The sequence below is a fragment of the Lolium rigidum genome, chromosome 7 (assembly GCF_022539505.1).
Source record: "Lolium rigidum isolate FL_2022 chromosome 7, APGP_CSIRO_Lrig_0.1, whole genome shotgun sequence".
In the NCBI taxonomy this organism is placed as follows: Eukaryota; Viridiplantae; Streptophyta; class Magnoliopsida; order Poales; family Poaceae; genus Lolium; species Lolium rigidum.
In genome coordinates this window covers 106,134,882-106,206,970 of record NC_061514.1, presented here as the reverse complement: position 1 = coordinate 106,206,970, position 72,089 = coordinate 106,134,882, and the positions used below count along the sequence as shown (strand labels likewise).

The window sequence follows — 72,089 nt, the reverse complement described above, 5'->3', positions numbered from 1 at the left end:
AGCGATGAACTTGCCTTTCTTGACTGCAAGATTATGCAGGCAAAAGCTTCGATACGTGAGAACTCCAAATTCTGAAATACCAACATTGTCCGGTAAGGACAATGCTTAAAGAACTCGCAAAGATGCTATAATGCATAGTATGAGATGCAATCGTCCCGAGCGTAACCTAACCTCGATGATTTAGGATGTATGAGTTGTAAAGATTTCTTTAGGGTTGGTTGCACTTTTAGAATGGTTCTCAAACAAGGTTCTTATTAGGTTTGGTTATATTAGCATCATAACCAAGTGATATAAGACATCATAACAATCATACACATAAAGAATAGTAGTGGAATAATATGTGAAGAACTGTTGTCAATTTTAAGTTCTACATGACATGGTTGATGATTACTTAGATTATACTTCAAAAGAATAACTTTTGAAGAACATGTTGATTAAGAAATAATTAGTATTTAAAATAAGAACTATGGCTTCTATGGTTTGATTGACATTTGTACTTCAAAAGAATAACTTTTGAAGAACAGGTTAAATAAGGATATGAACTACTATACATAGGAGCTATGTAACTCTAGGGTTTACTATTGGGTTCATTTAATTTCACTAATAGGAACTAGTTGGTTCTTAACTTGGAATGGGTTTCTATATAGCAAGTATTGGTAGGTTTATTGCTATGGTTTCTTCTAAGCATCATATCAAAGGATGATGGTCAAGATGGTTCTATAAATTAGCTATTAAGGTTTACTATGGTTTCACAACTGCTTCATTAAGTAATCACTAATGGTTTCTAAACTAAATGGTTTATCATTTCTTTAATAGGGTTTAGTTGGATAGGAGCATTTAATGTGAATTACTACACAAGGTTGATACTAGGGTTCATCATTATAGTTCTACTAGGTTTTGATGGTTGAGATTGATCCTAATGGTATGGTATATAGGAGTGGTGATCAATGGTACTAATCCAATTAGCAAGTTAGGGTTTATACCTAGGTGATACTAGTTATTCATATAGGTTTTAATTAAGAATAGGAACATGAAATGGTAATCTCATGTAACTTGGTTTATGCTAGTGGATCATAAGCATGCATTCATTTGTTTCTTACTAGGGTTCTATAGGTATAGATGAAGCTTATATGATTACATGAGCTAAACCCCTAGGGTTTTAGGATTGCAACTATTTAGGATGAACGCATAAAATAATGGAATCCAGTTTCTAACTTAGAATAAAACTAAGGTTTTTAAATTATGATCCAATTCTTAAAGTAATACTTGGTACTAGAACTAATGTGATTAAGTACTTGAAATAGAGTTATTAATAATTTTAACATGCTATTAATTGTTAGAGGGTTTAAGAATTAAAATAATTACTAATTAGGGTTTAATTAGAAATCAGGGTTTCCTAGTTATTGTTAGGTTTTAAAATATTTAACTTGTTAACTTAATAATGTTTAAGTAAATAGTTGTTGAGCTACAAAAATGATTTTGGTTTTTACTATTTTCTTGAGTTATTACTATTTAAAGAAAATAAAAATAGTAATTTGCAAATTAGGGTTTATGAATTACCACTAATTATTAAATTAATGAAAATATGGTAAATAAAATTAATCTTAACATTTTACTTAGTTACTGAATAGTTAAAATTTAAGTTTGGAACTTAATTATTTATTGAATTCAATTTGCATTTTAAATAAATGAAAAGGCATAATTAAAGAAGTTAAAAATAAATGAATTTTTATTTTGACACACATTTTTGTTTTATATTTTATTTGAATAGAGTTTATTTTTGTGAGCAATTTGATATATTATTTATATTTTTCTGAGTTGAAATGAATTTTATATGATTATACAAAGTTTCAGTGATTTCCTGGAATTTATAAATAAATGAAAACACTAAACGTACCGGCCAGGATCTAACCCTAGTGACCGACAGGTGGGTCCATTGACCAGGTCAAATGCCACGAGGGCGAAGACCAGTCAACTACACCCTGAGGCCCCACCTGCCACGTCAGCCTCGCCGGAGACACGCCGGTGAACGACGGCGACAATGTTCTGGCCATCCCGCGGATGCGCGGATGCAACCACTCGAACGCCCTCAACCTGTCGTACACGATGGTGGTGTCCCCGCCACGAAAAGGTCACCGGAGCTAGCTCCGATGAGTGTCTCCGTGGCGGCGCACTCCGGCCAAGATGCAAGAACTCGTTACAGACGGAGTTAAGATGCGATTGTAGTCTCAGAAGAAGCGCAAGCTCACCCTGAGTATCTCCAGATAGTCGCCGGTGATGATTGAGGGCTCAGGTGAGCTCAACTTCGCCATTCCCGGCGATGACCGGAGAAAGGGAACGACGAAATTGGCTTGGCTGGAGGCACCTAAGCTCGATTCCTTCTGCAGAGATGATCAGCACGCTCTTGCGCACCTCCCAAGCCACACCACGCTCTCCGGGGAGCTCTCAATCGACGGCGCCATGGAGGTCACCGGCGATGGCTCTCAGATGATTGGGGATTTTCAGGAAGCGAGAATGAAATTGAAAGGGCCTCGGAAGATTAGGGTTCTTCGGCGGTCCTCCACGTGCTTTTATAGGCTCGGAGATGGTCGGCAATGGCGACACGACGACGATGGCCGGCGCAGATGGAATTTTGGTTATCAGCATGATTCGAGCGCGAATCTTAGCGCAAGTGGATAGGACGGACGCGAGAGAGGTTCGGCGAAGCTCTGGGTGTGCCTGCAGCGTCCGGGGCATGCTTATCACCGACGAGGTCGTGGCCTACTGGCGCAGGCTCGCTGTCGACGCCGGGGAAGAGAACGAAGACGATGGCCTCCTTTTTATTTCTGAAACGATATGGACCGTTTCCTTGGTGGGCTGGGCCGAGTCTTGGGCTGCGTTGGTTGGCTTCGGCTGCTGCGGTGCTGGGCTGCGACGGCCTGCTATGGTCTGGCAAGGTAAGTTTCCCTCTCTTTTTCCTTTTTAAATTTTCTGTTTTTATATTCTGGTTTGTATTCAAATTTAATTTCTAGTTTGTTTTGCAGGATCTAAAATATTTAAGTATCAAGATAATTTGATAATCATGCTTACTGCCATGTTTTATTATTTAAACAAATAGTTTGGTTAGGATTCAATTGAGATCTTGTGGGACTTGAATTAAATAGAAATGGTTTAGGTATTTATCTCAACTCTTTAAATTTGGAAATCAAACCTATTTTGAATGATCTAAAATTGATAACCAGTGCTTGGTAACATGTCATTAAGTTTTGTTATTACTTAACAACATTTATTGTTCTCATGTATTTTATATTATAGTTAGAGTTTAAATTAAATGGTGTTGAGAATGGAATGATTCATGATTTTATGTGAAGAATTGTTTTCAAAGGTTCAAGAAAATGGTTGGATTTACTCTATGTTAAATAATCTTGCTTAGCAACTCTTGCTTGAATTATTTAAAATGAATCCTAAACTCATCATGATTAATTCACTTGCTAAGGTGATGGTCCAAACTATAATATATTAATCCTATTTGGTTAACTCAATAAGTTACTTAATATGCAAAAAAATAGAATTGGATATTGGTTTCACTCTTCTTACTTAAATAGCATTTAATATTAGGTATAACTAGTTTGGTTTATACTTGTGATCTATGATACACAAGTTAGGAAACAATATTTTATGTGAATTGCATCCTAAGTGAAAAGGTTTAAGGTTTTGCATAAGCTTCACTAATTGAAGTATAAAATAGGCATGAGGCATGGCATGGTTCTATTTATGATCCAAAGTGATCCTTGGATTGGAATTCAGATGTGGTCTAGGGTTTTAGTGGTGATCACCCATGTGATACACAACTAAGATTAGTATATGAGCATAAGCTTTGGTTATGTTTCACTAATAGAACATGACTCTCACCTCCAAGATTAAAGGTTGGTTTGAACAAGTAGGATTTAATACTACTCTAATATTCTCTAGGATGGACATGGATATATATAGTTAGCATCTATAATCTCTCTCACTTCTCAATGTCTTTTAATAACCTAAGGTCCTACTCAGGAGATGATGATATGATCCTCTAAATATATGGTTTGCCTAGGATTCTACCTTGGTATCTTATGTAGCTTGTTCTTCTGGAATTCTGATAAACCTGCATCTTGTGGTATGCCTCCACCTCCTAGCTTCTTCATCTTGATCCTAGCTAATGTATGGAGTGGCTCTATGTGTTTGTTTCCTTGTATCATGCTACAAGGTGATCAAATGGATGAAGGGTGTGGCTCCTTTTATAGGCTTGGGCAAGCTCTAGTGTCATGACACATAGGTGGGTGACTCTTGTTTTGGTTTGATGAGTAAGGTGCTTGGTTGTCATGCCCTCATCCATAGCAATCCTTTGAGCATGAGGTGGCAAGTCTTGGGATGCAAGTCATGTAGATATTTTCATCCTATGTGGCATGATCATTATCCTCTCATATGATTTATCTTTGGATAGCCAAGTGGCATTTGTTACTAAATATCTTGTGGATGGTTTTATTATGGTGGATGAGTCACTATATCATATTTGATTTGATTTACATTATAATATTGGTCAAAAGGTCAAGGTTGAAGGTTATTCCTCAATTTTGAATAGTTGGTGTTTGATTGCACCAAGGCATGATCATATGAGTTTCAAAATACTCATGAGTAGTTTTATTCAAATAGTTTGAACTATAATTTTTAATGTAAATGGATTCAGTTTTATGATATTCCACATATTTAATAAGCTATGATTTAAATAAGAATGTGTGGCCTTTATGCACTTTAGACCCTGTGATTTACCTTATTTATTAATAAGTTTAGAATTGAATTATATTACCTACAAAAGTAGTTGAAGGTACACCATGAGAATCATGGTAGAAACATTTATTTAGTAAAATACATGGAAAAGATAAGTAAAGAATAGTTTCTTAATTATTCATGTTCTTTGATTTAGGGTTGAATAATTATTCATGTGTTGTTGTAAGGAATGTCATGTTGAGATCGTTTATAGGATCTTTTAGTTGACCCTTACTTAAGGTGTTGTTTGTTGTGAAACTAATTACATTTGATCTAGCCCATAGATCAAATCATCTCTACCCAAAACAAGGTTTTAGCAAAGATCACAGTGAAGTTTATAGCGCTTGACTTGATGATCTACTTCAATTCCAGCAAGTCAAGTGAAACTTCAATTACTGTGGTAAGTTCTATTTGAAAGCGCGAAAATTCCCCGGATTTTCTATGCATGAATGCAATGCACACTTTGGTGTTCTCTCATTTTATAGCCTCTAAACCTGGGATATTACACTGGGCCTCCCCCAGGCCTGCCCTTCTAGCTCCGTGATTCTTCTGGAAAAATAAGCCCTTTGACATAAATTCCGAGGATTTTCCTGAAAGTTGAATTTCTGCACAAAAACGAGACACCAGAGCAATTCTCGCTGAAAACAGCGTTAGTCCGGTGCTAGTTGTATCCAAAATACACAAATTAGAGGCAAAACAATAGCAAAAGTGTTCGGGAAAGTAGATACGTTTTGGACGTATCAACTCCCCCAAGCTTAGCTTATTGCTTGTCCTCAAGCAATTCGGTTAACAACTGAGTGCGATAAAAGAACTTTCACGAACACATTTGTTCATATGATGTAAATATTCTCATGATATGGCAAGTGCTTAAGCAATTCATAATAAGATACATGCAAATAAAGTCATCTAATAGCTATATCAATCATGAAAGAGATACCAACAAACTAATAACAAGCATCATGAAACACTTCCATAAGCAGGATTGCAATGTTCATAGAAAGATATGATAAAGTGGAATCTCGCTTGCATGTATTTGTACAGCAAAACATAAATGCCCAGGCACCTCTGAAGTTCATAGGAAGACTAGAAGTAAAAATTGTCAAAGATAAAAGCATCAAAGTTATACCACAGCTGATCATATTTTGGGACAAGCATATTATACTAAGAATGACAGTTATGCTCTCAAGAAGGTGCTCAAAGAAAGGATGGTGACTCAACATAAAAGTAAAAGATTGACCCTTCGTAGAGGGAAGCAGTGATTAACATGTGCTAGAGCTTTTCATTTTTCCAAAGGCAGAAGTAAAATTATTTTGAGAGGTGTTTGTTGTTGTCAACGAATGATAGTGGGTACTCTAACCACCTCGCCAACCAGACTCTCAAGAGCGGCTCCCATGAAGGACGTTATCTCTACCAGCAAGGTAGATCATCCCTCTTCTCTTTTGTTTACACATGCATTTTAGTTTCATTATGGATGACACTCCCCCAACCTTTGCTTACACAAGCCATGGCTAACCGAATCCTCGGGTTCCTTCCAACATTCACATACCATGGGGGAGTATCTATTTGCGGGTTAAGTTGCTTATCGATGAATCAGAGCAAAACACGTGAAGAGAATTATTAATGAAGGTTAATTAATTGGGGTTGGGAACCCCGTTGCCAGCTCTTTTTGCAAAATTATTGGATAAGCGGATGTGCCACTAGTCCATTGGTGAAAGTCTGTCATAAGTAAATGACAAGGTTGAAAGATAATACACCACATACTTCCTCATGAGCTATAAAACATTAACACAAATTGAGAAGTAGTTTGAAGGTTTAAAGGTAGCACATGAGAATTTACTTGGAATGGTTTGAAATGCCATGCATAGGTATTTATGGTGGACACTTTGGAATAACTTGGTTTTCGGGTTTTTGGAAGCACGAGCAGCGTTCCCGCTCAGTACAAGTGAAGGCTAGCAATAGACTGGGAAGCGACAATCAAGAGAGCAATAACCGTCATAATCATGCTTGCGACAAAATAAAATTAACGGAGGCATAAAAGTGATACAAGAACTTGATGCGCGTAGATGTACACGTCCGTTGGGAACCCCAAGAGGAAGGTGTGATGCGCACAGCAGCAAGTTTTCCCTCAGAAAGAAACCAAGGTTATCGAACCAGTAGGAGCCAAGAAGCACGTGAAGGTTGTTGGTGGAGGAATGTAGTGCGGCGCAACACCGGTGAAACCAGCGCCAACGTGGAACCTGCACAACACAATCAAAGTACTTTGGCCCAACGTAACGAGTGAGGTTGTCAATCTCACCGGCTTGCTGAAAACAAAGGATTAAGCGTATCGAGTGGAAGATGGTGTTTGTTTGCAAAGAACGAGTAAAAGCGATGAGAATGTATTCAGATGTAAAAGAATGGACCGGGGTCCACGATTCACTAGAGGTGTCTCTCCAATAAGATAACTAGCATGCTTGGGTGAACAAATTACGGGCGAGCAATTGACAAATAAAGATTCAATACATATCAACGATGATTACTATGTGATTTAATCGGGGAATTACGACAAAGTACATAGACCGCTATCCGAGCATGCATCTATGCCTAAATAATCCACCTTCAGAGTTATCATCCGAACCCCTTCCAGGTATTAAGTTGCGAACAACGAGATAATTGCATTAAGTATGGTGCGTAATGTAATCAACACAAATATCCTTAGACAAAGCATCAATGTTTTATCCCTAGTAGCAACAGCACATCCACAACCTTAGAACTTTACGTCACTTGTCCCAGATTTAATGGAGGCATGAACCCACTATCGAGCATAATTACTCCCTCTTGGAGTTACAAGTATCAACTTGGCCGAGCCTCTACTAGCAACGGAGAGCATGCAAGAACATAAACAACACATATATGATAGATTGATAATCAACTTAACATAATATTCTCTATTCATCGGATCTCGCCAAACACAACATGTAGCATTACAAATAGATGATCTTGATCATGTTAGGCAGCTCACAAGATCTAATACAATGAAAGCACAAGCGGAGAAGACAACCATCTAGCTACTTGCTATGGACCCATAGTCCAAGGATGAACTACTCACGCATCAATCCGGAGGCGGGCATGATGATGTAGAGCCCCTCCGGTGATGATTCCCCTCTCCGGCAGGGTGCCGGAGGTGATCTCCTGAATCCCCCGAGATGGGATTGGCGGCGGCGGCCTCTCAGTAATGTTTTCCGTATCGTGGCTCTCGGTACAGGGGGTTTCGCGATGGAGGCTTTAAGTAGGCGGAAGGGTAGGTCAAAGGGCGTCACGGGAGACCGACACCACAGGGCCGCGCGGCCAGGGCCTGGGCCGCGCCGCCCTGGTGTCTGGCCACCTCGTGGCCCCACTTCGTCTCCTCTTCGGACTTCTGGAAGCTTCGTGCAAAAATAGGCCCCCGGGCGTTGATTTCGATCCAATTCAGAGAATATTTCCTTACTAGGATTTACGAAACCAAAAACAGCGAAAAACAGCAAACTGGCACTTCGGCATCTTGTTAATAGGTTAGTGCTGGAAAATGTATAATAATGATGTAAAGTATGTGTAAAACACTCAAGTATTGTAATAAAAGTAGCATGGAACATAAGAAATTATAGATACGTTTGAGACGTATCAAGCATCCCCAAGATTAGTTCCTACTCGTCCTCGAGTAGGTAAACGATAACACAAATAATTTCTGAAGTGACATGCTACCAACATAATCTTGATCAACATTATTGTAAAGCATATGAGATGAATGGAGTCATCTGAACAAAAGATTGCTAACAAAGATAATGACTAAGCAAATGAATCATATAGCAAAACTTTTCATGAATAATACTTCAAGACAAGTATCAATAAGACTTGCATAAGAGCTAACTCATAAGCAATAAATTCATAGTAGAATGCATTGAAGCAACACAAAGGATGATTAAGTTTCAGTGAATGCTTTCAACTTGTAACATGTATATCTCATGGATATTTGTCAACATAGAGTAATATAACAGGTGCAATAAGTAAACATGTAAGAATTAATGCACGCAGTTAACACAAGTGTTTGCTTCTAAGATAGAAGGGAATGGGTAAACTGACTCAACAATAAAGTAAAAGATTGGCCCTTCGCAGAGGGAAGCATTGATTACTATTTTTGTGCTAGAGCTTTTGTTTTGAAAACATAGAAACAATTTTGTCAACGGTAGTAATAATTCATATGTGCTATGCATAATACTTCCTACAAGTTGCATGTCTCATGCATAGAGTACCAATAGTGCTCGCACCTTGTCCTACTATCTCGGAAACACGGATTCTCATCGCATAACATATGCTTCAACCAAGTGTCACAAAGGGTACCTCTATGCCGCACTGTACAAGTGTCTAAGGAGAAAGCACGCATTGGATTTCTCGCTTTTGATTATTCTCAACTTAGACATCCATACCGGGACAACAAAGACAACAGATAATGGACTCCTCTTTTTCATGCTTAAGCATTCAACAATAGTTAATATTCTCATAAGAGATTGAGGTTGTATGTCCAAACAGAAACTTCCACCATGATACCTGGCTTTAGTTAGCGGCCCAATGTTCTTCTCTAACATATGCATACTCAAACCATTTGATCGTGAAGTCTACTACTTCAGACAAGACGAACATGCATAGCATCTCACATGATATCCAACAAAGGTAAAGTTGATGGCGTCCCCGGAAAACATGGTTACCGCTCAACAAGCAACTTATAAGAATTAAGACACATAACTACATATTCATCACCACAATAGTTTTTAAGCTATTTGTCCCATGAGCTATATATTGTGAAGGTAGAGGAATGAAATTTAAAGGTAGCACTCAAGTAATTTACTTTGGAATGGCAAGAAATACCACATAATAGGTACTCCCTCCGTTCTTTTTTAATTGACTCGAATTTAGTATAAAATTGTACTAAATCCAAGTCAATTAAAAGAGAACGGAGGGAGTAGATATGGTGGACACAAATGGCATGAAGTTTGGCTCAAGGTGTTTGGATGCACGAGAAGCATTTCCTCTCAGTACAAGGTTTGGGCTAGCAAGGTTGTTTGAAGCAAACACAAGTATGAACAGGTAGAGCAAAACTCACACAAGAACATATTGCAAGCATTATAAGGCTCTACACCTGTCTTCCTTGTTGTTCAAACACTTTACCCGAAAATATCTAGACTTAGAGAGAACAATCATGCAAACCAAATTAAACAAGCTCTACGGTAGTTCTTCATTAATAGATTAAACTACATGATGCAAGAGCTTAAACATGATCTATGAGAGCTCAAACAATTGCCAAATTGCCAAACCATATGCAACACTTTCCAATTCCAACCAAATAGCAATTTAACGAAGCAATAAGCTTTCGCCATGAACATTAAAGCACAATTAAGAACACAAGTGTTCCATATGAAAAAGCGGAGCGTAATATCTCCAATATAAGAATGGAGAGATCCAACTTTATTCAAAACAAAACAAAAATAAAATCAAACCGACGCTCCAAGTAAAGAACATAAGAATGTGACGAAATAAAAATATAGTTTCACTAGAAGTGACCTGATAATGTTGTCGATGAAGAAGGGGATGCCTTGGGCATCCCCAAGCTTAGATGCTTGAGTCTTCTTAAAATATGCAGGGATGAACCACCGGGGCATCCCCAAGCTTAGACCTTTCACTCTTCTTGATCATAGTATATCCTCTTCTCTTGATCCTTGAAAACTTCCTTCACACAAACTTCAAGCAAACTCATTAGAGGGTTAGTGCATAACCACAAATTCACATATTCAGAGGTGACACAATCATTCTTAAGACTTCTGGACATTGCACAAATCTTCTGAAAGTTAATGGAACAAAGAAACTCATTCAACATAGCAAAAGCGGCAATGCGAAATAAAAGACAGAATCTGTCAAAAACAGAACAGTCCGTAAAGATGCATCTGGACTGGGCACTTAACTTCCTCAAATGGAAAAACTCAAAACTAATGAAAGTTGCGTACATATCTGAGGATCACGCTCGTAAATTTGCAGATTTTTTCGAATTTTGTACAGAGACTTATGCCAGAATTCGTGACAGACAGCAATGCTGTTTCTGCGTCAGCGATCCCAAATATATCATCAACTTTAGCATAGAAACTTTACTTGGCACAAAAACATGATAAGGAGAGGTTGCTACAGTAGTAAACAACTTCCAAGACTCAACAAAACAGTAAATAAAATAAACATGGGTTATCTCCCAAGAAGTGCTTTTCTTTAACGCCTTTCAGCTAGGCGCAGAAAGTGCAAATCAAGTAACATCAAGAGAAGAAGCATCAACATCATAGCTTGTTCTAATAATAGAATCAAAAGACAACTTCATTCTCGTTCTAGGGAAGTGTTCCATACCTTTCTTGAGAGGAAATTGATATTTAATATTACCTTCCTTCATATCAATAACAGCACCAACGGTTCGAAGAAAAGGTCTTCCCAACACAATAGGACAAGATGCATTGCATTCGATATCCAAGACAACAAAATCAACGGGGACAAGGTTATTGTTAATCGTAATGCGCACATTATCAATCCTCCCCAAAGATTTCTTTTTAACATTATCGGCAAGATTAACATCCAAATAACAATTCTTCAATGGTGGCAAGTCAAGCATATCATAAATCTTTTTATGCATAACAGAAATACTTACACCAAGATCACATAAAGCATTACACTCAAAGTCATTGAATTTCATTTTAATGACAGGCTCCCAACCATCTTCTAACTTCCTAGGAATAGAAGCTTCAAGTTTTAATTTCTCTTCCCTAGCTTTAATGAGAGCATTTGTAATATGTTTTGTAAAGGCTAAATTTATAGCACTAGCATTGGGACTTCTAGCAAGTTTTTGTAAGAATTTATAACTTCAGTAATATGACAATCATCTAAACCATTATGTTATACAGCAATGGAATCATTGTCACCAATATTTTGAAAAATTTCAGCAGTTTTATCACAAACAGCAGTTTCAGCAGTTTCAGGCAATTTTGTGCGCTTTGCACTAGGAGTAGAAACATTGCCAACACCAATTATTTTACCATTAATGGTAGGAGGTGCAGCAACATGTGAAGAATCAACATTACTAGTGGTGGTAATAGTCCATACTTTAGCTACATTATTTTCTTTAGCAAGTTTTTCTTTTTCTTCTCTATCCCACCTAGCATGCAATTCAGCCAACAATCTAATATTATCATTAATTCGAACTTGGATGGCATTTGTTTTAGCAAACCTAGCATCTTCAACTTTCTCAGGCATAACTTTCAATTTTAAAAGATCAACATCAAGAGCAAGACTATCAACCTTAGAAGCAAGAATATCAATTTTACCAAGCTTTTCTTCAACAGTTTTATTGAAAACAGTTTGTGTACTAATAAATTCTTTAAGCATCACTTCAAGACCAGAGGGTACACTCCTATTATTATTGTAAGAATTACCATAAGAATTACCATAACCATTACCATTATTAGAAGGGTATGGCCTAAAGTTGTTGTTACCATAATTATTCCTATAAGCATTGTTGTTGAAATTATTGTTCTTAATGAAATTCACATCAACATTTTCTTCTTGAGCAACCAATGAAGCTAAAGGAACATTATTAGGATCAATATGAGATCTACCATTTGCAAGCATAGACATAATAGCATCAATCTTATCACCCAAAGAAGAGGTTTCTTCAACAGAATTTACCTTCTTACCTTGAGGAGTTCTTTCGATGTGCCATTCAGAGTAATTGATCATCATATCATCAAGTAATTTAGTCGCGGCGCCCAAGGTGATGGACATAAAAGTACCTCCAGCAGCTGAATCCAATAGGTTCCTTGAGGAAAAATTCAATCCCTGCATAAAAGGTTTGGATGATCATCCAAGTAGTCAGTCCATGGGTTGGGCAATTCTTTACCAAAGATTTCATTCTCTCCCATGCTTGAGCAACATGTTCATTATCAAATTGTTTAAAATTCATTATGCTACTTCTCAAAGATATAATCTTAGCAGGAGGATAATATTTACTAATAAAAGCATCTTTACATTTAGTCCATGAATCAATACTATTTTTAGGCAAAGATAGCAACCAATCTTTAGCTCTTCCTCTTAGTGAGAAAGGAAACAATTTCAGTTTTATAATATCACCATGTATATCCTTATACTTTTGCATTTCACAAAGTTCAACAAAATTATTAAGATGGGCAGCAGACATCATCGGTACTAACACCTGAAAATTGCTCTCTCATAACAAGATTAAGTAAAGCAGGTTTAATTTCATAGAATTCTGCTGTAGTAGCAGGTGGAGCAATAGGAGTACATATAAAATCATTATTATTTGTGCTAGTGAAGTCACACAACTTAGTATTTTCAGGGGTACCCATTATAACAGTAATAAAGTAAACTAGGCAAATAAAGTAAAGACAAGTAACTATTTTTTTGTGTTTTTGATATAGAGAACAAGACAGTAAATAAAGTAAAACTAGCAACTAATTTTTTTGTGTTTTGTTTAAGTGCAGCAAACAAAGTAGTAAATAAAATAAAGCAAGACAAAAACAAAGTAAAGAGATTGGAAGTGGAGACTCCCCTTGCGGCGTGTCTTGATCTCCCAGCAACGGCGCCGTAAAAATAGCTTGATGCGCGTAGATGTACACGTCCGTTGGGAACCCCAAGAGGAAGGTGTGATGCGCACGGCAGCAAGTTTTCCCTCGAGAAAGAAACCAAGGTTATCGAACCAGTAGGAGCCAAGAAGCACGTGAAGGTTGTTGGTGGAGGAATGTAGTGCGGCGCAACACCAGTGAAACCAGCGCCAACGTGGAACCTGCACAACACAATCAAAGTACTTTGCCCCAACGTAATAGTGAGGTTGTCAATCTCACCGGCTTGCTGAAAACAAAGGATTAAGCGTATCGAGTGGAAGATGGTGTTTGTTTGCAAAGAACAGTAAAAGCAAGTAGAATGTATTCAGATGTAAAAGAATGGACCGGGGTCCACAGTTCACTAGAGGTGTCTCTCCAATAAGATAACTAGCATGCTGGGTGAACAAATTACAGGCGAGCAATTGACAAATAAAGATTCAATACATATCAACGATGATTACTATGTGATTTAATCAGGGCATTACGACAAAGTACATAGACCGCTATCCAACATGCATCTATGCCTAAATAATCCACCTTCAGGTTATCATCCGAACCCCTTCCAGTATTAAGTTGCGAACAACAGATAATTGCATTAAGTATGGTGCGTAATGTAATCAACACAAATATCCTTAGACAAAGCATCAATGTTTTATCCCTAGTAGAAACAACACATCCACAACCTTAGAACTTTCTGTCACTGTCCCAGATTTAATGGAGGCATGAACCCACTATCGAGCATAATTACTCCCTCTTGGAGTTACAAGTATCAACTTGGCCAGAGCCTCTACTAGCAACGGAGAGCATGCAAGAACATAAACAACACATATATGATAGATTGATAATCAACTTAACATAATATTCTCTATTCATCGGATCTCGCCAAACACAACATGTAGCATTACAAATAGATGATCTTGATCATGTTAGGCAGCTCACAAGATCTAATACAATGAAAGCACAAGCGGAGAAGACAACCATCTAGCTACTGCTATGGACCCATAGTCCAAGGATGAACTACTCACGCATCAATCCGGAGGCGGGCATGATGATGTAGAGCCCCTCCGGTGATGATTCCCCTCTCCGGCAGGGTGCCGGAGGCGATCTCCTGAATCCCCCGAGATGGGATTGGCGGCGGCGGCCTCTCAGTAATGTTTTCCGTATCGTGGCTCTCGGTATAGGGGGTTTCGCGACGGAGGCTTTAAGTAGGCGGAAGGGTAGGTCAAAGGGCGTCACGGGGGGGGCGACACCACAGGGCCACGCGGCCAGGGCCTGGGCCGCGCCGCCCTGGTGTCTGGCCACCTCGTGGCCCCACTTCGTCTCCTCTTCGGACTTCTGGAAGCTTCGTGCAAAAATAGGCCCCTGGGCGTTGATTTCGTCCAATTCCGAGAATATTTCCTTACTAGGATTTCTGAAACCAAAAACAGCAGAAAAACAGCAACTGGCACTTCGACATCTTGTTAATAGGTTAGTGCTGGAAAATGTATAATAATGCTGTAAAGTATGTGTAAAACACTCAAGTATTGTAATAAAAGTAGCATGGAACATAAGAAATTATAGATACGTTTGAGACGTATCAGAACTCTGAAGCAAAGTAAATCATCGAGGCTTAATTGACTTTTGTTTAGTCATATGCATGCGTGAGCATGTGCCAAGTCGATTCAAGTGAATTATTCAGAGGAGGATACCACAATGTCATACCTATCTATGAATAAAACAATGCAAGCAAATATTCATTACATGCTACTCATTATTAATAAATTGGAACTAATCATGAGAGATCATAAACTACTAGACTTTCATAAAATGACATATAACTCACATGAACCAACTAAGCATACTCACATGGATGATTATATGTACAAAAATGAAAACAAATAGAGTTCATACCAGCCTCTCACTACAGTCAAGTTGCTGTAGATCGTCATTATTGCCTTTCACTTGTGCAGCTTGAATAATAATATGGAATGAAACCAAGCTCCAACCACCAGAGACCTCTGAACTCCCTAATGAACTTTACAAAACCAAATAAGAACAAAAAATATTTTTGGTGTTTTCGGGTTAGAAACAAGAACAAAAGGAAACAAGCAAACAAAGAAAAATCTTTTTGGATTTTCTCATAGCAAACTAACGATAGCAAATAAGGAAAAATATGAACAAAGAACCAAATAAACAAATGGTGAAGAGAAACAACAGAAATATTTTTGGTATTTTTGTGTTTTAGGAAAGAAACAAAGCAAAAACAAGAGAATGCAAACTAACAGAAACACAGAAAAGCAGGATGGCAGAAATCTGACAAAACCTGACAGCAGTACAGAAATTGATTTTTACAAAAATCTTCCGTTGCTCAGTTCGAAAAGTGTTCAACTAATGAAAGTTAGATAACAACCTGGGGAACATGCACAAAAATTTTCAACTCAAAATAACGCTCTGGATGTGCGCACGAATTTTTTTCGTAACAGCCCAGAATCTGTTTTTAGACAGCACTTCCCCAAATATCATCTCCCTCTCATTAGAAATCACTTTAAGAAGCTAAACAAGTATATACAAGTATCCAGCAACTGTAATATGCAAAGAATGAGTGATGCCGGTATACCTCCCCCCAAGCTTAGGCTTTTGTCCTAAGTGGAGATCATTCTCACGGTCCCCATGAAGTGGTGTCTCCGTAGTATGACGAAGAAGGATCCTGTTCTGGGTATGAGCTGGAAGAAGCACCAGGATACGTGACGGTGTAGTCGTAGGAGGGCTCGGCGTCCTCGGAGTCATGCTGCTGGTGGAAGCCTTGTATCTTCAGTTGCTCATCCACCTCCTCCTTAGAGCGCGACCATGGTTTCCTGTCAACACTGAACAAATCTGGCTGCGGCAAAGGGATTTCCCTCTCATCCCCGTCAGCAAATAACATTCTATAGACAATATTATCTATACTAGAGTCAGTTGTAACAAATTGGTGACTCTTCATAGCAGCAATATCTAACCTAGCAGGGGTTAGTTTCACATCAGTAGGGTCAAGAGGAAGATCTAGATGTGCCAAAATACGCGATGCAATAATTCCTCCAAAAATAGGCCCCTTGTTAGACAAACGGCGAGCAACAAGAGCACCAAGATGATAAGGTGTCTCTCTAGTGAGTGCAGCAATTAAGAAAGCAAGATGATAACTAGAAATATTACTAGTGTTCTCCCTACCAAGAATGCTAGTAGCAAGGTAATAAGCAAAATACTTAATGGCAGGGAGTTGGATGTTTCTTATCTTGCCACGCTGAATGGTGCGGCAATCATCATTGGTGATTTCTAGATAGAGCTCCAGCAAAGCCCTGGGGTTGTCCTCGATCTTCTTTGTTGTACCTACAGGGGCAATATCCAATGCAGTACAAAAATCCTTCAACTTCATAGTAATAGGATTATCATAGATCCTGAATGCAACTGTCGGGTGATAGTGCTTGTTGTTGAACTTAAAGCTCTCCACAAAGATTTTAGTGAGCATGTGGTATTGCTCCCTCTCATCTCCCATATAGGTGGTTAAGCCCGCCTTACCGACGAGGGTCAAGAAATCATCCAGCAACCCTGCATTACTCAAAAAGTTATAACATGGGAAACATGAAGCGTTAGGGACTCCATTGTCCTCTTCGAGTTCGAAGCTCGGTGCGATGACGTCTTCATTATAGGATCGCCTGAATCGGGTGGCGGTCCTAGAAGGCCTCCCCGTGCTCGTCGTTTCTCTTTCGAACACCTCTCCAAAGTTGTGGTTGTCCATTTTCCTTTTCTGAAATTTTTCAACAATCATTATAAAATTTGATTTCAAGGTATATAATTGAGGGAAACTACTATAGGAACTTGCTAGAGTACTAAACATGCATCAAAACTAATATTTACAACTTAGAACAAGCATGCAAGCTCACTAAACATGTTACCTACAGCAGCAAAATATTCAATATATACTCAACCAAACAAAATTCTAATTGGATAATCAAAGGAGTCACATACCGGAGAGCAAATGTGCCAAATTTCAGACAGAAATCTGGGCTGAGCAAAGAGATCGAGAAATCTTGAACTCTTGAGCAGAAACGCGAGTGAGAGAAAGCTGGTGCGAGTTTTTTCGGGAGAGAGAATGAGATGGGAGGAAGAGATGAAGAAGTGGGGCAAGGAGGGCCCCACACAACTGGGTGGCGCGCCCCCCTTGCTGGCCGCGCCGGCCTGTGGGGTGCCACCCTGGGGTGCCCCACTGGTCATCCCCAGGTGCTCCCAGGTGCCCCTTCGAAAAATAAGACTAACAGTATAATTTTTGTAAATTTTTGTGAACTTCGAAAAATGCACATTTCTGGGTGTTAAAGTGATTATTACAGCGCAGGAAAAGATTTTGAAATTTCTAATTGACTAAAGAACTTTGCAAAATAAAAGGTGCTACAGCAAGTAAAATAAGTGGAGGAAGAAAGAAATGTTGTTTAGCTCTTCTATGTATTTAAAATATACTTGTTAACAAGGTTTATCAAGTCTTGCTACCAAATAAATTTTATATGACATAAGAAGAAATAAACCTCAAATCAATCATGTTACCTTATATTGAATTGATATGGATCCAATCAAAAGAGTTTGATATTCTTCTTTAGGCTCATATATAGGACAATCAATAGATCCCACCTTGATAGTTTTCAAATTAAAAATTGTATTAACTCCATATACTTTATCAATCCTCTTGGGAAAATAGACAGTATGTTCCTTATCTTCGACATTGAAAGTAACTTTTCCTTTATTGCAATCAATAACAGCCCCTGCAATATTAAGAAAGGGTCTTCCAAGAATAATAGACATATTATCATCTTCAGGCATTTCCAACACAACAAAATCAGTTAATATTAAGCAATTTTGAGTAACTTGAACAGGAACATCTTCACATACACCAACAGGAACAGCAGTAGATTTATCAGCCATTTGCAAAGATATATCAGTTGGTATCAACTTATCTAAATCAAGTCTCTTGTAAAGAGAAAAAGGCATCACACTAACTCCTGCTCCCAAATCACATAGAGCAGTTCTAACATAATTATTCTTGATAGAACAAGGAATAGTCGGTATACCTGGGTCTCCCAGCTTCTTTGGAACCTTGCCATTGAAAGAGTAATTAGCGAGCATAGTGGAAATCTCCTCATTAGGAATTTTCCTTTTGTTAGAGACAATATCTTTCATATACTTTGAATAAGGAGGCAATTTAATAGCATCAGTCAAAGGGATTAGCAAAAATAAAGGTTTCATCCTATCACAAAATTTATTATAATGTTCCTCCTCCTTTGATTTTAGTTTCTTAGTAGGAAAAGGCATTTGCTTTTGAACCCAAGGTTCTCTTTCACTACCATGTTTCTTAGCAATAAAATCTTCTTTAGTGTACTTTTTGTTTTTAGCATGCTTTTCAGGTTCTTCTTCAATCTCTTCTTTATCAGGAGTATCATTCTTATCATTATCTTCATCATGTTCATTACCACTGTCAGTTTCAGCATCAGAAATAGAAATACTATTAGGATCATTAACAGGTTCAGAGGATTCTACAACAGTTTTATGTTTCTTCTTCTTTTTCTTAGAAGGACTACTAGTTTCTTTAGTTCGTTGAGAATCGTGTTCAAATCTTTTGGGGTGCCCTTCAGGATATAGAGGATCCTGAGTAGAAACACCGCCTCTAGTTGTTACTTCATAAGCATGTTTTTCGTCATGAGTATTTTTTAACAAGTCATTTTGTACTTTAGTAAGTTGATCAATTTGAGTTTGAATCATATTAAAATGTTTAACAAGCATCTTAACATCATTGGAGGTTCTCTCCACAATATCATGCAATTTACTAATAGCTTGAGAATTTTCTATTAGATGATTCTCTACTCTCATATTAAAATTATTTTGCTTAACAACATAATTATCAAATTCATCTAAACATTGATCAGGAGGTTTTGAATAAGGGATATCTCCTCTATCAAAGCGTTTAAGAGAATGTACCTCAATTGTGGATGAAGGGGGAATTATCTTACATAGGTCTTCTATAGGAGGTAAATTCTTCACATCTTCAGATTTAATACCTTTCTCCATAAGAGATTTCTTGGCTTCCCTCATATCTTCATCATTTAATTAAATCATACCCCTCTTCTTCAATATTGGTGTCGGGGTTGGTTCAGGTGTAGACCAATCATCATGATTTTTGCTTATTTTAGCCAATAATTCTTCAGCTTCGTCCGGAGTTCTTTTCCTGAAAACACAATCAGCACACAACTATCCAGGTATGCCCTAGACTCAATGGTTAGTCCACTATAAAATATATCAAGTAAATCATGCTTCTCCAAATCATGTCCAGGCCGAGCTCTAATAAGAGAGCAAAATCTTGCCCAAGCTTCAGGCAATTTCTCTCCATCTTCTTGATCAAAACTATAAATTCTCTGCAGAGCAATATGTTGAGCAGTAGCAGGAAAATATTTTCAAAAGAAAACATCAAGCAAACAACTTGGACTATCAATAGAATCAGGAGGCAAATTATTATACCAAATCTTAGCATCATCCTTTAATGAGAAAGGGAAAATCTTAGCAACAAAATAAGTACGCATCTTAACATCATGAGAAAACAAGCTACTTAAAGTAGAAAGCTCATTCATATGTTCTACATCACTTTCTTTTTCAGTACCACAGAAAGGTGTTTTCTCAACAGTAGATATATGAGATAAATCAAGAGAAAAGTCATAATCTTTATCCTTAATGTTTATAGGAGATGTGGCAAATTTAGGATCAGGAGACAGTTTATATCTAACGAGCATGTTGTGCAATAAGCTTTTTAAGGTTACTTGTACTAGTAGTAGCATTGCATTTATCAATAAAATCATCATCAAGTTCCACATAATCTTCATCAAGGTCAACGAGTCTCGGGTGAATTAACGGGTGTAACGATATTTTCATTAGGAGTTTCGAGTATTTTCAATTTGTCTAGACCTAGCAATTGTAGCATCTAGAAAAGGACCTAATGAACCGAGTATTATCAAGCACAATAGAAGCATCATCAAAATTATCAGAGGAATTTTCAGATTCAGCAGAAGTACCAACACGTGAAGCTTGTGGTGGTGAAACAATTTGACTTATCACAGATGGTGAATCAAGAGCAACAGAGGTACTCAGAGTTGTACCTTTTCTTGTAGTCGATGGTAATATGGCGACTTTAGTATCGCGAGGTTTACCCATGATGGAGGATTTGCAGCGAACAATATCAATCCAAGTGAACTTGCAAATAAAGCTATGCTCCCCGGCAACAGCGCCAGAAAATAGTCTTGATGACCCACAAGTATAGGGGATCGCAACAGTCTTCGAGGGAAGTATTACCCAATTTATTGATTCGACACAAGGGGAGACAAAGAATACTTGTAAGCCTTAACAGCGGAGTTGTCAATTCAGCTGCACCTGGAAATAGACTTGCTCGCAAGAGTTTATCAGTAGCAACAGTTTTATAGCAGTAGGAGTAGTGAAATAACAGCAGCAGTGAAATAAAGACAGCAATAGTGATTATAGTAAACAGCAGGATTAAAATACTGTAGGCACAGGGATGGATGAACGGGCGTTGCATGGATGAGAGAATTCATATAACAATCATGGTAGGGCATTTGCAGATAATAATAAAACGGTATCCAAGTACTAATCAATCCATAGGCATGTGTTCCGTATATAGTCGTATGTGCTCGCAATGAGAAACTTGCACAACATCTTTTGTCCTACCAGCTGGTGGCAGCCGGGCCTCTAGGGAAACTACTGGAAATTAAGGTACTCCTTTTAATAGAGTACCGGAGCAAAGCATTAACACTCCGTGAACACATGTGATCCTCACATCACCGCCTTCCCCTCCGGTTGTCCCAATTTCTGTCACTTTGGGGCCTCGGGTTCCGGACAGCAACATGTGTATACAACTTGCAGGTAAGATCATAAAACAACGCATATCATGATGAAACAATAACATGTTCAGATCTGAGATCATGGCACTCGGGCCCTAGTGACAAGCATTAAGCATAACAAGTTGCAACAATATCATAAAAGTAACATCTACGGATACTAGGCACCATGCCCTAACAATCTTATGACTATTACATGATCAATCTCATCCAATCCCTACCATCCCCTTCAGCCTACAGCGGGGGAATTACTCACACATGGATGGGGGAAACATGGCTGGTCGATGGAGAGGCGTCGGTGGTGATGGCGGCGATGATCCCCTCCAATTCCCCATCCCGGCGGAGTACCAGAACGGAGTTTCTGGTCCCGAGACGGAGTTTCGCGACGGTGGCGGCGTACTGGATGGTTTCTGGCGACTTCGACTTCTCGTCTGTCGTTTTTAGATCGAAACCCTTAAGTAGTCCAGAGGGGGCGTCAGAGGCTGGCCGAGGCGGCCACACGCTAGGGCGGCACGCCCCCCATACAGGCCGCGCCGGCCTAGTGTCCGGGGGCCCGGGCCTCCCCAGGCCTGCCCTTCGGCTCCGTGATTCTTCCGGAAAAATAAGCCCTTTGACATAAATTCTGAGGATTTTCCTGAAAGTTGAATTTCTGCACAAAAACGAGACACCAGAGCAATTCTGCTGAAAATAGCGTTAGTCCGTGTTAGTTGTATCCAAAATACACAAATTAGAGACAAAACAATAGCAAAAGTGTTCGGGAAAGTAGATACGTTTTGGATGTATCAAAGGTGAATATGACCAGGAGAAGATAGTGATTTTTGATTAAAAACTAATATTGGTTTGGATGCGATACCTTTCCAATTCTTGAGTACCCCCACAATACCTGATTATGGGTAAGGGCTTAACTAGAAATTTATGTATCTTAGTATGGGTTCCCTCTGAACACACATCATAGGGGTTATGCCGAGGCTGCCTCCGTTGTTGAGAAATGATGTGAAGTGAGGTGAATTGTACGGCCAAGCCCTGTGCAGTTCCTAGGTTGATAGTTGGTCTTCACTGGGAGGCCAAGCTCATGGGGAGAGGTGCTCATACTAGGGTTTGTAAATGAAAGGTTATGGTCGATGATCCGCGTACTGTGTTACGATGATTCGGGGTTATCCCGACGGATGGAATCAAATGTTGTGGCACAAGTGTGCAACCTCTGCAGAGTGTAAACCTATTCGAATATCCGTGTCCACGGTTACGGACGGTTGGAAAGGCCATACAGTTTCCAGTGTTAGATTCTTGAAAGTGTTGATAAAATGAATGGTGAAATAGGGACTTGTTTTGAATCACAACAAAGTTGTGGGAATGACACTAATGTTCCCACTTGAGTTAGTTAGCACATGAATAAGTCTTGGATCAAATACTTGTGAACTAAAATTGGCTTTATGCAAATAAACTAGAGCTTAGTACTCCTTACTAGAATTGCTAACACTTACACACTAGTATTAGTTTGCGAGTACTTAAAGTACTCACGGCTTTGTCCTTGGCTATTCAAATGGCCAGAGTATGAAGATGAACAGAACTACCAAGGAGATGAACAGCAGGACGCCTACGACAACTAGGAGTCTTCTGACGTCAAGCATTGGCCTGTGGACTAGAGAGTCCAATTATCTTTACGCTTCCGCTATGAACTTGTGTTTGTTCGTTGATCAATAGATCAACTATTTGAGTAATATGGATGATGTGATTCAAGTTGTAAGACAATATGGTTTGTAATGAATGATGACTGTGATACTTAACTATTATGCCTCGCAACAAAAATATTCCTGGGATTGCGATGAATGACATAATAGGCATCTGGATTTAAAAATCCGGGTGTTGAAAAGTTGGTATCAGAGCCATTGTTTGACCTTAGGAGACCCTAGTTTAGAATGGACGTTCTGAAAAAGTTAGTTTCACAAAAACAAAGGAAATGAATACTTGCAAAAATTTATACCCCCTCTTTTCCTTGAGATCTGTTCAAAACGATATGCCATGCTCTTCCTTATAAAAGTACTTAAAATTTTGACACACTTGTTCACTCTCTAACTTGCTCATCCAATTCACTTTTAGATGGAGCCAACCAACGTCAAGTTTTACCAGCTCGGGAACGGCGGGGACTTGATCTTCGAGAGGGACCTTGACGGTATGTCGGAGTACCTTGGGCGCCCCCACCCCAAGTTTCACGAAGTCGAGGTCAACGACCAGCACGGAGGAGAGCTTCAGTGGGTTATCACCGCTGACTTGAGGGGCAAGATGGAGCCTCCCACCTCTGAGAGGATCCTCTTTTCCTTCAGGGAAAGCAGCTGGATGGACAGACTCGCTCATGCTCTTCAGGAAGCACTTGCCCGTCTGTGCGGACAGAACGTGGTAGCGGTACTCGCGTCTCGCTTTGCTCACCATGCAAGGCGTGACTCCCTTGGAGCACCCATGGAGGTACAGATGCACCCCCAGCTGAGGCACCATGTGGACCATCTGGACTACATGCTGTTCCAGACCCAGAAGGAGCTGGATAACTCCCGTGGTTACGCGAACCAGACCCACTTTGCACTGACTCAGCATGGTGAGGCCATCAAGATGCTCAACAAGGACCACAAGTCACTCCGCTTGCAGCGTGCCAACAAGGATGCTACCATAGTGTGCCTTCGCGCCAAGATAGCAGCCTTGGAGATCACTGTCAAGGCCCAGGAGGACCAGCTAAGAGAGATGGAGGATGACGATGGAGGCATCGACATGCAGGGAGGAGGAGCCTTCCTGAGTGACGATGACGACTTTGAGGAGGACGAGTTCACCGAGGAGGAGGACTACGAGTTCCTGGAGGCCGCAGAGGATGGGATCATCCCCATCGATGTGGATGTCGATGCTGAGGAGTAGTTGCACTAGATCACTTATGTAGGTGTGAGTTGTATCCCGTCCTTTTATCGTAGCATGAGAAGAATGGTTCTTAAAACCATGGGTGTGTTAGTTTGTAATATGTGATGAATGAATGAATGAATGTTGGTGTGTTATCATTAAAGATTTCAAGTTTTCAAGATTTTCAAACTCACCCAAACAAGCCATAGAAATTCCCTCTTATCTCATGATATGTCTACATGTTTAGATGGCTCGTCCTAATCGCAACGCGAACCCGGATGCAATGATGCAACTGCTGCAAACCCTGATGGCAGACATGGAGACTGACAGAGCTCATGGTCAAGCCAACATAGCAGCACTGCAGCAGCTGGCCAATAACAATTATGGCCATGGAACCCATGATCACCCTAGGTCTAAACTCAAGAACTTCCAGAACACCAACCCACCTATCTTCAGCAAGACTGAAGAACCCTTGGATGCTGATGATTGGCTGCAGACCATGGAGAACAACCTAGAAGTGGCTGGAGTAGAGGCCAATGAGAAAGTGTTGTTTGCCACGCACTACTTAGCAGGACCAGCAAGAGCGTGGTGGACCAGCACCCGTGCCATGAACGGAGGTCAAGTCATGACTTGGGCAGATTTTTGAAGCTCAAGTTCAGCAAGTACCATGTGCCCCCGGGTCTTATCAAGAAAATGAGGGATGAGTTCCGTGAACTCAAGCAAGGCAGGATGACGGGGGTAGAATACCGCGACAGGTTCCATACTCTATCAAGGTACGCCTGACAAGGGATTAACTTGTCAATGCCTATAGATTGTAGACTAGGGTTTTGCTAGAAGTAGAGGGAAAGTAGATCTCGAAGGTTTCAGCCGAAAAGTACTCGCTGATTGTAAAAACTAGGGTTCTGTTGACAATAGATTCGATCCTTTCTTTGTCCCTCGATTCCCCCTTATATAGGACGTGGAGCCGAGGGTTTCGTAATATACAAGTTACAGAGTCCGGGAGGGTTTCGTACCCGTCCCATAAGATTACAAGTCTCTATATTTCCTAATATAATCTATCTTTCCTTAACACTAATTGGGCTTCCGAATATTCTTATCCTTCGAGTCCTGGGCCTTCAATAAACCCCGGGTACTATCTTCGGCAGGCCCATTGGGGATGCCTATGTCAGTAGCCCCCGAGATTTTACTTGAATCGAAGAATCAGGAAAAATCTCCAACTTCAATCATTCAATAATCTTGTCTAATTTATTGCATAACTTTTAGATATGCGAATACTATATTGTACAGGGATAATGGTCGTTGGGGCTAGTTCATCTGACGGATCAGGTACTAGTTAACTGCTCTAGTGGCAATCCGCAAAAACCTACTTCAAGATCACGTCCCTGGATACTGGTGTAAACTTCGACAGGTGCCGCTTAAGGTCTTACCATTCTGTCGAGTCCCAGTCATATTTTATCGGGTACCTAACGCGTCCATTAGGATTTTTCTTCGCATCTGTTGATACGGAAAAAAGTAGCAAACCGCCGTCAGAGACGGTGCCACGCCGCTCAGAACGGATCTGGGGTCTTACCTTCGCAAAGTTTTGCGGCATTCGGAGATTATTTGTGACTTTTAGCGCTCTGAGAATATATTGTCGAGTGCTTTTCGGCTGTTGGAATAGCACATTTTATTGAGTCATATTTGATGACTTATTTTGCCTTCCCGATGGGAGTATATGTAGAGTTATCTGTATAACTCGAAATATACTCACTTCTTTTTCTTTCTCTATATTTTTGTATAATTTCATCGGGCACGCGAACAGCGTTCCCGATGGGAGTAGCCCCCGAGGCTACTGCCAAGGACTTGTGCTTGGTTGTAGGCTCCACAAATTAATATCGTCTGCCGCTACATTGTTAATCCTTCTCGAGCTTTTCATATCTATCGGGTGCGCGACCAGCGCTCCCGATGGGAGTAGCCCCCGAGGCTATGAACAAATGCTTGCATTTGGTCATAGGCTCTCGCCTTTTCTATTTTGTCATACTCAGATTTTTTCTATCTTTCCAAAGTAGCCCCCGAGCATTTGGGCAAAAACTTGTATTTGATCAAAGGCTCTCGAGTTAATCAATAATCTTCCGTTGTCGATAATTGTACCAAGCTTCATAGTCGAGTTTTTCCCTTTGCCAAGGTGACATCATTGCTGACGATAGCCATGATTACTGTATTGGGAACGTGCGAAAACTGCCTCTCTCTCTGTCTTGTGGGTCCAAATTTCCTATCCAGTGGACACGTCGTGCAAGTGGGGGACACACGTCCTCCGTTTTTTCCGGCGCACGCACTGTGTCGCCTGTCTCTTCTTTTCTCAGTAAAAATCCAATTTTACCCTTTGTCCACGTGTGCGCCATCTACCCCACAATTTCTTCATCCAACGGCAGCGTCGATTCGCCGCAACTTTACTTAAGTCCCTCGTCTTCTTCCTCTGGCACTTCCGCTCGCGCCGCACATCTGCTCTTCCTCTGCAAAAGCTCTCCACTGCGCCCCAGAATTCCTTGTGCTCCACCGCTCGTGCTCTCTTCTCCTCCACTCTCGTTCATGCCACCGCGCAAACTCACCAGGCACAGCACTCCGGAATCCAAGATGGCGGCCGAAGATCTGGGGAACTTGTAGTGGGAGAGATCCAAAATCTCTCAGCAAGATATCAACATGCTGAAGAAGCTTGGCATCAGCGGGAAGCAAGACTCGTTGCGCTTCCCCAAGGAAGAAAGCTACCCAACTCCGCCAATGCAGTATCAGGTCAGTTTCGTCGACCACCTAATTCGTGGTGTTTCTACCCCCATCCATGAGTTCTTGCGGGGGTTGCTTTTTATGTATGGTTTGCAACTGCACCATCTCACGCCCAACTCCATTCTCCACATTTCCATCGTCATTACTCTTTGCGAAGCTTTCCTTGGAGTCCAGCCTAACTGGCCTCTCTGGAAACGCATTTTCCTTTGTCGCCGTAATGGCTCTTCCACCACCTCCTATAACATAGGTGGCGTTGTTATCTGCGTCCGCCCTGACGTCGAATATTTCGACGTCAAATTCCCTGACTCAGTTCAAGGGTGGCGCAAAAATTGGTTATACATCCGCGAGGAAAACCATGGCTCTATTGAAGACAACATCCCTCCTTTTGATGGTGCCGAGAAAATCTGTCGCCGTCGATCCTGGGATGCAGAGGCTAGCGACGAAGAAAAAGCGGCGACATAAGCACTAATGACGCGCATCCACGAGCTCCAAAATACTTGTGGACTGGAATTGTCGGGTATCCAAATCACGGCATATTTCCTTAGGATTAGGGTGCAGCCTCTTCAAGCTCTCAAAAACCCCCTTTGGATGTATGCTGGCGATAAAGATGTAGACCGTCTGTCGACAGATTTATCGGTCAAGGACTTGGAGAAACTTGTCCGAAAAATCTCGTCACTGAACAAGAAAGACAGCGTCCCGACATCTTGCGGTGTGACGCCGTATAGCGCCACCAACGCACTCCCACAGGTAATATGTTGTTAGCATTATTTTTGGTCACGCATTCTTTTTCCTTTTGTCTTGTTCATACTGCTTTTCCTTCAACTGCTTCATACCGATATATTTTCTATCTTTAATAGGGCCATGCGACTGCGTCGCCTCTTCCTCCCCTTCCCGAAGGTGGGGAAGTCGAAGAAATGGTTGTTGTCACCGACGACAACCAGGGTACGTCTCGCCCTGAGAGTGAAACCGTAGGTTCTCGAAAATCTGCGGCATCCTCTGAAAAGGACGCTGAGGCCGAGGCAACTTCTTCGACACGCTCTCCTCCTTCAGCTGCTTCTCCTAGGAGCAAGAGGAAGAGGGACGAGGCTCTTGATTCCGGCACCTCCAAAGACGGTGCTGCCCGTGCCGAGGAAAGTGCGCCTGATGCTGGGAAGAGAGCTTTTGATCTTTACGAAGCTGCTCTTATCATCTCGTAAGTTTCCGACGCACTATATTTGTCTACCCTTGATACTTTTTCAAATTGCATTCTTATCTTGTCGCTTTATTTGTTGTAGTGGCGATGAAGAGGAGGATGCTCCTATTGACGCGACTGCTCGAACGAGCACGTCCCGTACTTTAGTTGTTTCTGAAGCTCCGCCTGATGGCGACCAAACTTCGCCTCCTCAGCAAAACCTAGAGCATCCGACGCCAGCTGTAAGCCCCCAAGCTCCTTCGCCGAAGAGAGCTAGGGTAGAATCAGCCAAGGAACCAACCATGTTAGTTGGTTGTTCCTCAACTCCTTTAATGGAAGAAGTAAGTTGTTTTATTTTTCCTGTATTGATTTCATTGCTTTGAATTTCCCTCTCTTTATTTCTTCTTGTTGTCGAACTTTTTGCTTCCTATATTGATCTTCTTTTCATGGTCTTTTCTTCAGCCTTTCATGAAGGAGCTTATCCGCTTCAGTACCCAATTTATCGGGTACCGTGAGTATGCCGCCAATCTTGAAGGTACCCTCTTTTTTCCTTGTCTGTCTTTTCTTGGCAAGTACATTCTGTCACTTTTTGTGCCGCAATATTTTACTTGGCTGTCTTATTATGGCAGAAAAACTTGCGGAGTCCAACAAACGCGCTGACGCTCTTGCTGCGAAGTTAGAGCAAAGCGAAAAAGCTCGCATGGAAGCTGAAGCAAACGCTGCTGCCGTCCAAGATCTTCAAAAAAGACTTCATGACACAGAAAATGCATTGAGCGAAAACGTATCTCAGCATTCTGCTCGCGAGAAAGAGATTATTACTCGCCTAGAGTCGCAAAGTCGACGTTTTGTCAGTGAGTGCCGCAATATCCACTCTTTCCTTCGAATTCATCTGTATTTTCCTTGCTTGCTTTTTCTTGACAAGCTTCTTTTATTTATTCAGGGAGAACTCAACAAGACTATGAACTGGCAAGTCCTGAAGACGATCCTCTTCTCGACGCTCTGTCTCTTGTTGAGATTCACGGGGACGAGGCCCGCGAAGGTCTTGCTGAAGCTAGCATGGGCCTGTCACGGCTTTTCCCGTACTTCTTCAAGAAGAAGGAGATACCTGCACCTTTTGTTGCTCTCGCCAAGTACTTCAATTCCCAATAAGACCTTGGGCTCCAACTTCGCCAAGAAGGGTTGAAAGTTGGTGTCGAAGGTACGATTGCCTTGGTTGCTGATAGCCAACAAAACGTCGACTGGGCAAGGGTTGGCAACACGGAGGAGATAGAAACAAAGAAGTGGCAATCGCTAATTAAAGCGGCTAAGCCCAATTCGAATAAAATCCTTGCTACCCTTGGATACAAGCCAGCTCCTGCCCCCAGCTCTTCGAAGCCGGAGGTCAAGTAGACCACCTTGCCTTCTCTTCTAGTTTTCTTTCTTTTGGCGTTGTCGCCGTAGTAATTGTAGAGGCAGTTGCTTTAGTAGTTCATTAGGGATCCTTCTTTTGTAATAGCCATGTACATACTTTGAGAATCAATGGAAATCTATCTTTGCTTAGTGATTGATGTCGAAACTTTTGTTTTCAGTTGATTTTTGACAACTATACTTCACCTCCTCGTCCTTCCGAAGTTTTTCCTGCCTCGTCCCACTTGAAGAAAACACATGTTGCTGCCGAACTTATTGAAGATTCATCGAGTAAAAGTTTAACACAAGATTTTGAAGAACTTCGCCAGCAGCTCCAGTCCACGAAGAAACAGTCACTTATGATCATGGAGCAGTCTCGAAAATCTTTCGAGAGGGAAAAGACTGCACTTCAATAGGCTCAAGATGCCATAGTTGAAAAGGAAACCGCGGTTGCTGAGGCTGCTGCAGCTTCTGCTCGAGAAAATTTCATGCTTCAGCTGCTGACGGATGCTAGCTTGGATATGGCAGGTGTGCTTCATTAACTTAATCATACTTCTTTTCCCTGTTGCTTATCTCCTCTTTTTCCTGCTGATTCTTTTCGAAATAGGTTCTTTCTTGGACACTGCTGCCGAAGATGAGCGTGTCGAAGCTCGTTCCAATGCGCTTCTTAGACTTGCGCGGGATCATGGCTCTAATTTTTGGGGCACACCTGATCGTACCCGCCAGATCGTCAGATTTCAATATCGCGCGCTTCAAGTTAGCGAATTTCTCGACTTCTGTACAAGAACCTTGTCTCTGGTCTACAGCACCATGTTTCCACGTAACAAAATGCCAGAGACCCTTCCTGCTCTGATGGAAAAGTTTCGGGATGCTCCTCGAATCCATGGCTTTGTGCGGGCCCAATTAGTTGCTGGCGCAAGGTTTGCTATGATTATGATAAAAGTCTGCTACCCGAAGTTAGACGTGGGTCAAATTGTTCCTAAGTGCCTGGCCAAGATGGCGAAAAGGAGGAAAAACTTCAGCAAGTATGACGACATTGTGGCCCCTGTTGCAGAAGACATGATGGATGAGCTTATTCGGATGGACGCCGAATTCTTCGTGAAGGGTAATTATGCTGAACATAGCACTCGTGCTATAAATAATGAACGGCTGACGATAGATAATATACGGGGCAACCATTGAATAGTTACTTTCCCAGAATTGTATCCTGTATGTTGTAGACATAATCTATATTGTAAAGTCACTAGATTTTTTGTTTTTCAATGCCCAGCCCCCGGGCGTTTTGGTGGCGAAGTTTTCTTTTTATAATGCGAGGTTGACCCAAGGCAAGATAAATTATATTGTGTATTATTTTTGCGGGCGTGAGCCCCCGAGCTTTGTGTTGATCACTATTTTGCGCCACCTTTTTATTTTTGCGAGGTGCTTTGCACCAAGGCGAGATATTTTGCAAGTTGTATTCGTCGACATTGTGTATATATATATATATATTGTATCTGTTGGGTGCAAGCCCCCGAGTCTGTCGAAAAGATATATAACTCCACTATCGTTATTATATTGCAGCACCGCGAGCCCGCCTCATTAAAAACCTTTCCCGGCCCCACTCGGTGCCCCGAAAAAGGAAAAGAGTGCGTCTAAAAACTCGCGGGCGTTTCAGTACATTGTATGTTTACAAAGGAGACTATTTTTCGGCTTCTAAGTGTAAAAACGCCTGAGCTGCGCCACGTTCCAAGGATTTGGCTCGGCGATTCCAGTCTTCTTGTCCTTGATTCTGTATGCTCCTCCTTCAATTACTTCTGTGACGATGTAAGGGCCGAGCCACGGCGACTCGAGTTTTTCGTGACTTTTTTGATTGAGTCGTAAAACCAAATCTCCAACTTGAAAAGATCTTGGTCGCAATCGTCGACTGTGGTAATTTTTCAGGTCCTGTTGGTACTTGGCGACTCGTGACAACACTTCATCTCGAGCCACATCGAGCGCGTCGACATCATCCTCCAAAGCTCTTCTGGAAGTTTCTTCATCGTATTCTGTAACTCTTGGAGAATCATGCTCTATTTCTATCGGCAATACTGCTTCAGCTCCATGGACCAGAAAGAACGGCGTCTCCTGTGTTGCTGTATTTGGTGTTGTTCGGATGCTCAACAACACGCTTGGCAACTCTGATGGCGTGTAACTCACACGTTCGTTGGGAACCCCAAGAGGAAGGTATGATGCGCACAGTAGCAAGTTTTCCCTCAGAAAGAAACCAAGGTTTAATCGAACCAGTAGGAGCCAAGAAGCACGTTGAAGGTTGATGGTCGCGAAATGTGATGCGGCGCAACACCAGGGATTCCTGCGCCAACGTGGAATCCGCACAACAAAACCAAAGTACTTTGCCCCAACGAAACAGGTGAGGTTGTCAATCTCACCGGCTTGCTGTAACAAAGGATTAAGCGTATCGAGTGGAAGATGTTTGCAAAGAAAATAGTAAAACACAATTGCAGTAGATTGTATGCTATGTAAAGAATAGGACCGGGGTCCACAGTTCACTAGAGGTGTCTCTCCCATAAGATAAAAGCATGTTGGGTGAACAAATTACGATCGGGCAATTGACAAATAGAGAAAGGCATAACAATGCATATACATGATATGATAAATATAGTGAGATTTAATTGGGCATTACGACAAAGTACATAGACCACCATCCAACCGCATCTATGCTCGAAAAGTCCACCTTCAGGTTATCATCCGAACCCCTCCAGTATTAAGTTGCAAAGCAACGGACAATTGCATTAAGTATGGTGCGTAATGTAATCGACAACTACATCCTTAGACATAGAATCAATGTTTTATCCCTAGTGGCAACAAGACATCCACAACCTTAGAACTTTCTGTCACCGTCCCGCATTCAATGGAGGCATGAACCCACTATCGAGCATAAATACTCCCTCTTGGAGTTAGGAGTAAAAACTTGGCCGCAGCCTCTACTAGTAACGGAGAGCATGCAAGATCATAAACAACACATAAACAATAGATTGATAATCACCATAATCATAGTACTCTCTATCCATCGGATCCCGACAAACACAACATATAGTATTACAGTATAGATGATCTTGATCATGTTAGGCAGCTCACAAGATCCAACAATGAAGCACAACAAGGAGAAGACGACCATCTAGCTACCGCTATGGACCCATGGTCCAGGGGTGAACTACTCACTCATCACTCGGAGGCGACCATGGCGGTGTAGAGTCCTCCGGGAGATGAATCCCCTCTCCGGCAGGGTGCCGGAGGCGATCTCCCGAATCCCCCGAGATGGGATTCGCGCGGCGGCGTCTCTGGAAGGTTTTCCGTATCGTGGCTCTCGGTACTGGGGGTTTCGCGACGGAGACTTTAAGTAGGCGGAAGGTCAACGCGGGGGGCCACACGAGGGGCCCAGGGGGTAGGTCGGCGCGGCCAGGGCTTGGGCCGCGCCGGCCACCCCTCTGGCTGCCTCGTGGCCCCACTTCGTTATCTCTTCGGTCTTCTGGAAGCTTCGTGCAAAAATAGGACCCTGGGCGAAAGTTTCGTCCAATTCCGAGAATATTTCCTTACTAGGATTTCGAAACCAAAAACAGCAGAAAACAAAGAATCGGCTCTTCGGCATCTTGTTAATAGGTTAGTTCCAGAAAATGCATAAATATGACATATAATGTGCACAAAACATGTAGGTATCATCAATAAAGTAGCATGGAACATAAGAAATTATCGATACGTTGGAGACGTATCAGCATCCCCAAGCTTAGTTCTGCTCGTCCCGAGCAGGTAAAACGATAACAAAGATAATTTCTGAAGTGACATGCCATCATAATCTTGATCATACTATTTGTAAACATATGTAATGAATGCAGCGATCAAAACAAAGGTAATGACATGAGTAAACAAAAGAATCATATGACAAAGACTTTTCATGAATAGTACTTCAAGACAAGCATCAATAAGTCTTGCATAAGAGTTAACTCATAAAGCAATAAATCAAAGTAAAGGTGTTGAAGCAACACAAAGGAAGATTAAGTTTCAGCGGTTGCTTTCAACTTATAACATGTATATCTCATGGATATTGTCAACATAAAGTAATATAACAAGTGCAATATGCAAGTATGTAGGAATCAATGCACAGTTCACACAAGTGTTTGCTTCTTTAAGGTGGAAGGAGATAGGTGAACTGACTCTTCGGCATCTTGTTAATAGGTTAGTTCCAGAAAATGCATAAATATGACATATAATGTGCACAAAACATGTAGGTATCATCAATAAAGTAGCATGGAACATAAGAAATTATCGATACGTTGGAGACGTATCAAACTCCTCTGGCCAAGTATGTCGAGCTTTTTCCAATGGTCCTAACAGGCGCTTCTTGATACCATTGCAGATGATGCCATTGGCTTTCTCGACTTGACCGTTAGTCTGTGGATGTGCGACAGATGCAAAACTCAATTTGATGCCCACTTCTGCGCAGTACGCTTTGAACTCCTTGGATGTGAAATTACTGTCATTGTCTGTGACGATGCTATGAGGGACTCCAAATCGAAAAACAATGATTTTCACAAACTTGATTGCCGACGCGCCATCCGGTGAATTTATCGGCTTTGCTTCTATCCACTTGGTAAATTTGTCGACAGCAACGAGCATATACTCATATCCTCCCGACGAAGCTTTGTGTAATTTTCCCACCATATCGAGACCCCATTGAGCAAAGGGCCAAGACAACGGGATAGGCATCAGTTCTGCTGCCGGAGAATGAGGTTTTGCTGCGAATCTCTGGCACGCATCGCAAGTTCGCACTATTTCCTTCGCATCCTCAATTGCTGTTAACCAATAAAATCCTGCTCTGAAAACCTTGGCCGCAATAGCTCGACTGCTTGCGTGATGCCCACATATTCCTTCGTGTACATCTTTCAGGATTATCCTTCCTTCTTCGGGTGTGACGCACCTCTGGAGCACACCCGAAATACTTCGCTTGTACAACTCCCCTTTGACCACAGTAAAAGCTTAAGAACGTCTGATTACTCGCCTTGCTTCAACTGGATCGTCGGGTATTGTTTTCCTTAGGATGTATGATATGTACGCCTGCATCCATGGAATTTGCACCATCATGACTAGCTCCTGTTCCTCTTCTTCTTCTTCCAACGATTCTTTTGTAACACCTGAGGGTTTTTCATGCTTCTCCTTCTTTTTTGGTTTCGTCGGCTTGGTGGATCTGTCGCTTATTTCTTCCCAAAACACGCCTGGAGGAATCGCGAGACACTGCGACCCAATGTTTGCAAGAACATCCGGTTCATCATTGCTCAGCCTACTGATGTGATTTACCTAGCATCCATCGAACAACTTTTCAAGCTCATTATACATCTCCTTGTATGCTATCATACTCTCGTTGACTGCATCACATTGATTCATGACCTGCTGGGCCACCAACTGTGAGTCGCCAAAGATTTTTAATCGGGTTGCACCACAAGCTTTCGCCATCTTCATCCCATGTATGAGAGCTTCATATTCTGCCTCATTGTTAGACGCGTTTGGGAACGTCATCCATAAGACATACTTCAATTTGTCGCCTTCAGGTGATATTAGTATCACGCCTGCTCCAGCGCCTTCTAGCCTTTTGGACCCATCAAAGTTTATAGTCCATGTTCTCGATAAATCTAGGGGTCCTGTATTTTGTAGCTCCATCCACTCTGCGATGAAGTCTGGTAAAATTTGCGACTTTATTGCTTTTCTTTTTTCATACGTGATGTCCCGAGGGGAAAGCTCTATTCCCCAAAGGGAGACACGACCCGTAGCTTCTGGGTTGTTTAATATATTTGATAGAGGAGCCTCGTTAACCACTATTATCGTGTGCGCCGAAAAATAGTGTCGCAACTTTCTTGCCGTTGTAAACACTCCATACGCCAGCTTCTGGTATTGCGGGTACCGCTGTTTTGAAGGCGATAATACTTCACTGATGAAATATACTGGCCTCTGTACTCCATGGAGTTTTCCTTCTTCCTCCCTTTCGACTACCAGAGCCGTGCTGACCACCTGAGGTGTGGCTGCGATGTATAGCAGGAGGGGTTCCTTCTCTTTAGGCGCCACTAAGATTGGTGGTGTCGAAATTGTGCGCTTGAGATTCTCGGAAGCTCTATCTGCTTCCTCGTTCCACTGAAATTTCTCTCCTTGTTTGATCAATGCATAGAACGGCAGTGCCTTTTCTCCGAGCCTGGCGACGAATCTGCTTAAAGCTGCGACTCGCCCCGTCAACTGTTGTATTTCTTTCAACTTTGTCAGCTTCCTCATTGTTACGATGGCCTGGATTTTCTTCGGATTGGCCTCGATCCCTCTTGCTGATACTAAGAACCCGAGAAGTTCTCCCGCAAGAACACCAAAGGAGCACTTTGTCGGGTTCAACTTAAGGCAGAACTTGTCGAGGTTGTCGAATGTTTCTTTCAAATCCTCGATCAGCGTTGTCCCCTTTTTTGATGTTATGACGACATCGTCAATGTAGACTTGTACATTTTTTCCAATCTGTGTTGCAAGGTACTTCTGCATCATCTGTTGATATGTTGCTCCCGCGTTTTTCAGACCAAAGGGCATTGTTCTATAGCAGAACACGCCGTAAGGTGTTATGAACGCTGTCTTGGCTTCATCATCTTCTTTTAATATGATTTGGTTATAATCAGAGTACGCGTCCAAGAAGGAAAGACGTTCACATCCTGCCGTGGAGTCGATGATTTGATCGATCCTTGGGAGGGGAAAGTGATCCTTCGGACAGTGTTTACTGAGACAAGTAAAGTCGACACACATGCGAAGGACTTTCGTGTTTTTCTTCGGCACCATCACTGGGTTAGCTACCCACGTGGCTTCTGTAGATATCTCTTTAATAAAACCAGGATCTTTGAGTCGATCTATTTCTGATAGCATAGCTTTGCGGTTTGGTTCCGAGAAACGCCGCAAAGGTTGTTTGATTGGTCTCGCAATTGGGTCTAAGTTCAGGTGGTGCTCGGCAAGTTCCCTGGGTACTCCTGGCATGTCAGATGGACACCATGCGAAGATTTTCCAGTGCTCACGGAGGAACTCGACGAGCGCGCTTTCCTATGCGAGGTCCATATTTGTTGCAATGGACATCATTTTCTTCGGGTCCGTCGGGTGGATCTGCACCTCTTTTGAATCCTTAGCAATGTAATCAACACAAATATCCTTAGACAAAGCATCAATGTTTTATCCCTAGTAGCAACAGCACATCCACAACCTTAGAACTTTCTGTCACTGTCCCGGATTAAATGGAGGCATGAACCCACTATCGAGCATAAATACTCCCTCTTGGAGTTACAAGTATCAACTTGGCCAGAGCCTCTACTAGCAACGGAGAGCATGCAAGAACATAAACAACAAATATATGATAGATTGATAATCAACTTGACATAATATTCTAGATTCATCGGATCCCACCAAACACAACATGTAGCATTACAAATAGATGATCTTGATTATGTTAGGCAGCTCACAAGATCTAAACAATGATAGCACAAGCGGAGAAGACAACCATCTAGCTACTTCTATGGACCCATAGTCCAAGGATGAACTACTCACACATCAATCCGGAGGCGGGCATGATGATGTAGAGCCCTCCGGTGATGATTCCCCTCTCCGGCAGGGTGCCGGAGGCGATCTCCTGAATCCCCCGAGATGGGATTGGCGGCAGCGGTGTCTCTGGAAGGTTTTCCGTATCGTGGCTCTCGGTACAGAGGGTTTCGCGACGAAGGCTTTAAGTAGGCGGAAGGGCGGAGTCGGAGGGGTCACGGGGGCCCCACACGCTAGGGCCGCGCGGCCAGGGCCTGGGCCGCACCGCCCAATGGTGTTGGCGCCTCGTGGCCCCACTTCGTTTCTCCCTCGGTCTTCTGGAAGCTTCGTGGAAAAATAAGACCCTGGGCGTTGATTTCGTCCAATTCCGAGAATATTTCCTTTGTAGGATTTCTGAAACCAAAAACAGCAGAAAACAAGCAATCGGCGCTTCGGCATCTTGTTAATAGGTTAGTGCCGGAAAATGTATAATAATGATGTAAAGTATGTATAAAACATTCAAGTATTGTCATAAAAGTAGCATGGAACATAAGAAATTGTAGATACGTTTGAGACGTATCAAGCATCCCCAAGCTTAGTTCCTTCTCGCCCTCGAGTAGGTAAACGATAACACAAATAATTTCTGAAGTGACATGCTACCAACATAACCTTGATCAACATTATTGTAAAGCATATGAGATGGATGGAGTGATCTGAAGCAAAAGATTGCTAACAAAAGATAATGACTAAACAAATGAATCATATAGCAAAACTTTTCATGAATAGTACTTTCAAGACAAGTATCAACAAGACTTGCATAAGAGCTAACTCATAAGCAATAAATTCAAAGTAGAATGCATTGAAGCAACACAAAGGATGATTAAGTTTCAGCAATTGTTCAACTTGTAACATGTATATCTCATGGATATTTGTCAACATAGAGTAATATAACAAGTGCAATAAGTAAACATGTAAGAATCAATGCACACAGTTAACACAAGTGTTTGCTTCTAAGATAGAAAGAAGTAGGTAGACTGACTCAACATAAAGTAAAAGAATGGCCCTTCGCAGAGGGAAGCATGGATTACTAGTTTTGTGCTAGAGCTTTTGTTTTGAAAACATAGAAACAATTTTGTCAACGGTAGTAATAATTCATATGTGCTATGCATAATACTTCCTACAAGTTGCAAGCCTCATGCATAGAGTACTAATAGTGCTCGCACCTTGTCCTAATTAGCTTGGATTAACATGGATTATCATTGCATGACATATGTTTCAACCAAGTGTCACAAAGGGGTACCTCTATGCCGCCTGTACAAAGGTCTAAGGAGAAAGCACGCATTGGATTTCTCGCTTTTGATTATTCTCAACTTAGACATCCATACCGGGACAACATAGACAACAGATAATGGACTCCTCTTTTAATGCATAAGCATTCAACAACAGGTAATATTATCATTAGAGATTGAGGTTGTATGTCCAAACTGAAAACTTCCACCATGATACATGGCTTTGGTTAGCGTCCCAATGTTCTTCTCTAACAATATGCATACTCAAACCATTTGATCATGAAAATCACCCTTACTTCAGACAAGACGAACATGCATAGCATCTCACATGATATCCAACAAAGGTAAAAAGTTGATGGCATCCCCAGAAACATGGTTACCGCTCAACAAGCAACTTATAAGAACTAAGACACAAAACTACATATTCATCACCACAATAGTTTTTAAGCTATTTGTCCCATGAGCTATATATTGCAAAGATAAAGGAATGAAATTTTAAAGGTAGCACTCAAGTAATTTACTTTGGAATGGCAGAAAAATACCACATAGTAGGTAGATATGGTGGACACAAATGGCATGGGTTTTGGCTCAAGGTGTTTGGATGCACGAGAAGCATTTCCTCTCGGTACAAGGTTTGGGCTAGCAAGGTTGTTTGAAGCAAACACAAGTATGAACAGGTACAGCAAAACTTACACAAGAACATATTGCAAGCATTATAAGACTCTACACCGTCTTCCTTGTTGTTCAAACACTTTACCAGAAAATATCTAGACTTAGAGAGACCAATCATGCAAACCAAATTTAACAAGCTCTACGGTAGTTCTCCACTAATAGATTAAACTACATGATGCAAGAGCTTAAACATGATCTATGAGAGCTCAAAACAATTTCCCAGTTATTCCAAACCATATGAATCATTTTCTGATTCCAACCAAATAGCAATCAACGAAGCAATTTCAGCCTTCGCCATGAACATTAAAGCACAACTAAGAACACAAGTGTTCCAAATGAAAAAGCGGAGCGTAATATCTCCAATATAAGGATGGTGGGATCCAACTTTATTTAAAACAAAACAAAAATAAAAGCAAAAGACGCTCCAAGTAAAGAACATAAGATGTGACGGAATAAAAATATAGTTTCACTAGAAGTGACCTGATAAGTTGTCGATGAAGAAGGAGATGCCTTGGGCATCCCCAAGCTTAGATGCTTGAGTCTTCTTAAAATATGCAGGGATGAATCACCGGGGCATCCCCAAGCTTAGACCTTTCACTCTTCTTGATCATATTGTATCATCCTCTTCTCTTGACCCTTGAAAACTTCCTCCACACAAAACTTCAAGCAAACTCACTAGAGGGTTAGTGCATAATCAAAAATTCATATATTTAGAGGTGACATTATCATTCTTAACACCTATGGACATTGCACAAAGCTTCTGAAAGTTAATGGAACAAAGAAACCCATTCAACATAGCAAAACGGCAATGCGAAATAAAAGGCAGAATCTGTCAAAACAGAACAGTCCGTAAAGACGAATTTTACAGAGGCACTTAACTTGCTCAAACGGAAAAACTCAAAACTAATGAAAGTTGCGTACATATCTGAGGATCACGCACGTAAATTGGCAGATTTTTTTGATTTTTTTACAGAGAGTTCTACGCAAATTCGTGACAGACAGCAATTCTGTTTCTGCGCAGCAATCCAAATCTAGCATCAACTTTACCATAGACACTTTACTTGGCACAAAAACGTGATAAGGAGAGGTTGCTACAGTAGTAACAACTTCCAAGACTCAACAATACAGTACTAAAATAAAACATGGGTTATCTCCCAAGAAGTGCTTTTCTTTAACGCCTTTCAGCTAGGCGCAGAAAGTGCAAATCAAGTGTTATCAAAAGATGAAGCATAAACATTATTATCCCGGGAGTTGGGAGTTTTATCAACTATGCATTGTATCTTATTTATGTATGGAACTCCCTTTTCAATACCTTTAGGCTTACTATCCTCCTCAAATAAATTTTCAGGGACAATCCAATCAAAATTCTTTTCTAATGCCTCGTGCCTTCCTATGAGTTTATGAGGTATTGGTATTTTAATCTCCCCCTCACAATTGACTTTATTAGCGTATCTTAGCCTGTCTTTTTCTCTTTTTTCAAGGATATTTGCAAAATTGGTACACAAGCCTAGCATCTTATATCGAATAAAGACTTTCCTAGCTTCTCTAGCTACATCACCAAATTCTCTAAGAAGGGTTTCTAGAATAAAATATTTCTTTTCTCCTTCTTCCATATCACCGAGTGTAAGAAACATATGTTGCATTATTGGATTAAGATTAACAAATCTAGCTTCCAACATGTGCACTAAAGAGGCAGTAGCAATTTCATAATCAGGAGCAAGTTCTACCAAGGATCTATCTTCAAAATCTTTAGTTTTACTAACATGAGTGAAAAAATCTTCTATATTATCTTTTCCAATGATAGACCCACTACCTACCGGTATATCTTTCAAAGTAAACTTAGGATGAAGCATGATGAAATAAACAAAAGGTAAATAAAGTAAATACAAGTAACTAATTTTTTTTTGTGTTTTTGATATAGAGTAAATAAAGTAACTAATTTTTTTGTGTTTTTAATACGGAACAAACAAGACAGTAAATAAAGTAAAGCAAGACAAAAACAAAGTAAAGAGATTGGATGTAGAGACTCCCCTTGCAGCGTGTCTTGATCTCCCCGGCAACGGCGCCAGAAAAAGAGCTTAATAACGTGTGAAGCACACGTTCGTTGGGAACCCCAAGAGGAAGGTGTGATGCGTATAGCAGCAAGTTTTCCCTCAGAAAGAAACCGAGGTTATCGAACCAGTAGGAGCCAAGAAGCACGTGAAGGTTGTTGGTGGAGGAGTGTAGTGCGGCGCAACACTAGTGAAACCGGCGCCAACGTGGAACATGCACAACACAATCAAGATACTTTGCCCCAACGTAACAGTGAGTTTGTCAATCTCACCGGCTTGCTGAAAACAAAGGATTAAGCGTATCGAGTGGAAGATGATGTTTGTTTGCAAAGAACAGTAAAGAACAATGATTGCAGTAGATTGTATTCAGATGTAAAAGAATGGACCGGGGTCCACAGTTCACTAGTGGTGTCTCTCCAATAAGATAACTAACATGCTGGGTGAACCAATTACAGGTGGGAAATTGACAAATAAAGATTCAATACATATCAATGATGATTACTATGAAATTTAATCAGGGCATTACGACAAAGTACATAGACCGCTATACAGCATGCATCTATGCCTAAATAATCCACCTTCGGGTTAGCATCCGCACCCCCTCCAGTATTAAGTTGTAAACAATAGATAATTGCATTAAGTATGGTGCGTAATGTAACCAACACAAATATCCTTAGACAAAGCATCGATGTTTTATCCCTAGTAGCAACATCACATCCACAACCTTAGAACTTTCTGTCACTGTCCCAGATTAAATGGAGGTATGAACCCACTATCGAGCATAAATACTCCCTCTTGGAGTTACAAGTATCAACTTGGCCGCAGCCTCTACTAGCAACGGAGAGCATGCAAGAACACAAAAAACACATATATGATAGATTGATAATCAACTTGACATAATATTCTAGATTCATCGGATCCCACCAAACACAACATGTAGCATTACAAATAGATGATCTTGATCATGTAAGGCAGCTCACAAGATCTAAACAATGATAGCACAAGCGGAGAAGACAACCATCTAGCTACTGCTATGGACCCATAGTCCAAGGATGAACTACTCACGCATCAATCCGGAGGCGGGCATGATGATGTAGAGCCCTCCGGTGATGATTCCCCTCTCCGGCAGAGTGCCAGAGGCGATCTCTTGAATCCCCCGACATGGGATTGGCGGCGGCGGCGTCTCTGGAAGGTTTTCTGTATTGTGGCTCTCGGTACAGAGGGTTTCGCGACGAAGGCTTTAAGTAGGCGGAAGGGCGGAGTCGGAGGGGTCACGGGGGCCCCACACGCTAGGGCCGCGCGGCCAGGGCCTGGGCCGCGCCGCCCTATGGTGCTGGCGCCTCGTGGCCCCACTTCGTTTCTCCCTCGGTCTTCTGGAAGCTTCGTGGAAAAATAAGACCCTGGGCGTTGATTTTGTCCAATTCCAAGAATATTTCCTTTGTAGGATTTCTGAAACCAAAAACAGTGGAAAACAGCAACTGGCGCTTCGGCATCTTGTTAATAGGTTAGTGCCGGAAAATATATAATAATGATGTAAAGTATGTATAAAACATTCAAATATTGTCATAAAAGTAGCATGGAACATAAGAAATTATAGATACGTTTGAGACGTATCACGCCGCCGGGGGACAGAGCCAGCGGCGCGACGAGCGCCGGCGATGGCTGCTCCGTCCGAGGGTGGGGAACGAGCTGCCAGCGGTTCTCCGGTGACTAATGAGATACACAAGACTAGGTTCCAGCCATGTTTAGCATCAAATTCACTTTAGATTAAGCTGCAAAAATAGTCATCTGTTGGGTCTAGCTTAAGAAAAATTAATTAGCGCACTTGTTGCTTCTCTCTAACTAAAAGCAGGGATATATGCCTTTTCATTAAATAACTAGAGGACCCCACTGGTCATTGGTTGTGGCAGCCCCACAGAGTGGCAATATATGTCTTTTCCTGAAATATAGACGGCCCCACTGGTCATTGGCTGCGGCAGACGACCCCAGTGGTCATTGGCTGTGGAGGCCCCACAGAGCGGAAATATATGATTTTCTCTAAATAAATAGAGGACCCCACTGGTCATTGGCTGCGGCAGCCCCACAGAGTGGCAATATATGTCTTTTCCTGAAAAATAGACGATCCCACTGGTCATTGGCTGCGGCAGTCCTATAGAGTGGCCCCATTTTTCATTGGTAGCACCGCGTATAAAATCAGGAAATAAAATGGCCCACACGTCAGCGATAGATGGATGGCTGCTCCGACGTGTCTCCTGACCCTACACGTCAGCACGAGACGGTCAGGGAGGAGCTGCCCCTGTGCAGCAACACCCGGTCAGACTAACGGTCAAGGCCTCTGACCTGACGGCTACCGGCCGTTCCAGCACTTGTGAGTGTTTCAAACTAGAGGGAGGGGAAAACTGAGGAAAAGTTAAGCGGCTGGGGAAAACTGAGTACAACTAAGGACCCGAGGGCACGAAAATAGAAATCCCTTCTTTATAAACCCGAAACTTTGGGTAAAAAACTTTGCTATATTTATTCGACTCACGGAATCGAATGAAATCTCCGTGCTTTTTCTTTTTTCAAATTCTTCGAGTCCAAGGAGACGCTATATTTTCTTTGACAACTATATTGTACAGGGATATTGGTAAATGCGGCTGGTTCATCTGACGGATTAGGTCCCAGTTAATTGCTCTAGTGGAAAATCCGGATAAACCTACTTCAAACTCGCGTCCCCGGACACGAATTCCGGATACAGGCGTAATTCAGAACGTGCCGCTTTAGGACTTACCGAAACTGAATTCCAGCAAAATTATCAGATCCACAACGCGTTCGCCGGGATGTTTCTTCACATCTGTTGATGTGGATAGGGTGGGAGAGCGCATTCGGGTGTGATGCCACACCGCTTTAGGACTTACCGAAACTGAATTCCAGCAAAATTATCGGATCCACAACGCGTTCGCCGGGATGTTTCTTCACATCTGTTGATGTTGATGGGTCATTACCTTCGTGACCTTTTTACGAGTCACGGCATTCGGAGTTTTTACCGCGGCGGACGCGCTCTGAGAATATGTTGTCTAGCTCCTTGTTCGGCTGATGTAATGACCCATTTTGTCGGGCTTTTCTATATTTTTGTCGGGCGTATTGCAGTAGCCGAATGTATTGGGTTCTTCTATATTGTCATCGGGTACACCGTTGGTGCTCTCGATCGGAATAAATGACGAGTCAGTGGACCCGAAGATTTTTCCTACTTTTTTTTTGAGGAAAATTTCATCGGATTCCTCCTTGAAGAAAATTTCGTCAGGTTCCTCCTGGAAGAAAATTTTGTTGGGTTCCTTGCAGGTTTTTTTTATCGAGTTCCTCGTTGACGTAGTTTTTCCTAGACACAGTTCTTCTTTTATCAACACGAGATGTAGAGTGAATATATACAGCGCAGCCCCCCGAATGTCGGGTGCAGCGAAAGTAAACGATAATCAACTTTGTGTAAAATAAAGGAACACTTAGCTTATTGGGTACGATGGAGTCAACGCACAATGATGTCTTCGAGTGTAGAGAAGAAATCGAGACGAAGTAGAAAGCACCAAATAGCAAAAATAGATGCCGCCAACTTGTTGATGAAGAAATAGCCGAGCCCCCGAGCGCTGTTGGGGTGTTGTCATGATTGTTGCTTAGGAGATGTGTCACAGTTGTGACCCGCGACGAAGTCGTTGTCGAGCCCCCGAGTGTTAGCCGTAACGTCAGAAGAAGATGACGGAGTCGCGGCGTCATATAAGGTGAAGCCATTTAGGATGAAGCCATTGACAATAATATAATATGAATCCACTGAAAATTTACGCCATTGGAGTTGAAATCGTTTGAAGATTAAACTATTGAAGATTACGTCATTAAAGATGAAGTACTGAAGATGAATCCAAGAAGAAGAATTTGAGACGAATCCACATTGAAGATTCTGCCATTAAATATGAAGCATATATTGAAGATGAATCCGCCGATATCATAGAGGATGAATCACTTGAACCGAAGAATCCAGTAATAACCCTAGAAGATGAATCCGCTGATATCATAGAAGATGAATCCATTGTCCCGAAGAAAATAAATCCAGTAATAACCATAGAAGATGAATCCGCTGATATCATAGAAGATGAATCCATTCACCCGAAGAAAATAATTCCAGTAATAACCATAGAAGATGAATCAATTGACCCGGAAACGCATCGGGTAATATTGTATAAGAGTAAACCAATAATATCAATATAGATGAATCCGAATAAAATAAATTCACCGAAGAAGACAAATCTAGTAAGCCGAAGAAGATAAATTCACTGAGCCGAACAAGACAAATCTACTAAGCCGAAGAAGATAAATTCACAAAGTAATCAATTATACTTGCGGTAACGATGTAATGGCGCATCCCCGAGTGTCGGGTGTGGCGAAAGTAAATAAAAATTCTCTTGAAGAGGAACAAGTAGCTTTTTATCGGCTGCGGCCGAGCCGACGTGAAAACAGGTCGTGCATCAGACGAAGTCGATGTAGTCACACGTCGCCTAGCCGGAACTAGTTGGTGTGGCCAACATAATCGAAGAAGTGGACGCAACTGATGAAGCGGAGACGTCCCACGTTTTAGCCGAAAGTTGTTGACCCGGTGTAATGTAGTCGATGAAGTGGGTCCGCGACGGGTGAGCCCCTGAGAGTGCCAATGTAGAGGAGATATCGATGAAAAGGGCGCAGCCGACATGGTGGATCCTCGACGGGTGAGCCCCCGAGCGTAGTGATTGCGCGGCGGTGAAGTAGTCGGAGCTTATTCCGATCCGCAGTTGTATTAAAGTGAAAAAAATTCTGCACGCAAGTAATAGCACAAGCCGAAAATATTTGGCAAAATAAATTTGGCAAGTAGTAATTAATTGAAAATATAGCACCTGATGTCCTTATGTTATATGGCGAGGTAGCCATAGGCGTGCGCTAGCAGATCTGCGATGGCGATGTTGGTTTCTCTGAACTCGATGGTCATGGAGTTGCTCGTAGTTGAACTTGTTTACAGATAACTCATATCTGACATCGAAGTGCTGGTCTTGGACTTGATCCTCACGTAGGTGGAAACCCATCTGATTTGGGTATATACTATGCGTGTTTCAAGCCATGGTGTGCCCCTTGGAATTTGATCCAAGATCTGATCGTTGCTTTTGATTCTTTTTTCCCTTGCTTCACGTGGAGTAATACTAGATTGATTGGTCATGCATGCAACCAGCGCCCTGCCAGGAAAATCAATGCGCACATGATGCTTGCAGGAGAAGGACTTGATGTAGAACCGAGCAGCCCAAATAGATCGTTGTTGATGGCGACGCAATAGACACGAGGCGGGCCGCGTTGATTTGCTGTCTCCAGCGCCTTGAATGAATTCTCGATCGATCTGCCGCATGGCGGGCTTGTAGTAGCTGGGTGCTATTGCCTGCAATTTGTTGAGACCAGTCCCTCCAATGCAATCCAGCCGCCGACGTCGATGATGATTTTGAGTGTGCCGAAGAACACAAGTCGATGATGGGATCTGTTTGTTGATGATGATGGATCTCGTCCGGATGACAAAATCCAGTCGACACAGTTTCCACAGACGGCGCCAATTGACGAGGGATCACCTCGCCAATGCCTACGGATTATAGACTTGAGTTTCGAGGAAAAGCGACAATGGAGATTCCGAAAGCGAGATTGGACACACGATATACCCAGCTTCAGGTCCCCTCGGTGTAGGATCCCTACGTGCTCCTAGCAATCTAGTATATGATCATATGTATGTTTACAGGGTGTCACCGTAAGCGGAGCTATGTTGTCTATTTCTTGTCCTCATTTTTATCGGGTGCCCTGGCTAGCTTTATATATGCAACAAGCCTAGGATTTTACAAGAGTTCTAGTCGACTACTCCTTTGGGTTGCCTTTTTGGGCCTTCTCCATATTGGGCCGAGCCAGGTATACTAATAATGGGTACCCGAAAGGTATGCCCATGACACTCCTACTCAACTAAACATTACTTGAGAATAATAAACCACCTAGTTTAGGAACCCATTATTAAGAATTCATAGTAAACTCTAATGTTTAACTCATGGCACCACCTTGATAACCATCTTTTGATATGATACCTATAATCAACCATAGTAATAAATCTGCCAATACTTGCTGCATATAGACCATTCTATATAAGAACCAACTAGTCCCTATTAGTGATCTAAATAAATCCAATATGAAACCCTAGAAGCCATAGCTGCCATTTGTAGTAGTTCTTGTTCTTTATTAAACATGTTCTTCAAAAGTTATTCTTTTAAAGTAAATATCAAGAAAACCATAGAAACAAATAGTTCTTACTTGTAGTACTTATTATTTCTTAAATAACATGTTCTTCAAGAGTTATTCTTTTGAAATATAACAAGTAATCATCAACCATGCACTACAAGACTTAAAACTAACAACTACTCTTTACATGTTATGCAACCACTATTCCTTGTGTGTATGATTGTTATGATATCTTATATCACTTATTTATGATGCTAAAATAACCAAACCCTAATAAGAACCTTGTTTGAGAAACCACTTTAAAAGTGCAACACACCCTAAAGAAATCTTTACAACTCACCAATCCTAAATCATCGGGGTTAGCTTACGCTCGAGGCGATTGCATCTCATACTATGTATTATAGCATTTTTTCCAGTTCTTTAAACATTTCCTTACCGGACAATGATGGTATTTCAGAATTTGGAGTTATCACATATCGAAGCTTTTGCCTGCATAATCTTGCAGTCAAGAAAGGAAAGTTCATCACTTGCTCATGTCATTTGATTATTTTTATCAAATTATATGCAAAGTACTATACTTATCACTCCTGCATTGAAAATCAAAAGATTATATTACAATTATGAATATGACTATGTGGTGGGCAATGCAACCATGGTTTGAGATGATGGTGGAGGTTCCATTGCAACTGGGAAAGTACTCACATAGGATTAACAACAAATATCGTCCAGTAATTCTAGCATCGTATATTACGTGTTAACCATAAGATCTATAATGGCTTTGGGGAAGTCAACTGTATCTTTTTCCTTCTGCATATCAACGAACTTGATAGAGCCAAGCTGGGTGTTGTGATAACACTGCAGTAGGTTGGGAAATCCTCTAAAATCCCCATCCATGTGGATGAGAGCGCTCTACCATCTATGATGGATTGTCCGTAGCACATCGTGTGTAAAGCCGTATGATCGGGAGATGTCTACCAGGAATGTGCGGATGGACAAAAGGGTGGGTATGCAGGGTCGCGGAGAAGGCAGTGATTGGCTTGGATCTTACGCCCGGTTGGCAACAAGGATAAGGTCTCTTATGGGTAAAGTAACACACCTCTGTAGAGTGTATTGAACTGTGACTTGTCACTCCCTGTTTCGGGAAGGAACTACAAATGCGGCAAGAAAGGAACTCCATGAAGTTCTGGTCAACCTGTGAAGACTGACAGGCATAGTTTACAAAATAAAATAAACCTTTTGAATAAATTTTTATGAAAACTTCATTCGCCTATGACTTTCTGGTCTGTGGCTGTAGCTAGTGCATGATACACCTATTTCCTAAAATGAACTTGTTGAGTATGCTCGTACTCATTCCCTCCCTTTTGAACCCCTTCTTAGATCAAATTCACCGAAGGAGAAACTACCGTGGAACTCGAAGACAAAAGATTCAACTGCAACAAGATGGAGAACCCAATCAATGAAGACAATGGAGTCAACTTCTGCATCAGCTAAAGTGGAAACCTAGACTAGTAATAGAAGGGAACCATTTCCCTAATCCTAGTACCTAAGTAGCTAGAGTTCTATAGCAAGCCAAGTAGCTCTAGAGATAGAGATAGGAATAAGTTATTATACGAGTCGTTCTTTTGAAGCTTTATTTGAAGTTTTACCTCACTGTAAAGTAGGAGGCTATGTTGATCTTCTGTAAACAGTTCGTGTATCCTTCTATAGACATGTCTTGGACTCGCATATGTTTCTGTTGTACCACTCTGAGGGATGTAATACGAGTGGAACGGTGTTTCACTTGTGTTATGTCAACGAATTGCGTACTATACCATGCAGTGGTATGCTGGGTCACCGCAGTTTTCAAGAAGGTTCTCGAGGAAGGAAATCACCATGCCTTATCAAATAAGGGTTCACTGAAGCAAAGATGCTTGTCCGATGAAAGAGAGGTCATTCGCACCTCAACGGTAAAAGTGCATCACCCTTGCTTTAATCAAGCTTGAGGAGGTAACCACTTCTCACACTCTCTTTTGAAAACTACATTTTATCTTTTCTATTGGTGATCTATTCAAGTTTGGTTCTTGCAAGAGCCTAGCTTGGGGAAGTCACTTTAGCATGTGTAGGACCCTGTGCAATGCTTTGATTCAATAAAATTTTGAACAAGCATGTATCCCGCTGATTTTGATTAACTTGCTTGAGTAAGTTATGTTTCGTACTTATATAAGGGGTGCACTTGCTTTTTGTTGATCTCGATACGAGCTGAGTTAGAGCTTTGATGCACTATGTTCAAATCTTTATCTAGCTTGAGAAAAATATTGTGATCCTCTAGAATAAATTGACATGATTTCTACACTTGAGAATATCAAATACGATAAGAAAAAGTTTTAAATGATGACATGTAATGTTCAAACTGTCTTAAGGGTTTAACCAGGAAGATATTCAACCCCGTAGATATGATGATAGATTTGATAGCACTCTTCATAGGAGTTGTTGGATGGAATTGAGTTCTAGTGGTAGCTGAGACACATGCCAAGATGTGTAAGGTTGTATATAAATATGAGATATTGCTTTATGCATGTCAACATATGCATTAGTGTTTGATATTGCGTTATGCGTGTCAAGACGACCGTTGCACACACTCTTGGGATACTAGCACCACTGGCCCCATGATTGTCACAATCCTACAAGGTCATTCATGACTTTTACTTGGAAACTGTCAAACGAATCCGAAAGATATCACTTCTCAAGTCTTGGCATGGACTCACTACTATTAGATGAATATATTAATGAAAGGTAATGAATGGATAGTAAGTGTTTTGATAACCTTGATTTATTGATGTGGGTGTTAATGAAACACTCCGTCGTTATGCTCCTTTTGACATGATCTATTACTCTTAATATACGAACATATAAAAAAAGAGCAATAGGGGGATCACAAGTTTTATTTCAAGGTAGATTTACTTTTGACATGAGGCATAGAAGTTGTAAGTGATCTATTATGGACCAACAGAACTGAATTGGTGTGTCCTTGTATGATTATGGTACATCTTACTTCTAGCTTGGGAAAGTATAGGATATCACCTCATAGTTGTGAGTTTTTCTATCCAAGTTCATTTCTCGCTATTATTATTTTTCACTTCGTCACTCGAGGGCGAGTAACAGTTAATATTGGGGAAGTTGATACATCGAAATTTAGCACTATTCTACTAAGGTTTTTAAGTATACTATTACTCATATTGTCACTCATTTCATGCTCCAGCTAGATACACCTATGCCTATTTTGCATACTTACGAGTTCTTGTTCATTTTCATATGAGCATCACATATTTAGTAGTTTTAGTAGGATTTTATTATGTTTCCTTTATCTTTTACATGTTTGTAGAAGTTATGGAAAACTATACGTAACGTAAGGCAAAAGGGGTCAAGAGAGGGGAATATGGAAGAGTTATAGGCACCAGACTTAGTCATTTCAGGAATGGAAAAAGTGAAATTTTTCCATCATCTCAAAATAAATATCTAAGACAATGTTGTTGTAGCCCTCGTCCATACGAGTTCAACGAGCCAAAAACACCCAAATCGGAGTTCGTACGAGGAAATGACGACCAAAATACGAAAAGCATCTCCAAGTTTACCGAATATAAGTACGGGCAGATCCGGCCGTACCGTCCGCCCGTACCACATGCCTGGATGCGCGGAAAAGTTCTTTCTGGACGTGTTTCTTCACAGAATTCGTTCATGTTTGTTCCTAGACGTTCCTTAGGTCAAAGGCAACGTGGGAGGGGCTATTGGAGACCCCCTTAGGCCTATATAAAGAGGGGAGGAGCCAAGGGAGAGGGACCCCATCACCACATACCTCCACGGCGGAGTCCTGCCACCTTGGATACTCCATAGCCGCCGATGCCTCCACAAGATCTCATCCATCACCACCACTCAAGAGGAGAAGGGAGATCAAGAAGGGGCCTCATTCACGTTGCTACCTGGATCATTATAGGACAAGGCATCATCACCTTCATCATCATCCACAACGAATCACCGTCTCCATTCTCTCAATCTCATTAGATTGTAATCTCCATTACCATTGTGGATCCATACTTGGATTCATACCGTTATCCCCTTTCCATACGCAAGTTTATGATGATGTTCTTGATTGTCTCCATGTGTGAGTAGTTCATCCTGTTCTTGAGGGAGATGGAGAAACCCTAGTGGTAATATTATATGAATTAAGATGATTTATACCTTTGCACTATGATTGTATGTTAGTTTTCTCTTGTGATGTTGCATGATGCCGACCATGTAATATTTGCCTAAGGGTCACATGAGGTAACTATCATCGGAAGTTTGGTAGTGTATACGGTGGGAAGTGGCACCCGTGTTTGGTGTACTATTGTACGGAAGAGGGGGATAAGAAGTGACTCGCAAGCTTAACAAGTAACCATGGGGAAATCCCTTAATTGTAATGGATCAATAGGTGGCTTGCCGAAGGTCATTGCAGTGGTTACTCAGGAATGTGTAATGAGATACATATTCTAATTCGAGCCTTTTCCCACATACAACGAGGTAAGATATGAGTTATCTAGTTTTTGTCTTTAGTTAATACTAGCGGTGGAACCAACAACCCTGAGAACGTTTTAGTCTTATCTTAGTTCAAACACGATCTTTAGTTGCACTTACTTCAATTTCAGCTATTTACTCTACAGAAACACCAACAAGACTTTTTCTACTTTAATCCTTTGCTTGAAATTTGAGACAACTTTCAGTAACTTTAGATAAATAGTAACAAGGGGTATTAAGGTTATTACTAGTAGCTCCTCGTGGTTCGATACTCTTGTTTCGAAACTAGCTACAACTGATCTATGTTCTTGCAGTCATCAGTAAATAAAGTAGTAACAAAAGTAAGATGAACTAAACAAATAAAGTAAACTAAGTAAAAACAGTAAAGGATGGATTGTTTTTGAGTTTTGTGTGCAAATAAGATAACTAAATATTTTTTATTTTCGGATTAAAATAGTGTTGCAAATAGAACGTAAGATAAATGCAATGGAAAGGTGTTTTTTATGATTAAAATTGGACCGAGGTTCATGGGTTCACTTTTCTATTCTCTCTTTAAAGTTGTAGTGGATAATAACAATTCATCATTGAGATAATAACAATATAACTTCAATATGTGTAAGATACGCATTCATATGGACATCACGTCCTAACATAGAGATGATGTAACACATCTCTCTTATACTCCACAAGAAAGGGAAAACTCCATTCAATCTTGTATTAAGAATTAACAGAGTATAGCCATGCATAAGTACTTTGACATGATGTTGAATATTAAATATGCTACCTTGACCAAACAAGATCATCACTTTTGTCACGTGATGAACATAGCACATGCATTCATATCCCTAGTGCGATAGCAAAAGAAAAGGAAAAGCCATAATAGATCATGATTTTTTATCACTATTCAATCACTAAAACCATGCTATTCCATCTAACACACATGTTCCCACACATGTTCTTGCATGCAAGTTGGATCAGAACCAATACTTAAGAACAGGGTACATAATATGCATCTATCAATACAACTTACACAAAGTAGAGTCAAATCTCATAGCACAATATCATAGAATAAAGATCCACCACACATGAATTACATATATGACCATAATCATGTTGGGCATCACATATATATGGTACTAAGATCTATGAAAAACATGAGAGAAATTAATCAACTACTGCCACAAATCTGTAATCTAGAGGTGGACTACCCCCCCCCCCCTTGACCATGGTGTTGATGAGGAAGATGTTGGAGAAGGTGGAGACCCCTCCGGTGGCGGTTCCAACGGAGTTTTCCCCTCCAATCTTCGCTGTTGCAGCCTCCATTTTCGTGTTTCTGTGTTTCTGCAGCGCTCTCCTCCAGAGAACCCTCGGGGGTAATATATGTATAGGTTTTTTTAGGTCAAACAAAGTCGGTTCACGAAAGAATCAAGCGAATCGAACGATCGACGACAAAAAGAGGGTGCATGTCGCCCCCTGCTGGGCGCGCCGCCACCTCTATTTGGCCCTCATGCCCCTCCAGGTCAGATCCAAAATTCCATGATGCTTCTCTTGATGAAAAAAAGATATTCCAGAAATCCTAGCTTAATTTGACTTCGTATAGGTCTCTGAAAGTAAAAAAATATACACAATACAGGGGTTTCCTGTTCTCCAGAGTTATAACCCAAATAAAATGGATCATTGGTAAATCCCCATAAATCAAGATAAAACGTGGAAATAACATCATATATGTTGCAAATATGTGGAAATATATGTTAATAAAGTACAAAGTTCATGTATGCATTTTACATGCATTAGTGGTGCACCTAGTAAGGATGGGCGTGCCACCATGGCTCTTTTCGCCATCGACCATCCATTTCGCCTGATTCTTTTGCCCATGAACTCCGTTTGACCTAAAAACCCCTATATATATGATCCCTAGAGTTTCCTCAAGGAGAGCGCCGCAGAAGCACCGAACAACCAAAATAGAGGTTGCAGCAGCGAAGATTGGAGGGGGGAACTCCATTGGAGCCGCCGCTGGAGGGATCTCCACCTTCTCCAATGTCTTCAAGTCAACACCATCATGAAGGGGGGGATACTCCACCTCTGGACTATGGGTTTGTGGCATTATCTTGATCTATTTCTCTGTTCTTCTTCATATATCTTAGTACCATAAGGGCTGCCCAACATGATAATGGTCATATATGTAATTCCTATGTAGCGGATCTTTATTCTTTGATATTGTGATATGAGATTCAAATCTATTATGTTTAAGATGTATTGATAGATGCATGTTGTACCCCGTTCTTAAGTGCTTGTTCTGATCCAACTTGTATGCAAGAACATGTGCGGCGAGATGTGTGTATTAGATGGAGCAGCATGGTTTTAGTGATTGAATAGTGACAACAAATTCATGATCTATTAAGGTTTTACATTTTACTTTGCTGCCTCACTTGGGATAAAATGAATGCATGTGCTATGTTTATCACGTGAAGAAAGTGATAATCTTGTTTGCTCAAGGTAGCATATTTGATATTTAAACATCATGTCGAAGTACTTAATGCTACGCTATGTTAATTCTTAATACAAGATTGCTTGGAGTTTTCCCTTTCTTGTGAAGAGTAAGAGAGATGTGTTGCATCATCTCTATGTTAGGACATGATGCCCATATAAATGCTTATCAAACACATACTGAAGTTGCACCAATATTATCTCATTGATAAATTGCTAGTAGCCACTGCAACTTAAAAACTTAAAAAGAGAGTAGACAAGTGAACTCATGAACCCGGTCCAATTTTAATCATAAGAAACACCTTTCCATTGCATTTATCTTACTTTGTACTTGCAGCACTATTTTAATCTGAAAGGACAAAAATACTTTGTTTACTTAATCACAAATAAAACACAAAAACAATTATCTATTTACTGCATTTACTTAGTTTACATTGTTTATTTACTTTACTTTACTTTTACTACTTCTTTTATCTACAATCACTAATATGCAACCTTGTGCTTGACAACCACACAGTGGAGTTGGAGACACAAGGAAATACTTTACTTTGCAGGATTGCTAGAAAAAGAGAAAAAGAGATACCTCTGAGCCAATTCTCCGACAGTTCGATATAAACCCTCGAGTCACCTTTATGGGGAAAAAGGATACCGTTGGCATACCATAGTGGTGTGCGGGTGATATATGGTGTTACTGCCAACATACCAGGCTGGTGTGCCGGTGACAAGCCGTTACCACGAGCGTGCTACCGCTGGCGCGCAATGGTGCCCCGGCGATAGAGTATTTTGGTCCGTCAGTGATAGTCTTTTTCCTAGTAGTGTCATAATGTTCTCCTACCATGCGTCGTAGTTTCTTTGGAGCTTCGTAGGTGTGGTCCTGGCCTGAGTGGCAGGCCCTAGACCTCGGCCATTTCCTGGAGACCCATGTGAACTGTACTGGTAGGAGGAGGCGCTTCTCTGGTTAGTGTTTGCAGTGACATCCTGGACCCTTTGGCGATTCGCAATAGGATGGTAATTGAGCACATCTTTCTGCAGCGGGCCTCTGACTCTTTGTTTAAATTATTAGCGTTTTTGCAGAAATGGTACCCGCTCAGTAGGTGGCGGAGAGGGAAAGGCTGGACAACATGCTTGAGGACCTTCTAGTGGCGGCGCGCTGTTTATCTACGCAGTTTAGCCACTGAGTTGCCCTACCACTCAAGGTTGTATCGTTTTTTTTTTATTTCGAGTTTGGGCATATGTGTATCGTTGCCCCAGCAGACCTTGTCAGTTTTCGTTTGCACTGGATCTTGCATTGTTGTGATGCTTTACTTATAAAGCGGCACCAAAGCCTATTTCGAGAAGTTAAGTTCACACCTTGCCAAGCTTCAAACTTCGGAGTGGGTGAGGGAAATGTTTTACATATTGCATATACGGTTAAGTCCCAATTTTTTTTGTTCCAATCAAAATGTAATAAATTGTTGACGGGTTTGAACATGGATTGACGCAATCTTTGAGATAATACATCCATATAGTGATCAAATTCACATCACTTAATTAATAGACACCATTAAAAAACAGCAGCGCAAAAGGCTGGAAATATTATTCAGATGGTAAAGACAGAACCATGTCCTAGTATTCCAAATTAAATTGCCAAATTATTCAGATACGTACTTACCTATTCCCAACACCTATTGACGGGCACTTGGAAAATGACTAGGACGATGATAATAATTGCACATACTAACAAAAAGGAAGACTGATAGTAAAATGCCAATTGTTGCTGCTGCATATATGCCATGTGCTGCAGCTGCATATATGCCATGTAGTTTTCGGCCGCCCCAGAAACCTGCGGCACGGGCGGCAGGTAGCCTCCGTTGCCCACATTGAGCGGCCGCCGGGTCATGTCGCCCGCCCACCCATTACCCCCCATCTGGCTAGGCGGCATATTCCCCGTCATGTGCTGCTGCTGCGGCATTCGCCACCTCGAGTCATGGTTTGTGACGATGCCCGGGTGGTTCCCTCCGGTTGAATGTTCTCCTCGGGTGGCGATCTTGGTCGTCTGCCCATGGATTTCATTTTGGCTGTTCTTGCTGATTGGCGGAGGGATTCTGTTGCCGCCACTTTCTTTGGCAGTACTCTGCTTCTCATTCTTGCTGATTGGCGGAGGGATCTCGTTGCCGCCACTTTTTGCGTCGTTGTTCTTGCTGATCGGCAGAGGGATCTTGTTGCCGCCGCCACGAGCACTGAGATCTTCGTCGTCAAAGTCATCACTGTCCCACTCGTCGTCCCAAAAGTCATCATCGGAGTCGTCCTCGGGGGGTGGCTGAACTTCAGGTACGGCCACCATGAGTCGTGGCGGCGTTTGCTTCACCTGGGATGACTCATTGTGCGGCATCATCGGGTACGACAATGAAGGCACGTGACCTGCCCCGCCGTGGCCGCCCTTCATCATCATCACCTTTAACTGTAATTGGTTCAAGTGCTGGATGCGAGCTATGCGCTCCTGCTCCTGCTGCGCCATGGAGCCGCCGGCAGCCGGCAGATTCTCCACCCCGGCAGGCATGCTGCCACTGCGACTGCCCTGGTAAAACCACGGCGCCGGCATGCCTACTGCCACCGCATTCATCGCCATCTCCGGACCATCGTGCAAGTTGTTGTAGAGGCCATCATCGCGACCGGACTGGCCATCCACCTTGCTGCCACCGTTGGGGTGCTCGAGGAGGTCAATCTTGACGGACTTAGCGTCCCTCATCCGTGAGTCAGCTGGATTCAGTCCGTTTACCTGCATCTGCTGTGGCTGTGGCTGCGGCACCATCTTTGCAACTTTGCTGCTTGTCTGGCATTGGCCGCCGTCGTCCCTTGGATGACCCATGCCACTGGCGTAACTTGTCTCGCCCTGTTTACTTGACTCCATTTTGGTCTTTTCACAGTCTTTGTTGTCTATGCAAGAAGGCGACACTGATGGAGGCAGCTTCTTTGAGGAAGATAGGCATACAAAGAACGAAAAAGATTAGTGCTGATTGATTTGCAAAAACTTTCGTACTTTGTTGCCAACAGAAAAACGTGGCTTTGTAGAATGGGGGGAGCCACGGATACTCATATGCAAATGGTGTGGGGCATAAGAATCCCACTGAAAATACTCCCTCCGTGCAGTAATATAAGGTGTTTTATACATATTTAAAATAGACTAGATACAAATCAAGAGGAGTGAATCTACATACAAAAAATAGACTAGATACACCTAAAAACGAGTGAACCTTCAAAAGACCAAAACGTCTTATAAAACTAGACGGAGTAATAAGTTTTTTACTTGCCAAGTGATTCAGGTTAAATTACTGACTAGGGAGCAGCTGCAGAAAAGAAATGGCCCTCGGAATGGGAAATGCCCTTTCTGTGATGGAGAGAGAGCGTGGATCATTTTTTTTTTCTTTCCTTGTCCTATTTCCAAATATACATGGTATATATATATGGTGTTCTAGAGGCAATGGGCTCGCCAGAGGTCCTCAAGCTGTTTGGGAGTTCATGATCTGGCTAAGCAGTTAGGGGGAAATTGTTCATGGTCTGCTTGGCTTGTACTCTCATTTTTCTCTTTCCGACTTGTAATTTGACTCTGTACCACAGACTTTGACTTATAGTTGTTCAGGCTTACTAAGAGCATCACTAGTAGAGCCCTCAAACTCTCAAATCTTCAAAGCAGTTTAAGGGTTGAGAATGGGCATTTTTTGGCACTTTTGAGGGGTGAAAAACAGGGGCAAAGACTAGAACCCTCAAACCCTTAAAAGTGAGGATTGAGGGCAAAGACTAGAACCCTCAAACCCTTAAAAACATTCATGATATATCACAATTGTTCATAGGTAGACACTGACATTGACACTAGGTAGATAGTTCATCGGTAGACACTGAAACCATCTAGGGTTTATCCTCCGTGGCCTTCTTGGCGGCTACCTCCGCGGCATCCTCGGCCTCCATCTCCGCGACCATCTTGTCGTACCAATCGGGGTCCTCCGCGGCCTTCTTGGCGGCTTCCTCTGCGGCATCCTCGGCCTCCATCTCCGCGACCATATTGTCGTACCAATCGGGGTCCTCCGCGGCCTTCTTGGCGGCTTCCTCCGCGGCTTCCTCCGCCTCCATCTCCGCGACCAGCTTATCGATCCAATCGGGATCGTTGTCGTCAGAGCTCTCGTCAACTACGATAGTGGGAGGCGGCGCTGAGGATGAAGACGGTCGAGAGGCGGTCGTCGCAGCTCGCTGCACCGCCAGTTGCGCGTAGAACTCGAGCTCCTCTGTGATGTGCTACGGATGCGCCGCACGGAAGGCGGCCATTTCCGCCTCATCGCGGTTCCGGATGGACATCCGCATGTATTCCCGGCGGACAGCGCGCTCCTCGGCGCGGGTAACGACGCTGAACGGCGGTGCCACGAACTCGGCCGCCGCGAGGTTGTCGACGTCGAAGAAGTTCCGCGGCCCGACGCCGCCGTCGTAGCGCCACACCATGACGTCGTACGCGCGGGCGGCGAGTTCGGCCGAGTCGAACGTCCCGAGCCAAAACCGCTCGCCGCCGCGCGTGATCTCGGCGCCCCACCGGCCAAAGAGGCGGAGCCGCACGTCGTGGTGGCCGGTGGATGAGCGTGGCAGGGCGCGGCGGCATCTCCACCGCAAGCGGAGGCGGGGCGGCAGGGGTCGGCGGCGGGGCGGGGCGGCAGGGGTCGGCGGCGAGGTGGGGCGGCGCGGCTCGGGGAGGCGGGGCGGCGAGGGTCGGTGGCGAGGCGGGGTGGCGCGGCTCGGGGAGGCGCGGGAGGCGGCGGTCGGCGGGGGCGGCTCGGAGGCGGCCGCGGCGGCTCGGGAGGTCGCGTATCGGGGCGGCGGGTGGCGGGGAGGCGCGGATCCGGGGGCGGGGGAGCTCGCGACGGCGGCAGGGGTCGAGGGGAGGCGGGCGGCGGCCGGAATCGCGGCGGGAGGCGGGCGGCGGCGCGGAGGCGGCAGGTTGGGAGGGGAAATTTCCCTCCCGCGCGAAGAGGAAGAGGAGTGCGGGTTGGGGGCTGTTTGGCCTCCCCAACCCCTACTTCTACAGGTTGAAAATGGATTTGAGGGTTGGGACTTTAAATTTTTTTGAGGGTTCGAGGGTTTAGGGGTTCTACTCTACGCGTTTTTCCTCTCACAAACTTATAAAAATCAGTTATTTTTTAGGGTTTGAGAGTTTAGGGGCACTACTAGTGATGCTCTAACTCCCGCCGTAGTTACAGTCAAGAAAAAGAGTTAGGGGGAAATGATTGCCTGGTCTGTATTGGAGCCTCTGCTCTTTTCTGGGTCATTTGGCACAATGATATTATTATTTCAGTCAACCTTGACCTCAGTCCAATTGATCGTCATTCTACAGCAGTGGTGCGCGTTGCGAGGGCGCGTGCGTGCAGATGTGTGTTTTTTTAAACAACAGGCTCCACGAGCCCAGGTTTAAACTAACAAAGTCATTAACCGACAAGGAGTATATGGTGACAACAAGCAAAGAAAAAGGAAGAAAGATAAAAATGGGGATACCAGCTAGAGATACAAGACTAGGTGGTGAAGAGCTAAAGCCTAAAACAAGGAACAAGTACAAAAAGAGCCAAGCCCTAAATTACAAGTTCATCCGAAACACCGGCGGCTCGGCTGAGGCAGCAAGCCCCGAGATGCCACTCCACGGACCTGAACCACGCAGAACTAGCACACTGAACATCTTGGCACACAGAGGACCACCAACACCCTGGGAACTAGCTAACTGCGCTAGTGAAGCCGGCGAACCTCCAGAGTTCGAAAGGGGGAGCTTCAGGACAACGCCTTCAGGAAGGAGAACGACGCTCGCGAGCGTCATCATTGTCGGCACATGCAAGCTGTGCAGCGCTTTCATGGAAGCTTCGGCGCCCACCCCAAGAGAACGCCTATGTCTAAGCGCATGCCATCAGGACAGACCACCAGCTGTTGAAGAACACCGGGGTACCTCCTGCCGCAACGCACACGCCTACAGCCACCCTAGGCTTGGGAGTGGTCGTGCAATCATACCGTCTATATGGAGCCGGGCACTACCTGACGCATGGCCTCAACGAATAGGAGTTTCGAGGAGGAGCTCGGAGGGATCACTAGTAACTAGGGTAGCAGACAGTGCCAAGGGGCAGGCAACCGGCGATAAGATGTGTGTCTTGGCCACGCCTCCAAGAAGGTGAACGGCGTCCATAGACATCGTCGTTGCCGGCAATGTCAAACGCCTTGCTTTGCTTTCGCAAACACACCATCGAGCACGCAAGCGTCCTTGCAGGCCAAAAAACCCAATGGTGCCACCCCGGTCCCGCAGGAACAGAAACCGAGACACACCGTCCCCGGGTAGTCGATAGTGGCCGGAGGGAAATTGGAAGGCGATGGCGGAGACCGCCACCGCACCGTTGGAGCACCCCCTCCCCACCACAGATCCCCAACACTCTCCAGTCGGAGCATACCAGAGAGGGGCATCTTGGTCCCTACCAAGATCGATAGCATAGGCTGCCCAAGCACCACCAGCCCGACCTGACGCCGGCGACGGCCTCAACCAGTTCAATCCTCTGCCCTCGGGCAAAAGGCAGCACCCTGCTGCCCAGAGACCATACACCTCGGGCCAGCCTAGCCCAAGACTGCCCAGAAACATCCCAGACCTAGGCCCGTCGGCCCAGATTTGGGCCCGCCGCCTCCACCCATGGCCACGGACGCGCCGGCGTCGGGACGCGCCAGCAAGAGGCCCGCCCCGCTGGAGCCGCGCAGACATCGCGCCATGGTCGAGCGCCGTCGCCTCCTGCGCAGAAGCGCCGCCCCTGCCAACCGCGCCGGCCCGCGTCGCCACCGTCAAGCGAGAGGGAGAGGAGGCCCCGCCGGCGCCGGCGCCCCGGGCTTTGCCCGGCAACGCCCTCTGGCGGCGGCGAGAGAGGGGGGCGTGCGAGAGCGAGGCTAGGGTTCGCCCCGCCGCTCGCGGGAGCGAGCAGGACGAAACGCGTCCGTTGGATGTACTGCAGCTCTTTTCCGTGCAGATGTGTGTGTTGTGTGGAAGATGCAAGAGAAACTTGATCCGAGCAATGGTTCAATACTACTAGTACAATACATTTTTACAGCTCCGGAGTTGATAGATGGAGTGTAGTTAAGAGGTGAAGTTGAGGTGGAGTGGAGGAGCTCTACCAAACACACCGTGAGTGCTGGATATGGGCCTCTATGCTGGGTGAACTGTGATGTTGCTAGTTAGAGCATCCCCACTCGTTGGCGCTCCCCACGCCTAAATCTGGCGAAATTTTCGTTCGGATTGGATCAATTTTTGGAATGGGGGCAGTATATTTTCAGTCGTGTGCTCCCCAAGTGGCGTTTCTCGGGGAAAAAAACGATGTTCCGGGGAGTCCGGACGAAAGAGGAGACACGTGGGCGTGGGCGGTTGGTTTTGCTCCATCCGGAGTCCCCGAGCGCTCCCCGGGGGCCGGGGATGGCGTGGGATCGCCGGATGAATTTAGGTCCAAATCCGGACGAAATCGAGGAACCAGGGGCGCGACTGGGTCAGATTTCGCCGTCCGGATGTAAAAAACGGCTCGTGGGGGGCTTCTCGGGGAGACGAGTGGAGATGCTCTTATCTTCATGTAGTCGCTAATTGGTACCCGGTGGATCTTTAGCTAGCGTGTATCATCCTACGAGAATACAGTATGGCATAGATAATTCAGAAAAAATCTGTATAAAAGTCTTTGCCCAAAAGGATAATCCTAGAATTCCTTCTGTCTTCTGAATTGGGAGAAGTGCCGATTTTCAAGAATGCTAATCTTATGATATGGTGGGAATCTCTTATGATAATCATCCGCGTCTTAAACGTATCCTAATGCCTGAAAGTTGGATAGGGCGGCCTTACGTAAGGACTATATAACCCCCAATTTTTATGAAATACAAGATGCTCATTGAATGATAAAAAATGCATGATCACTTATACAACACAATTCCAGATTTTATTTCAGTAAAGGAATATTTTTACGTGTATATATGGCTGTCAAGTTTTATGGCTTGTTTCTGTTTTGGCCTGTTCTATTGCAATCGGTAGCCCCCTGGGAAAATACTGTACCAATACCAAACTATGTTAACTTTATATAGAAAGACGGGCAAGTGCCCTTTTTTTCTAGAAAAAGAAAAACGCTCAACATTATTTGTGTAAGCTTACACTCCACAGTATTGCATTATCATACCTGATCTATGGAAGACATTTGGTTATTTGCTGCTTCTTGAACACTCTCCATCTCATTCAATCTATGATTTATCTCATATATAGAAGGTCTTTTATGTTGGTCAAACTCCACACAGGTTCGAGCTATCTCAATGCAGATCTCCACTTCAGGGCCATCCACATCTACAGAATTATGCCACTGCAAAGTACACACAGACAATAAGGATGACAACATCAGAGACTATTGTTACAGGATCCAACCTCAACAACTAGATTGTCTTTTATCAAACATTATTACTCTCGACCTTACAGAACAGGGAATGCCTATTACTAAGTCGACAGAGGAACACTTATTTCTAACTCGGCCATTTCAGCCATTGATTCATGATGAAACAAAAATAAGATTGTTCGATATTCTTAAAATTATGAACCGCTTCTTGGTAGAAATGTGCAACATACAGCTGTACATTTCTACAACTAAAGTTAGACATGCACTTTTTTTTTTTGTAAAACACTAAGTCTCACATTGTGCAACTTGATGGAGCTAGAAATAAAGATAACAAATCCGTACAAGATATTAATTTAATTGTTAGCTTTTCTGCAAATATATAACGAAAACATATTTAATTCTTGTACTAACAAAACAAACTGCATGACAAGGCATTAGTCCAACATTTCCTAAAGGGTAGTACTTCTGAATATCTGAATATTACATGTGAGAAGTAGATCTACGCTGAAATTCACTAATCGCAAGTAGAGGGAAAAATGTATTTCACTATTGTGCTTGTCTCAGAGATGACCCAGTTATGAATATGTGCTCTCTTCGCAGCAATGCCCCACGACTCCAGGGGCAGGTAAGCCCAAAATATGGCCTCCAAGCAATATGAAAATGTAAATAAAGGAGGGAGGTGAGAGCTAAAATTTTGGATGGTGTTTTGCTATAAAAATCTTGCTACACTATTCCATTGCATAAACGATGTTGCTTTGGATAAGAGATATATAAATTTCCCCGTGCAAATTACATACTCTTGTACACATTAGCTTCGTAGGTATGCTAAACTTCAGAGACGCCAAAACTTCGGTGAGGGGATGACACCGAGATGGTGATAATATATGAAGTAGAGATGGTCATTAGGGATTTGTTTAGCAAGAATACCGGTGGCCTAGCCTTCCCATCGTGACAGCTTGAGTGTTATGCTTCCCGAGTTTTTGCTCCCTTTTTCATTTATGACACTTTGCTAGCGGATTTGTAACAATAGTATGTATGGAATGAGAAAAGATGACATAATTCAATAAAAACAAGACGAAACTGGTCAAGAAAGTTCCCCTTACATTGTCATCACCATTGTTATCACTTCGGGTTAAAATATTTATGAATATGACGCCCAAACTGAATATATCTGACTTGAATGATATTTCTCCTTTTTCTATCATTTCGGGTGCAATATATCCCCTGCATATGTATATGATGGGTTGAAGCATGATGAGATAAAACCAAAATCGATAGTCGATACAGGCAAAGAAAAAATTAAACCCTTAGCAGGCTCAATGTACCTTGTCCCAGCAGTGCATTTAACAAAAGTTCGTGAATGGTCTTCATCAAAACATCTTGACAAGCCAAAGTCCGTGATTTTCGGTTCCATGCCAGCACCCAGTAGAACATTTTCAGGTTTCAGGTCCAAATGATTAATTCGTTCTTTATGAAGATACTGCAGACCCTGACAAATTCCCTTCATCATTCCATAACGTGTTTTCCACTCATTTCCCTGAGGTTTTTCTACAAAAACAAACAGAAGAGCATTCAATTGTGATAATGTGTTTGTTTTCTTTTTGCGAATTTGATAATGTGTTTGTCATTAATCTCTGTATGTATGTTTTGCATTGAATAGTTTCTACCGAGAAATCAATAACCTTTCTGGAAGAGTTATTTTAGTAAAGCCTTTATACTCGCTATTCAAATGCACTCATGAACCAAAATCCCTGAAAGGCCTAAAAAAATGCAGCATATGAAATATTGGTGGGGTGACTGAGACTGCTCACATAGGTGGTAACATCACACATCTCAAGGCATTTTGGTGACATGGCATGACAATAAAAGAAGAAAGAGAATGATGTGGTAACTAGCTATGTTACCATAACATCACACATTCCAAAGCAATATGAGTCTACAACATAATTAATAGCACATTGCATGAAACCACATCTAAGTTACTACCTACTATGGAGATAGTAACTTAGACTAGTAACATGGCATATTCCCTCCGTCCTCAAATAAGTGGACATCTAGCCTCAAATTTTGTCCATGAAAGAGTGTACTTCTATGTTTCCTATGCACTTTAAACTAGCAAAAATTATTTCTCTCTCATCGCACGGAAATCGAATCCAATAATACTCAACACATGTTATCTTAATTTTGTACATGCACTTAGCCTATTGGAGGTGAAATAATTAAAGAAGAGAGAGATGTTGGTTGCATCTTCTCAATGCAATTTTTCTGTCCTTTTGCTAATATGTCTTGAAAATCCCGCACGTCCACCTATTTGTGGACGGATGGAGTATGTTACTAGACTAAGTTACTCTCCACTATGAGCAGCCTAAGTGGAGGGGTGCGGGCGTGTCCAAATGTTACCCGTGTCGTGTTGTGGGCAGCCATAATATCCCACCATTGGTTTTTAGGGTGTTTGTTTGTTTTGGTAAGGCTATTTTTTTTTGTTTATTTTGCGGTCCAGTCCACCTATTCTTTGCATCCAGGATTTACAAAAACAAAGGTGTGCACCTATGATACATGAGAAGTGAGTACATACTAGATCACGAAATAAATAAATAGGGGCATTACACCTATGCTATTTGAGGCAGCATAAAAGACACTACTCCCTCTGATCCATAATAAGTGTTGTGATTTTAGTATAAATTTAAACTACACCACGACATTTATTATGGATTGGAGGGGGTATATTAGAATAGTGTAGCCATAGAAAAAAAAAAGCAATACATCCGATGAAAGTTTTTTTTAAAGCACGCGCTTATATGCTCTCTTTATCCTGCCCACACATGTATGCCCCGTAGACGACACAGGGGTCTTTTCACGCCCTTGGCAAATCACTCCTCTTAAATTATCCAATAAATGCTACAAGTAATAGCACACATGAAATTCATATCATAGTATTTTACTTGATAAATGAAATATTAAGAATGTTAGCTGACTGAACTGAATGTATCTTTTTCTGGGGACTGATTGTGTATACTACTAGTGGTGAAGTAAAATATGGAAGGTCATCGTGAGGGGCTACAAATTAATTTTGGTTTTAAAGGTACTATTAATTTTATTGCGTCTACAAATTATTTGTATAGTCCAAGTTCAACTTTGATTTTAAAGATGGACAAGGCCTTATAAAATAAATAATATCTGAGGAGATATATCTAGAAAATGTTCTAAGGAGATATATCTAGAAAATGTTAAGCTCTTAATAATTACATTACGGAGAAATAAAGTTGCAAACTTTGTACCTTTAAGATAATGCCGAAGACTTCTGTTGGGAACATACTCAAAGCATAGAAACCTTTGTCGTACCTCCGCCATAATTTTTCTTCCTTTGTGCTCAACTAGCTCCCCTTGTGTGTCTGCACAATAGCCTAGAAATCTGACTATATTGTTGTGTTTTGTCTTCAGTAGACAGTCAACCTCACAATGAAATCGGTCATCAGAAAAATCCTGCAATATGGAGAGCTTCTTCACAGCAACCATCCCATTTGGAAGAGTTCCCTGCTTTTAATTATCAAGTTAGCCGGGGGTGTGTGCGGGTTGGGGATATACGATTCTTTTTACACTAAAGAAAATGGAGTAAGAAAAAAAATCATACCAGGTAAACAACTCCAAACGCACCACGACCAATTTCTGTAGAGAAGTCACTTGTAATAGACTTTATAAGTCCATATGCTAGCCTGGTTGGGTCTGCACTTGCATCACTTAATATGCGCTCCAGTGATTTAACTTCACTTGCTTGTTCCGCCATTTCTAATGCACGAAAAATAGTAAGAGCAATAACACAGGTTGGATAGTGGGTGGTGCTGGCTTTGCCTTCTGATCCGCGTGGCTCCCGACGAAAGGAGAACGCGTCCGAGGAGGGTGGCGGTTCGGGGTGTCGCCTGCCTTAGATCTGAAGTGTTTTTTTTTTTTTTTTTTTTTTTTTTTTTGAACAGGGAATGGCCCCGAAGGGCCTTGAAACTGCATTAAAAGGGCGGTGCGTACAGGTTTACAGGAAGAACCCTAATGAACAAAGAGATTACAACTAGGTCCTCCAGTTTTTCGAACAAGACCCTGAAAAGAGAAAGGAGAAAGCAATCAAGTCCTAGGTCTTCACCGCCACAACTGGTTGACGTCCAGGTAAGGGCGCCAGCAGCACCACCGGGGACATGGCCACTTGGGGTGTCGCCGTCGATGGATCCCGCACCAAGGTCGCCGAAGATCCTCCGAAGGAGGAAGAAACAGCTCGGTTGCAGAAGAATCCCGAGCGCGGAGAGGCCTCTCTGGCCCGAAATAACCCCGGCGCGATGCAGCCGGCGTTGATGATCTCCGCAGAACAGCGCAGCTTCCGGAGCACTTGCAGATGTGCATGCTCCATCTTCCCGCAGCGTCACAACATGTGGAGCATCCAGCCCTTCCTCTTCCTCCTCCCCTTCACCAAGAAGGCAAGAAAGAAGATGAAGAAGCTGCAGATCTCCCCGATGTTGAGCCCTGCCGAGCTTATTTAGGGGGCGCCACCAGATCCGCCCAGGAGCTTCGTCTTCCACCACGGGAGACCTCGCCTGAGCTTCACCTCGTCTAGGCTGCAGCTCGAAAGCAGCCCAGCATCTCGACGCGGAAACGGCATAGCGCCATACAGCCATACAGGCAAAAAGTCCAACCTAAAACTACCAGTATATACAGAGGAGAACCGGCCTCCCCATCCCCATCCCCTCCGGCCGGCAGAGCCGCCGGAGAGTAGAGGAGGAGGAGCCGGAGAGGCTTGGGCGACTCTCAAAGGGAAGTGGAGAGAGAGATGGGAAAGAAGGAAATGAGAGCCCCCCCGATCTGAAGTGTTAAGACAGGATTCAGTAAAACATACACTTTTCAAAAGCAAAACTGGGTATATGACAGATCTGAGTGTGCAACCGAAGAATGGTTAATGCATCATTCCGAAAGTATTCGATTGGATAAAGTGCTGGTGCTTGGAAAGTACTAACCTGGAAGAAGTTGCCGATGCTAAGTAGATGCTCACAAGACACGCGATTAGTTCGAAGAGAGGGGCAAAGAACACACCAGCTGAGTAAAGAGCGAAGTAAGGACTAAGGAGTAGCATATATATAGTATACTCCAGTGTAGGAAATTACATGAGGACAAGATTGTTCAGTTGACTTGTAATAACGTTAGTAAACGCATTGGATGCCCACAACCGCGTTAGACGCGGCTTGCTTGCTCCCCGCACGGCATGTGCTCCCATCCGTGCTCCGCTGAATCGGACGATCTCTCTTTTTTTTCCCGCCTGTTCTATTGTTTCTCAAAAATAAGGAAAACACCGCCTTTCTCGTGGAAGAGCTCGCTTGCGTGTCATCCGCCGTGGCGATCGATCACGTGGTTGAGCGCGTCCCCTTCTCGCACTTGTTTTGACCGGGACCCCTTCTCGCATTCATTTCTCACCGCGGTTTGGTGGGCGAAGGCGGAACCAACCCCGCGCGCCGACGACTGCTGCATCCAGGGAATGGTGCCGCCGCACCCTGCTTCGTTTGCAGGTAGAAGCGCCGCCGCACGACGGAGATGGAGCCTCTCCGACGGGCCGCCGCCGCTAGTATTTTTTCTGTGAGTGTCTTCACATCCCTAAAGGCATCTCCAATGGGGCGATATGTTTGCGTCCACGCAGACCAAAATGCGTTTGCACCCTGCTCCAGCGGGGCGACGCATAGTATTCGGGTTGTCCGCGAAGACGCAAACGGCGCGTAAATATGCGGCATGTTTGCGTCTCCATGGACGATGCACTGTCACGCCGAGCGTCCGCTCGTTTCTCCCACGGTCACGCCGGGGAGGGCAACCGCCGGAGTGGCAACTGATCCGATCGATGCGCGAACTGCCGAAATGGAGGGCCGAACTGCCGCGGAAGAGCAGCCGCAGCCCTCTTCGGTATATGCGCCGTCATTAATCCCCGCTCAATAAGACCCCTGCGTATGCGCTAAGGATCTCCAACCGGCCTGCCATTCATCTCAAGCCATGAGCAACCTATCTTTGCCATCGGACACCGATAGCGAGGGAAGCCATCGGGATGGCGGCATTGGTGGGATAGAGCTGCCACAGCGAGCCGCTCTAGCTCCCCGCCGACGGTCGGCGAGGAGGAGGCGGATGCCGTTGCCGACGACAGGCATGATGAGGAGGGGGAGGCCGTTGTCGAGGTGGGGGGGCGCCGTTGGCCACGACGGCGTAACGAGGAGGAGGGAAAGGAAGAAGATGAAGATGTAAGGTGGACACGGCTCGAGGCGGCGGCGTCAAATAAGGAAACAAGAGCGCATGCGCAGTATCCGTTTACGGATGACGACGAAGACCCCAATGACCACTCGTCAGACGGGGACTCAAACTCGTCGGACGCGTCGACTGCCAATACCTCTTCCTATGAGGTAACGAGTAGGAAGCGCCTCCGTGAGGATGACGAGGTGGGGCCTTCAAAGAAGAAGTAGCTAGTTTAAAAGTTTGAACTTATTTTTTCGCAGTTTGTATGTTTAATTTGTTTGAACCCCGACGCAAACGGACAATTTGAGCCTAGCAACCATTTCGGCGCCTCCGGGCCAATGCAAACGGACGCGCGCGGACAATTTAGACGTCCGAAATGCGTCGGCCCTTTGGAGATGCCCTAACAAAATATCGATTGCATCATGCTGCTGGGGTTGCCCCCCGATGCAAGACAAGAGCCTAGCGACCATTTCGGCGTCCGCTAGCCAACGCAAACGGACGCGCGCGGATAATTTAGACGCCCGGAATACGTCGGCCCGTTGAGATTCCCTAACAACTCCTTCATTTTCATGTTCCCCTGCAAGATGCACCGGACCCCGTTCCTTCGTGCATCTGCATATCGCGCAGAGCGCGCCCTTGACCTCGTTCATGGCGACCTCTGCGGCTCCGGCATGCCAACTTCGCCTGGAGGTAAGTATTTCATGTTAATTGTTGATGACTTCAGTCGATATATGTGGCTAGAGTTGCTCTGGAGCAAGGATGAGGCATTTCGCTTCTTCAAGAAGATCAAGGCACTGGTGGAAACTAATCGAGGCGTGAGACTGCGCGCATTCAGAACAGATCGTGGGGGTGAGTTCAACTCACTGGAATTCACGACATTCTGTGAAGTGGCATCCGGAGGAACACGACGGCACCGTACTCTCCTCAGCAGAATGGTGTCGTCGAATGGAGAAACCAGACAGTGGTCGAGATGGCACGAAGCCTAATGAAGAGCATGGGTTTGCCGGCCACGTTCTGGGCAGAGGCCGTGAAGACTGTTGTTCACATACTGAACAGGTCACCGGCGAGAAGCCTCAAGGGAGTCACTCCGTACGAGGCATGGCGAGGGAAGAAGCCGGAGTGGATTACTTCCGCACTTTTGGCTGCACGGCGCACTTCAAGCTCATCGGACCCGGCATCAACAAACTGTCCGATCGAGCAGGCGTTGGCATGTTCGTCAGCTATGAAGAAGGGTCTAAGGCTTATCGTGTTTTTGATCGAGCTGCAAAGCGGGTGCACATCACGCGAGACGTGGTGTTTGAAGAAAGAGAAGAGATGGAACTGGGAGGAGCCTGCGGCCGAAGTTGAGACACCTGATCGTTTTACGGTCATATTCTCTAACGAAACTGAACATGGCGCATCCAGCATGCGTGGCCCAGAGCACGCCCAGGATTCGATGGAGGACCCGTCACCGCCACGGACGCCAGCGTCCTCGTACTCACCTGGCTCTTCGTCAAGCTTGCCAGTGCCGCTGTCGCCAGCGGCATCGCCTCCAGGATCTGCAGTAGTGTATGCACCACCTCCACTCCCGACGCATCCGATGCGCACTCGCGCACAAGATGGGATATTCATGCCGAACCCTAAATACACCAGGGAACTCGAGCTGGGCGAGATGTGCCTCGGCGCAGCAGAGGAGCCTGTCTCTGTGGACGAGGCGCTTGAGCAAGCTCTGTGGCTCAAGGCCATGGAGGAGGAGATCAAGTGCACCCGCAACAACAACACTTGGGAGCTGGAGACGCTGCCCGCTGGTCACCACGCCATTGGCCTGAAATGGGTCTATAAAGTGAAGTACAAGGGTCGTCTCGTGGAAAAGGGGTATGCGCAACGCCAAGGCATCGATTTCGATGAGGTGTTTGCTCTAGTGGCCAGGATCGAGATAGTACGCATGCTCCTCGCTGTTGTTGCTCATCGCCGGTGGAGTGTCCATCACGTGGACGTTAAGTCGGCCTTTCTTAATGGAGAACTTAAGGAGGAAGTGTATGTGCATCAGCCTGCGGGTTTTGTCGACGACGACAACACTGGGAAGGTTCTGAAGCTCAAGAAGGCATTGTACGGTCTTCGATAGGCACCGCGCGCCTAGAACGCAAAGCTTGACACCTCCATAGTCTCGCTTGGTTTCAGCCGTTGTGAGCAGGATCATGCACTGTATCGGCGTACTGAAGGAGATGAATTCCTCGTCGTTAGTGTGTACGTCGATGGTCTCATCATCACTGGGACAAGCGTCAAGGCAATAGGTCTGTTCAAGGCACATATGCAAGAGCTGTTCCAGATGAGTGATCTCGATCTCCTGAGCTATTACCTAGGTATAGAGGTGAATCAGGCAGATGAGAGGATCAATGTGTGCCAATCCAGCTACGCCAAAAAGATCCTCCAAGTGGCAGGAATGGAGAAATGCAATTCCTGACATGTGTCGATGGAGAATCGGGTGAAGCTCAAGAAGCTGATAGAGGGAGAAGTGGTCGATGGTCGATGCCAGTCTGGTTGGTAGCTTGCGCTATCTAAACACTAGGCCTGATTTAGCCTACGTTGTTGGAATCATCAGCACATACATGGAGGCACCTGGCAAGGAGCATTGGGTAGCACTGAAGCAGATTCTACGCTATGTCTAGGGTTCAACTGATATCGGGCTTGTGTACAAGGCCGGTGATGGATCATGCTGGTGACCTGGACGATCGCAGGAGTACCTCTGGTCAGGTTTTTCTTCTTGGATCAAGTGCTATCACATGGGCGTCTCAAAAGCAGAAGAGTGTGGCACTGTCGAGCTGCGAGACTGAATACATGGCAGCTTCAACAGCTTCATGTCAAGTTGTATGGCTTGCTTGCAGAAGTGATCGGAGAAGAACCAGTGATCGAAGAAGAACCACAGAAGATCAAGCTGCTCATTGATAATCAGTTGGCAATTGCACTCTGCAAGAACCTTGTTTATCATGACAGTATTGGCGATAATGATTCTAGGGTTTAATGACGTACCCTCCTGGGTGTCGGTTCCATGTTAATATAGGATGTAAAGCCCAGCAAGCCTTGTTCAGGGAG

At 43.2% G+C, this 72,089-nt stretch overlaps 1 protein-coding gene across 1 annotated transcript; it reads right to left on the bottom strand.

Annotated features, from left to right (window-relative positions):
• Positions 1–55,209: 55,209 nt before the first annotated feature.
• Positions 55,210–66,676, bottom strand: LOC124671798. The gene is made up of 7 exons (XM_047208127.1): positions 66,403–66,676; positions 66,050–66,305; positions 64,097–64,319; positions 63,875–63,995; positions 62,565–62,741; positions 56,100–57,328; positions 55,210–55,363 (listed from the first exon to the last, which is right to left on the bottom strand). The coding sequence occupies exons 1-7, from the start codon at positions 66,553–66,555 to the stop codon at positions 55,210–55,212; spliced, it is 2,313 nt and encodes a 770-aa protein (XP_047064083.1). The 5' UTR covers positions 66,556–66,676.
• Positions 66,677–72,089: the final 5,413 nt, after the last annotated feature.

What these genes read in the sequence shown, in the direction of transcription:
- LOC124671798 (XM_047208127.1), bottom strand. Translation starts at nt 66,555, where the DNA reads ATGGCGGAACAAGCAAGTGAAGTTAAATCACTGGAGCGCATATTAAGT. An exon ending in CGTTTGGAGTTGTTTACCTG is followed by an intron (nt 66,306 to 66,402) that starts GTATGATTTTTT and finishes AATTAAAAGCAG; the next exon opens with GGAACTCTTCCAAATGGGAT. An exon ending in AAATGTCTTCCATAGATCAG is followed by an intron (nt 57,329 to 62,564) that starts GTATGATAATGC and finishes TCTTCCTCAAAG; the next exon opens with AAGCTGCCTCCATCAGTGTC.